Source organism: Abrus precatorius, unplaced genomic scaffold (assembly GCF_003935025.1).
Source record: "Abrus precatorius isolate BTA unplaced genomic scaffold, Abrus_2018 Scaffold11, whole genome shotgun sequence".
NCBI classification, from domain to species: Eukaryota; Viridiplantae; Streptophyta; class Magnoliopsida; order Fabales; family Fabaceae; genus Abrus; species Abrus precatorius.
Window position 1 is genome coordinate 649,437 of NW_020874303.1, and position 72,089 is coordinate 721,525.

The 72,089-nt window shown below is 31.3% G+C and overlaps 5 protein-coding genes across 12 annotated transcripts; 4 read left to right on the plus strand and 1 right to left on the minus strand.

Moving 5' to 3' along the window:
• Positions 1–9,091: 9,091 nt before the first annotated feature.
• On the plus strand, positions 9,092–10,699 carry LOC113854146 (receptor-like protein EIX1; the record flags this gene model as incomplete). The annotated part of the gene is made up of 1 exon (XM_027485016.1): positions 9,092–10,699. A coding segment is annotated over exon 1 (1,608 nt), but the record flags the coding sequence as incomplete, so codon positions are not given.
• Positions 10,700–10,807: 108 nt separating this feature from the next.
• Positions 10,808–12,052, plus strand: LOC113853549 (receptor-like protein EIX2). The gene is made up of 2 exons (XM_027483966.1): positions 10,808–11,036; positions 11,106–12,052. Exons 1-2 carry the CDS (start codon positions 10,808–10,810, stop codon positions 12,050–12,052), a joined length of 1,176 nt encoding a protein of 391 aa, XP_027339767.1.
• A 13,612-nt stretch (positions 12,053–25,664) lies between these two features.
• LOC113854510 (protein TRIGALACTOSYLDIACYLGLYCEROL 2, chloroplastic) lies at positions 25,665–30,217 on the plus strand. Of its 3 annotated transcripts, none has more exons than XM_027485525.1 (6): positions 25,665–25,839; positions 26,525–27,140; positions 27,299–27,628; positions 28,486–28,601; positions 29,364–29,454; positions 29,546–30,217. In XM_027485525.1, the coding sequence occupies exons 2-6, from the start codon at positions 26,622–26,624 to the stop codon at positions 29,636–29,638; spliced, it is 1,149 nt and encodes a 382-aa protein (XP_027341326.1). In that variant the 5' UTR covers positions 25,665–25,839; positions 26,525–26,621; the 3' UTR covers positions 29,639–30,217. The 3 variants fall into 3 exon arrangements, with proteins under 3 accessions (XP_027341326.1, XP_027341327.1, XP_027341328.1); XM_027485526.1 differs by having other exon boundaries at positions 25,714–25,746; positions 26,524–27,140; positions 29,546–29,816; XM_027485527.1 differs by lacking the exons at positions 29,364–29,454; positions 29,546–30,217 and having other exon boundaries at positions 25,764–25,839; positions 28,475–28,602.
• A 1,914-nt stretch (positions 30,218–32,131) lies between these two features.
• LOC113854536 (vacuolar protein sorting-associated protein 26B-like) lies at positions 32,132–52,576 on the minus strand. 4 transcript variants are annotated; one of them, XM_027485564.1, is made up of 11 exons: positions 52,418–52,576; positions 52,208–52,282; positions 51,424–51,498; positions 51,249–51,321; positions 50,644–50,688; positions 50,257–50,368; positions 38,745–38,811; positions 36,706–36,750; positions 34,354–34,409; positions 34,084–34,259; positions 32,132–32,494 (listed from the first exon to the last, which is right to left on the minus strand). In XM_027485564.1, the coding sequence occupies exons 1-11, from the start codon at positions 52,418–52,420 to the stop codon at positions 32,313–32,315; spliced, it is 909 nt and encodes a 302-aa protein (XP_027341365.1). In that variant the 5' UTR covers positions 52,421–52,576; the 3' UTR covers positions 32,132–32,312. The 4 variants fall into 4 exon arrangements, with proteins under 4 accessions (XP_027341365.1, XP_027341366.1, XP_027341367.1 ...); XM_027485565.1 differs by lacking the exon at positions 50,644–50,688 and having other exon boundaries at positions 32,211–32,494; positions 52,418–52,549; XM_027485566.1 differs by lacking the exon at positions 52,208–52,282 and having other exon boundaries at positions 32,211–32,494; positions 52,418–52,523.
• Positions 52,577–55,499: 2,923 nt separating this feature from the next.
• LOC113853635 (calmodulin) lies at positions 55,500–57,359 on the plus strand. Of its 3 annotated transcripts, none has more exons than XM_027484118.1 (2): positions 55,500–55,699; positions 56,652–57,359. In XM_027484118.1, the coding sequence occupies exons 1-2, from the start codon at positions 55,594–55,596 to the stop codon at positions 57,023–57,025; spliced, it is 480 nt and encodes a 159-aa protein (XP_027339919.1). In that variant the 5' UTR covers positions 55,500–55,593; the 3' UTR covers positions 57,026–57,359. The 3 variants fall into 3 exon arrangements, with proteins under 3 accessions (XP_027339919.1, XP_027339920.1, XP_027339921.1); XM_027484119.1 differs by having other exon boundaries at positions 55,501–55,685; positions 56,644–57,359; XM_027484120.1 differs by having other exon boundaries at positions 55,505–55,669; positions 56,652–57,356.
• The last annotated feature ends 14,730 nt before the right edge of the window (positions 57,360–72,089 follow it).

Consider the following 72,089-nt stretch of genomic DNA (forward strand, 5'->3'; position numbering starts at 1 on the left):
ATTCTTGAGGTCTTACTTAATCATATAAATAATTGTCGGTTAGCTCTCATAATACAAACACAACGTATGTGGTCATGAGCCCCTTAGCAAACAACCATGTAAACAGTCGCCAGATAGCTCTTGCCATATGGATACAACGCATGCGGTCATGAGCTCCTTAGCAAAAAACATAGTTAAGAGTCTAGTCAGGAAAGGAGTGTGAGGCCATGTGGCGCATTCGCACTCAACAATAACATATGCATAATCGCGAATGTCACTCATCACCCTACATTTTCTCGAGATTTCCTTATTGTCTCTGGACTCTATATCCCCAGTGTATCTCTGTAACTATTTATACCAATCTATTCAGTACTCATATTCCTTCCATAATTCCATCCAAAGGTCATGCTTAATAGCACTTTCAAACCAATCTCGTATCGTTAACTCATAATATCTATCATGCTTTCTCATTATATACTTCATATTTATGCAGTAAAATCAGTCAACCAAATCATCAAACATATGCATATTAGCAATCTTTCTTTGTTAATACTCATTACTCATACATACATCATCAAAACAGATACATAAACATGCTCTTATGGACTCAACATATATCTCATATCATACAATGATAGAATAGAAATCCCCTTACCTTATAATAAGGATCTAAATGAAATTTGATTGGGAAAAAGGTCCTGAAATAGCTCTTTTACCTAGGTAACACAAATTTATCTCTTAAGAACAAGATTAAAAGAAAACGAACGGTAAAAACATGATTAAACTTAGAGAAACATACTTAAAATCACTTATAATGAATGTATTCGGAGAATAATTGGTATTTGGAGAGGTTTTATCTGAAAAAATATATAGAGAGTTTAGAGAAATGAAGGGAGAACGTGAAATGGATTAAAAAATGAGTTTTCCATGTATGAAAACTCTTAAATACCCCCACAATTGCGATACTCTCTCTACAACGAGTTTTTCTTGCTACAGCGAAAGATTACCTGGAACACTTCTCGCTACAACAAGACTCTCTCTTGCCACAGCAAAAATATCAAACAAAATTACATCATGTTTTATGCACTTTTCGATACAGTGAGACTATTCTCACTATAGCGAGACATCCTCACTATAGCGAGAATCCTCGCTACAACGAGATCGCTTCAGAATGTTCTATTTTTTACTGCCTCATTCTTGCTATAACAAGAATTATCTCGCTACAACGAGAGCCTTATAGTTTAACACTTCAAAAATTTTTCCAACATGCTCTTACTTGTATATTTATCATAACCATGTAATTTTACTTAATATAAAATAGGAATTTTATAGGTATCATTGAGGTAACTTCACTTATTATGTGATCTAGATCATTACAGTGAATATAGTTGGAGCTCAGCTACCTTTGCAAATCTATATCAATAGTTATGTGTGACAACAAATTATGAGAATAAAGAAACTTGCGGATTGACACAATTAATCCAATTATGGACATGGGATATATTTCCATGCATTATCCCCACATATTCTAGGAAACCCAAGACAACCATATGGTTGGAAAGTCATACCTTTAAAGCTGTGAGAAAAGATCTAACATTTATAGATATGTTTTTGAGACAATGAAGAAAGACGAGGTTTGTAATAATATATTTGCTTCATTTTCTTAGTCAATTAATGTTGTGATAATTATTTGAAATTTTTGACAAATTATATGGGATTTATGCAGTCCAAATGTTATTTCTTACTTACCTCCAATGTACTCAAATGAAATGGACAATTAGAGAGCAATTGTGCCCCTTTCTTGCTTTTATATTGTTGAATGACATCACCCTGATTTCTTTATGCGATAATTATGACTCAACATATTCCTAATGAGTCAAGACAACATGAAAGTATACATGGCATAACACTTAGAGGAAAGACACATGAAGATTGATGCAGAATTTACCAACCCTATATTAATATGTGGAATCGTAGAACTGATTTTGTGGTTACGAACCCTCTAAAACTATGTGCAAATTCAAATTATATAATATGGTATACGAAACACACACAACATTGGATTACTCAACATTATGCAATAAAAGGACGCATGATAAGTAATATTTTTTTTATAAAAATAGTAAATATTTAAATGTAAATTTTGAAACTATAATTATATTTGATTCTTTACTTCACATTTGTTTACACTTGTAGGTGGACAAAATTGAGAAAATACATTTTTTATCTTCTAAAGAAGGATTGTCATCATTAGGGCCAAATATTTTTTTATATATAATATAAATTTTAAAATATTATCTATTTCTTAAAGAAAAAAAAATCATGTGCAGATAATTTACAGTTTAAATTGATTTCCTCACCAAAGTGTCCAAATAAATTCTTCAAAATAAATAAGTGAAACTTCTAAAATCTACATATAGCTTCTTACTTTTTATTTTACACATTTATTTATTATAAAAAAATAAAATTCAGAAACTACAAATTGGTGTAATAGCAGTTTCAACTTAGAATAGTTTCTCTTGTTAATTTCTATCTATTAAGTGTTGAATTGACTAATAAAATTCAACTAAGCTTAGTTAGTACACAAAATTAAAAAATATTTTAAAATATAAATTAAATAAGTTTTTTTATTCTTATAAAATTGTTGCATTAGGAAGCAATTCTTTTTTAAAAAAATTATTAGAATTTAGTCTCTAATAAATGAAGTAAGTGAAAATTACTCATTCATATTAGAGGCAGTATCTTTTTACATTGATGTAAGTTTAAAATTTTTTACACTCAATCTGAACCTTTCATTTAACTTACATCTAATGAGTTATAATTTATTACTTCACTGACCATTAGATGTAACTTACATCTAAGGAGATAGACTAATACCAAAAGTTCCTTCCCTTTCATATTAACCTTTGTATGTTAAGTGTTGAATAGAGTTGAAAAAATATATTACTTTCTACTTCAAGGTGAATGACAAGTTTTTCATAAAAAAAAAAAAAGAAAAAAAGAAAAAATAGATGATGACTTTTAGTTTACCAAATAAAAAATATTTGAATTTAGTTTAAGCTTTCAAAATTATGCTTTAATTCTAGTAAATTGTTCAATTTTTTTTGTGATTTTTTTTCAAAGGAGAGGAAGAGTTATATATTAAATTTGAATCAAGTTTAATCAAATTAAACGACAAAGACTAAAATTTAATTTAAACTTGAAATTTAAAATTCAAACTTTATATTTTTTTTAAAATCAAAATAACCCAATTTATTTGCTCTTTTGTTAAGTTGACTAATGTGAGTGTGAGAAGAATAAACTTTGATCACTAGATCTCGTAATAAATGATAAATATTAAAACATATAAATTATATGAAAGATTTGAAAAGTCACATAATCATTTAAGAAAATCACATGACTTTTTAAAGAACTCACATAATTTATATATTTTAATCTTAAATATTTTATGATAAAATTTGTTCCTCTTTTCTAACATTATTAGGTATTCTAGGTACTTTATTTTATTACTTTATTTCAAAAGATAATATATTTATTAAAATATAAGTAAATATTAAAATTTAGATATCATATTTACAAATGACTAAATTATATGAAATTTAATATACATAATAAAAAATATTTTAAATAAATAATTCAACTGATAGATATGTTGATTTCATATTCTCTTACAAAATTTCATATTAAATAAATTTTATAGTTGTGTCTATTATTGTAAAACAAATATAATAAATAATTGTTGTAAATGCTTATTGTTGAAAAAATTATCATCAAAATTGATTTGATAAAATGTCTTATCTAATTTTTATCTTTAATTTGACATGAAATTATTTTTAATTTTGTCCTATTAATGTCCTATTTGTAAAATATAATGTGCCTAAAAATATTTGTAATTTAAAATTTAGATAGCTTAGTGTTATTTATATTTTTTTATAAATAGTATTTTTTTTAAAAAAAATTACTATTAGATATTATATCGTGCAGTGGATGGAGTTAAAATTGTTAAGATTTAGTCCTCACAAGTTTACCGAGTAAGAAATTAGTCCTTATCATTAATTTCTACAAGTTGAATGTTAAATTGACTAACAAAGTTTCGACTTAGTGTTGTCATTTTTAGACATGTGAAAGACCTTTATCCTAGTTAACACATAAAATTTCAAAAATTTAAAATATAAATTAAATATACTTTTTGTTAATATGAAAATTATTGCATTAGAAAGTAGTTTCCAAACTTTTTTTTGTTAGGATTTATTCTTTGATAAATTAAATAAGTAAAAAAATTAGTCATTTATGTTAACCTTTATAGCTTTGTATGCAAAGAGTTGAATAAAGTTGAAAAAATAGAGTACTTAGCCAGTTGATGCTACCCTATGCAATCTTTAGCTTGTCAAATAAAAGTATTTGAATTTAATTTAGGCTCGAAAAATGATGTTTTTTAAGTGTAGTGAATTTTCAATATTTTTTAGTTTTTTTTTAGGAATTGTGTGTTAATTTTGAATTAGATTTAATCATATTAAACTATTCGCTTAATGAAACTAAATCTTAACAAAAATGTTTAAGGATTGATTTCAAACTCAACAATTTATTTAAACCTAAAATAATGTTTCTAGAGAGTAAAAATAAGAAATTTCTTAAACAAATCTACTCACTTTTTTTCTGTCTTTTCTTGCTGCTTTATTTAATTTTTATTTATTTCCCTTTTTATAATTATTCGGACATACCAACTTATTATAAAATCATAAAGATAGCTTCTACTCGTGTTCTAGTCAGCTTGAGAGCTATATAACTTCAATTATTTCTCTTGTTTTCAGCCTTATTCAAATTTTCTTATGCTATGTCAAGAATCTATGGTGCTTCTTGTGATCAAATTACCTTATGCCTATTTTAGCAAAAAGGGTTCAAGTGAGCTAGAAAACTCTTTTATATAAAGGTGACAAGAATAAAATCATTAGATATCGACATGAATGGTTAGTATTGAAATATATAAGTCATTTGAAAGATTTAAAAATTTATATTACCATTTAAAAATATCACATGATTTTTTGAAAAACTTATATGACTTGTGTATTTTAATCTTCATAATTTATGATAAGATTGTTACTCTCGTTCTAACATAGAAAAGTCCTCTCATCTAATATGTCGTATATATAATTAAAATTACAATATAAATAAGTAATAAATTTTGTGTATCTAACACACTTATTTACGTTGGTACAATCAAACCCAGGATTTTGTTAAGAAAGCCGAAGCCCAGTATAAGAAGCATTATGAATTGTCTGACCTCAATGATCTCATCAGCAGTGATGTTGAACAGTTTCAGTGTGTATTTGAGTAAATAACCTAATTACATGTTCATTTAATTTTATGGTATAAATTTAGCTATTAAATTTATTAAAATAAATTATCAATAATTTACAAAACACATAAGCTTTTGTAGATCAATTTTATACATGCTCTTTAAAAACAACGAATATGTTGAGAATATAAATGACATCCATATATAGAAAGCGACTCAATTTAAAGCTGTAGTTTCTGTGCTTGACATAATCATATGGCTTTGTTGGGATCAAGATTGCAAGCAGTGCACAAAACCAAATTACTTTCAAATTTTGCTTGCAAGGATAAACATTATATTGACCTCATTTCTTAGTCTATGCGCATGAATTAATCAAGTTCAACAACTAGTGTTTACTTTTATAAAAGGCGTAAGTACCAGTATAACACTGTTGAGGGGTGTATAACTTATTTTGGTTAGAAAAGAAAGGATCAAATTCTCCTCAACTCAGCTATGATTCGAAACTTGAACTTGAAATGGTGAGAATCCGGTTACCAAAAGAAGTGGGGAAGGAGCAAATTGTTTTTGGCGCACAAGTCTTGCCACTCGCTCATGTTTTGTTGACTGGAAACTTTTATACACTTTCACACTGCTTTATTGCACAAAGTCTTTCCCCTTGTACAAGTTGTGTTAGTGATCCCAGTTGATAAGGAGACATATCTCATCACAAGGACGATCAACACTGTTTTACACTGATTCAAACCATCCAACTACAGTAAATTCTTAATTTTTGTTAATATCAATCTCTAAAATTAAATTTAAACATATAAAAATAGTGGGGTTTTAATAAAAATAAAAAATATTACATTAAAAATATAAAAGTATAATAATTATTTTATATCTTCATAAATTTTTATTATTTTTAGTTATTTAAAATTAACGCTAAAAACTTATGTTAATATTTTTTTTATAAATTATTTATAAAAAAAGTAAGGTATACAATGTCTCAGTTGACTAAAAGTCTATCAAGTCATTTGATATACGACAATGCACGAAACAAACAAGCAATGATTATTCGGCTTAATGATTTAAATAATATTTTTTAAAAATAATTATTAAAATAAATTAAATATTAAATTAACTTTTTATTTAGAATAAATTTTTGTCATATAAACATGTATTTTATATTTAATATAGATAAAATTAATTTTTTTTATTTTTTATTTATTAAATTTATCTAAAATATAGATAAAATACTACAAAATTCGTCACGTGTATATAGTTTCATGTAACATAATATGTTAAATTAAAAATAAAAATATGAGACAATAATAAGTGTCCAACTGTAGTTAAATTTGTGACGAAACTGTAGTTTTTTGTCTCCATTTGGGACGAAAGCGCTCATTCCCCCCTCAGTTTACCGCAGCTCCACCCAAATGTCAAGCAAATTTAAAGTATATATTCCTATCTTTGCGAAGAGGAGGTTATGTTTAGTTATAAAATTTGTTAAATATTTTTATTATTAATAAATTTGAGATATTTTTTTAATTACTTAAATAAATAAAGATAGTTATATTTATTATGTCAATAGATGTTTAATATTTAAAAATAGATATTATATTTATTATAAATATTTATTATATATGTAGAATATGTATAAAAAATATAAAATTTTTTGTAATATAAAATGATATGAAATGTAGTAATATATTTGTGTGGTTCAATAATAATATATTTTTTATTATTTATATAAATAAGTATAATTGTAATTATTTATTGATATTTTATTTTTTTTAACGTAGGATGAGTGAAATTATTATTATTGTATATTAGAATAAAAAAATTATTATTGAAAATGAATGTGTGATATTTAAAGGTAACAAAAAAATGATAAAGATACAAAGATGAATAAGTTTTATGAATTTGAAAAAAAAGATTCATGACAAATTAAATCTTAGTAATAATTATTTCATATCTAGAATAATTTCTCATTTTATGGTTGATTTAAGAACTAAACAATACACTGCATTAGATATATGTGATGATGAAAATATTAATTATATGATTAGTACGTATCAACAACAAAGTATTACAATTGTTATTAAATTATATGTGGATATTGTATTTAGTGAGAGTTCAAGAGTTGAGTCAAATATGTTAGACTTAAGATTATCAATATAGCTGCCTAATCTTATGAAAATGAAAAATATAAATGGTACAGATGGTATAAATTAGATAACTAAATTTATTATTTCATCATAATTAACCAATATTAATTTTTTTTTGCAATTATTTATAAACTTAAATATTTACTACTTCAATTTTAATATATATTAGTGTTATCAATTTTAATACTTTCAATTTTTACTATAATTTTTTTTCGTAATTATCTAAATCTGTTCTTTAATCATAAATAAATATATCTATTTACCTATTTTAATGATATATAATATCAAACACATAATTTATGTTATAAGTTTTAAATACTATTTTCTAATTATCATTTCTTTCTTGTATAATTAATCAGTCAATCTGATACAATTATTTTCTAATTTTTTATTCTAATTCTTTTAACTATTTATTATTGTATTTAATTTTTTTAAATTAATTTTTAGTTATTTTATAATTTAAGCCTCAAATTAGTATAATAATTTTAAATGCAAGCTTAATTTTTAATCTAAATATTACTGTACATATTTAATTTCACAAATTCTGGTTATTTTTTAATTTCTATAAAATTACCAAAATTATTTAGATTATATTTTTAATCTAAATATTACTATAAGATTTTTCTACAAGCTAAAATTTAATAAATTTAGTTATAAAATTTCAATTTTAATATTAATTTTAATATAAAAAATTTTCTCATCAATAATTTTTTTTTTATTTTTTATAAAATTTTAAAATTTTTAATCAAAATATTACATTACAAGTATTTTTATTTATAAAAAATATAAAAAAATATATAAAATAATTATATTTAAAATGGAAAAAACCTGTTTGATAGATTTCTGGCGGCGGAGGTGGTGATTTCTGGCAACGACTGAGGGTTCCCAAGGATAACGGCCAGTTGTCTAGATGCCGGTAACCTTCTACTACTGATCTTCTCTGTTAACGGTGACTGTGTAGAAGGTTACCGTTCTTCCAACTTCCTCAAAATTTCAGTCTAAAAACACCTTCATTGTTTGCAAATCAAGTGGATCTGGACACGATTCTGCAATAGATGACGAAGCTTACTCACAAATTACGTTAAAACAATAAAAAAGAAATCACTCAAGGTTGTTGAACGAAAAAAATGGAGGAAATGCAATTGCAACTACGGAGAGAGAGAAGAGAAGAGAGAGGCAGTTACCGTTGCTCCGTCAACACGTAGCCCAATAAGAATGTTTCATTCCTAAGTAAAACGAAATCAGCTTTTTGTCTGGCTTAGAGACAAAATATCCTAATTGAGTCAAGTGTCGCAGGCTAGAAAATTTAATTCAAATCTTTTATTTATTTTGTCTATATGTAGGGTAAATTATTAAATTAAAAATAAAAAATTTAATTTTATCTAAAATTAATACAAAATCACTTTCTACGTGACGAAAATTTATCCCAAACAAAAACTAAGTTTTTTTTACTTTATTTTAGTAATTAATTTTTAAAAAAGTGTTATTTTAATCATTTAGCCAGATTATTCATGCGATTGATTAGAAAGATGATTCATTCATAGCTGTCTATAAGTGGCTCTAGCTAGCTAGTTTTCACTTCATAATTCATTTGAGTTGATAAGTTCCCTATGCTTTCTTCAGTTTTAATTATTTCAAAAACATTCTCAAGGGAATTGAATTGAGCACCATGTTTAGCAGAAGGTTCATTGTTTCCTATTTGATGTTGATTGTATGCATCTACATATGTGTTGGAAGTTCTCTTCCTGAGAAGTGCACCGTGAAAGACACACAGGCTCTTCTAAAGTTAAAAGATGGTTTCATTGATGAATTGGACATTCTCTCCTCATGGAAGGGTGAAGATTGTTGCAATTGGAATGGAGTTTCATGCAATAATTTAACTGGACATGTAACCAGGTTAGATCTCGAGTCTTCACATTATCCATCATTGGGAGGTAAGATAGATTCTTCAATATGTGAATTGCAACATCTAACCTCCTTGAATCTAGCATTAAATGACTTGGAGGGAGAGATTCCACACTGCATTGGTACCCTTGGTGAATTGATAGAGTTGAGACTTAAATTTAATGAACTTGGTGGTGTCATTCCTCACACTCTTGGAAACCTTTCCAAATTGCAAATTCTTGATATTGGGTATAATTATTACTTGTTTGCAAATAACCTTGAATGGGTATCTCGTCTTTCTAATTTGAGATACCTTGATCTCTCAGTTATTAATCTTAGAAGAGCTTTAGATTGGCTATCATCAATAAGCCAAATCCCTTCTCTATCAAATCTTTATTTAGATGATTGTGGGATCCACCAAGTCAATCCTAAATTTATTGTGCATAAGAATTTTTCCAACTCTCTCAAAATCTTGAGTCTTTCAGGCAATAATTTAAGCTCTTCAATTCCATCATGGGTACTCAATGCTAGCAAAGTCCTCACACATCTTGATCTCTCATATAATTCTTTGCAACAAAGTATTCCAGATGGCTTTGCAAAATTGATTTCTCTTCAATATCTTGATCTTTCAAATAATGAACTTGATGGTGGCATACCAAAATCCTTTAAAAAAATTTGTCAACTTAAAGAGTTAAAGCTGCAATCGAACAAATTGTCTGGCCGACTCAGTGATTGCATACAACAATTGTGTAGTACACAAACACTGGATCTCAGCAGTAACCCATTTAAGAGTGGCCCACTTCCTGATTTTTCATGGCTTTCGTCCTTGAAGACATTATCACTTCGAAATACCAGTATCGTTGGGCCACTACCACAATCATTTGGTCACTTGCCTAATCTTGCAATTCTAGACCTCAGCTTTAACCAATTGAGTGGATCACTTCCACCATTTGAGGTTAGTAAAATTGCTTCACTAGAAAATTTGGATCTTTCCCATAATCAATTGAATGGGACACTTCCATATGCTATTGGGCAACTTTCTAGTCTCAGGAGATTGACTCTCTCTTCAAATAAGTTGAATGGGATTGTTAGTGAAGTACATCTATCAAACCTATCTAGATTGCAAATTTTAAATGTGGCTCAAAATTCACTTTTATTCAATTTGAGTTCAAATTGGGTTCCACCTTTCCAATTGATTGGATTACATGCATCATCATGCATTTTGGGCCCTAAATTTCCAACATGGCTCAAACATCTAAGGGAACTTGAGTACTTACAAATGTCTAACAGCAGTATTTTAGATACATTTCCTAAATGGTTTTGGGACCTATCATCACAATTGTCATACTTGAATGTTTCACATAACAAACTTAGTGGAGCATTGCCAAAAACATTTCTAAATATGACAACAATTGTGAATATATGGGATTTTAGTTTCAACAATTTGTCTGGTCCATTACCTCATTTTCCAGAACTATATGCTCTATTTGTCTCAAATAATATGTTCTCAGGCTCAATATCTTCTTTTTGTGCATCATCACCAGTGGCTTTATCTTATCTTGACCTGTCTAGTAACTTGCTGGAAGGGCCACTTTCAGATTGTTGGGGCAAATTTAAATATTTACAAGTGTTGGATTTGGCCAAAAATAATCTGTCTGGAGAAATACCCAAGTCATTTGGCACTTTACCAGATATTGAGACCATGCATTTAAATAACAACAAATTCTTTGGTGGAATTCCATATTTGACTAATTGCACCCAGTTGACATTCATTGATTTTGGGGATAACAATCTCCAAGGAACATTACCAGAATGGATAGGCAATAGCTTGCATCGGTTGATTGTTTTGCGTCTCCGAGCAAACAAGTTCCAAGGAAATATCCCAACAAGTTTGTGTAATATATTATCTCTTCAAGTATTGGATCTCTCTAACAACAATATCACAGGAGAAATACCACAATGCCTTGGTCACATAAATGCTTTGTCAAAAATAAAGTTTCCAAGGAAAGACTTTTTCTATGTTTCAGTCGTACCTTATTCAATTGAAGATACTGATAAAACAAACATGTTTATGGACAAAGCAATATTGGTATGGAAAGGAGAAAATAGAGAATATGGGAAAATTCTTGGACTTACGACAATCATTGATCTTTCTTACAACCACTTAACAGGAGAGATACCCCAAAGTATAACAACACTTGTGGCATTAGCTTCCTTAAATCTTTCAGGAAATAATCTCACAGGTTTCATTCCTAACAACATTGGTCATATAGAGATGTTGGAATCACTTGACTTGTCCAAAAACCATCTCTATGGAAGCATGCCATCCAGCTTTTCAAAATTGAATTTTCTGAGTTACATGAACTTGTCTTGTAACAACTTATCAGGGAAAATTCCTATAAGCACACAACTACAGTCCTTTAATGCATCTACATATGTAGGGAATAATGGACTTTGTGGCCTACCCCTCACAAATCGGTGTCCAGGGGATGCTATTTCACCTTCGGGAAGCACTTTCAAACATGACACTAATGTTGGTGAAGATCAACTCATAACCTTTGGGTTTTACATCAGCGTGGTGTTTGGATTTATTGTTGGATTTTGGGGAGTTTGTGGGACTTTACTCATAAAAAGTTCATGGAGATATGCCTATTTTCAATTCTTCAACAACATAAATGATTGGATATATGTGACACTAGTTGTCTTCATAGCCAGAATGAAAAGAAGATTCCAAATCCAAGATTGAAGGTAAAGTTTTTTATACCTTCTTATTTGTTATTCATTGCTTACTGGATATCCATGTATATTATGATTTAAATGCAACTATATCTTGTGTAAGCACCAAAAATTTATTTGTAATTTGTATACACGCAATTAATGCTAGTTGAGTAGAGATGACATTTTTTTTTTCTGGTTATTTACTAGGTGCAAGTTCCATTTCGGAAGGTGATATGCTGCCACGAATGTATATTTGATAATTTGATAGGGACATTTGAATGGATGATGTTAGTAATATTTCTTCTCTCTTGAACCATGATGATCTTTAAATTTTTACTTGATATAATATGGTGCAATTAGTCAAATTGTGTGGCTTTCAGAATTTTATAAAGTTATGATTATCTCGTATGTTGTTTAGATACTGGTAACTTAGTTTACACCAAAAAAATACTTCTGCATATAAATATATTTATTTTAAGACTTGTTCTGTGTGGTTTGAATTATTAATTTTATTTTTCTAGTTGTAATTACTTAATTTAGTTTCTTTAATTTTTCAAATTAACTTTTCCACTAAAAAATTAAAATTTTTATTATACTCTGTACTATTTATTTTATTATTTTATTTAAATATTTTGTTATTTTTATTTATATATTTGTATAAATTAATATAAAGTCAAATTTCTATTATATTTTTATTAATTATTGAATAAAATTCAATGTTAGAAGACTTAAATTGGACATTTGAAAAATTATAAAAATAAAATTTGAGCAATTAAAACTAGAATACTAAAATTGCACGTACATTAAATATAAGACCAAGATCTATAACTAAGCCAAATATAAAATATGAGAGTTAGATAAAAATAAGATAGAATAAAAAATATACACGTTTATTTTATTTTATGTTTGATGTATATTAAGATAATAAAAAAGATAATATTATTTAATTATATTTAATATTTGAGATAAATAAAATAATAAAAGTAAAACACAAATTATATCTAAATAAAAATTATTCTTTTATCAAAATTAATAAATTTTAAAAAAAATTAAATTTTTGATAAAATGTTTATTTTTAAAAAATTGTGTGCAAATAATATTGAAATTTTGACATTAAATTGTAATAATTTTCTTAATTTTTTTATAAGTATTTTCTGTAATAAATTATGATTGAAACAAAAATAAGTTATAAATATTTAAAACTATGTTTTATAAAATGAGTAATTTTTTTTATAAAAGTATATTTTTCAAAATATAATGTTTTTACAAAATGTATTAAAATTATATTTTTCAAATGATTATTTTTTTATAAAGTATTGAAAAAGGTTTGTAATAGGTGTAAGAAAAGAATGGAAAGTAAACTTATCTCATCCTATAATTTCTAACTCAGCATCTATAACAACATGATAAGCTATTATATCTTGTTACTTCACAAAATATTAAAAATAAAATAAAATACAAGTCATGTTCTACTATCTTATTTTGAGTCCAAATGAGTCTTAGTACTCAATTTTTATATTATAAATGAAAATTCACTATTTAAAAAAGAAAGTATTTATGAAACTATTCTCCTTCACAATTGTTACATGTATATTTTAGCATTAAAATTGACTGAAAATGATATAAGAATTACTTTAATAATTTTATTTTTTATCCACATTTTTGTTAATTTGTTTCTAAATTTTGAAGATTAAAATTAATATTTAACTCTCCAAGATTACCTTATATGAACTTTTAGATTTTTTTATCAACATTCATTCTTACAGTATAAAAATTATCTTAATTTTTTTCTATTTTTAGGGTCTCAATCTCTTATATATTTAAAATAGGTCCTTTAACATATATATATATATTTAAAGCAACTATCTTTTAAGAACATAATTGTTCATTCACTTGAAACCTAATTATATCCTCTCAAACTCACTCTCATCTTTATTTTTTAAGTAAGTGCAAGAATTTTTTGTGTTTCTAGCAAGTTTGACGATAAATTGAGTGGTTGTAGTTGAAATTTATTTAACAAAAGTCTAAAAAGATATATTCAAGGCAAGAGATCAAAAGAAATTAAATAATTCTCGCTTGGAATATTGTCTTAGAACATTTGTTTGATTTCTCCTTATCTTATTTCAATTCCTCTTTATTTCTTCCTTCTTAATAGTATGCAAACTTGTTTCCAAAATCCATCCTAAACTCTAAACTTAAATAATCATACTCTTTTTGCATTGTTATACTTTGAAATATGATATTTGTAAATGAAACCAATCGAATTTGAAAATATCATATATTCATCTCAATTATCTTAGAAATTAACAATTTGTGTAATCAAAATAGGAGTAATGACTAAAGAGATGTGGTTCAATGATAAAAGATACAAGGAATTTGTTTGCTGTAATTTTTGCTTAACATGCACATTATTTGTAACACCTTAAATTTTCTTTTAACAGTAAACAAATTTTCATGGCTGATAAAAATAAATTTGTTTCTATTCTTGGAATTAATAATAGAATAAAGACAAAATTTTATATTTACTTCTTTGAAAATTTTCATAAGACTCTAAGAGAAGTCAAGCTTTTAAGGGTCAAACTTTGAAACTTTAAATAATCAAATAAAACTCAACTTTACTTCTAACAAACCATTCAATTCATTTGGAATACATATAAATTTTGAAGTTCCACCAAGAACATTTCCAAAATATTCTATACAACCAAAATCTGCTCGAGGATTTAAATTCTAAAATATAACATTAAAGTCATTTACAAACTTTAGTCAACCCAAATTATAACTTAATAAAACAATACGATTTCTTAATTATGTTAATCCCTACAGAGCAGTCTTTCTTTCAACACTCTTGGATTATAATCCTAGGATGGGTCAAAGATCTTTGTCTCTTCACATCCATTGCCTGAAAAATATTAGTAAGGGTGAGTATCTCCTGCCCTACTAAATCTCTGGTTTAACATAAGTAAATACTCACATGCATGTACAGTACTAAGAATACCACCTAGCACAAATTAAATCAACAATAATGCTAAAATCATCCAAGCTGCCATTACCAAGAAGCACGCATGGAACAAACAATCAATCACACTCACAACTTCAGATCATGCATCTTTCTACTGATTAGCATGCCATACTACATGTATTATACCATGTCAATCAATATGTCACAACACATGTGTCCTACTCACACCTGTCGATGTATTACAACACATATATCATAACAACACCAATCGACATGTTACAATGCATATATTATGACTGCACAATTTCTATATCAATTCATACACATCACACTTTCACATTTATTTCACTTTCACATTCAATGCCCCTGGGATGCCTTGAGGACTTCACAGTTTAGATAGCCGTCGGTTAGCCGCAACACGGATACACGTGTGCCGACCCAGCCCCTTCTAACAAAGGCATAGTCAGGAGTCTCGTCAGAAAATAAGTGTGTGGCCTGTGAATGCTTTTATTTCCAGCATGTCATTGTGCACTATCCATACTAGCATTCATCACCCTCATTTCTCCAAGATTTTTCTAAATCTTTTCCAAACTCTATACCCTAGTTGTATCACTATAGCTATCTAAACTCACCACCACATTTCTCATTCTTTTCCACACTCTTTTATAGAGCAATGTGTCATAATACACGAGTCTTGACCAAATAACTTGCTGTATTACAATACATTTATTATGAGTATGTAACATTCTTATTTTATTCAAAATCATAAGATAATAAATTATTAGTTAAAAAGGAATAATTAATTCAAATGTATTTGCGAGTCGAGTATGAAGCATGTAACTATAGAACATTTCATTTATTTAATTTATACTAAAAAAAATTTAGAGAACAAATCCAAGGAAATGAAAGAAGTAAAAAAAAATGAAATAACATTAATAAATATATGGTTCTAAAGAGTTTACATTGGACTAATCTTATCAAATATACCTCAAAATACATCAAGACTCATTTTACAATATTTACAAAATACAAAATATGATATGTCTTAATGAGTAGTATATCCATCACACGACTAGAGACACTAGTCATCCTCGTGTCATCTCTCTATCATCGCAATATCATCGGAGTCGAGATCATCATCTGATCTGAGATACAGATCACCAGGGTCTGCAGTAACCTGGACACCGGTGATACTCTCAAACGTCCAATGAGATAGTCTCCTATAATAATTGTGGTACGTGAAAAGGTAGGTCAAAGCTGCTGGGATCCTCACAGTACCAGGAAAGATATATACACAAAGAGTATGATGGATTCTACTTGAGGAGAAATCAAAAGGGACACTAAAAGCTAATTCCATTTCCATCATAATAGTATCACTAGGTACATCATTTACATCTATAGCAATCCTAAAGAAACAAAGTCTTTGATACTCATTAAATACATAATTTAGTCTATTAATTATAGAGTTATCTATTAATTTAATCCTCTCAGTGGGTGCTGTCATCTGGATTCCCTGAAATGTTTACATAAGGATAAGTCTCTATTCATATTACTAAGCATACATTCACAATTATTCACACAATAAAACAAAGATAATATAACAATCAATCATGTTACAAAGTCCTACTCATCATATACATGCAATAATCTTTAGTATTCAAATTATTACTCTTCATCTCTTTCTTCATACTCGGGATTCTCATTTCACTTTCATTGCCCCTAGGATCTCTCGAGGTCTTCCTTAATATAGATAGTCGCTGGATAGCTGCACCTACACGGATATAACGTGTGCCGACCCGACCCCTTTTAGCAAAAGCATGGTCAGGAGTATTAGTCAAGAAACAAGTATGAGGCCTATGGTGCTCCTACTCTTATTTGTTTTGCGCAATTCAAGAGGAGCATCCACCACCCTCATTTTCCCAAAACTTCTCAGTCGTCTCTATCTTCCACACTCTCAGTGTACATCTGAACTATTCATACTCATCCTTATCATATTTCATTCTCATTTCACTTTCTCTTTCCATATTTTCCCATCTCATCTCTATATTTCTCACTATCTATTTATTCACATATGATTCATGCTTTTATATCTTTCTTTTACTCTAGTTCATTATTATATCACATATGAATCAATCATTGCCGAGAGTTAGTCCCCTTGGACTCAGTCCACTATGTACATGCATATACAGTCAAAATAAAAATCATACACATCACAAAACAGACTTCAAATATAACAAAAACATGCTTTCATCCAACATATACTTAAAATCATACATTTTATCACAACCTCTTCATGAATACAAGTATACCACTTCCTTAGTAAGAAAATAAAGTTCTCCTTACCTTGAAATGAATGTTTAGTAAAGGGTTTTTGAGAGATCTTGCTCAAAAGGTTGAGTTCTTCCTAAATATTACAAGAGTTTCTCTTTAGATAAGGAAGAACAAGAAAATAACCAAATAAATGGAGAACCAAGCTCCAAAAACTTACCAAAGAACAACGGAAGTGATCCTCCAAGCTTTGATTAGAGAAAAGTTGAGGTTTTTCAAGGATTTGCTAAGAAAATAAGGAGAGAAGTCAGAGAAAACGTATGAGGGTCGTGACTTGGATTATAATCTAAATTTCTTAACTTGAAAACCCTTAAATACCCCTCAATTTGCGATATTCTCGCTACAACAAAAAAAACCAGAAAAAATTGCACTCTACTGTCTATCATTCTAGCTACAACGAGAGCTCCTCACTACAGCGAGAAGATCCTCGCTATAGCGAGAGAGCATCATAATGTCTGATTTTGGACGCTGATTTCTCGCTACAGCAAGACACATCTCGCTACGGCGAAAAATCCTGCAACTTAAACATCTAAAACTCTCCTAGTTTCAAACAACATACATTTACAACTCATACCAAATACAAAACTAATAAATAATAAAAATAGGGGTGTTACAAAGTACACCCTCTTGGGTCATACTACAATACCTGTATTGCAATCACATTCATTCATCTATTCTGGCTCTTATATTATAATCACTTTTATTCAGCATTTCATTTAATTCCTTTACATGTGCGCTCACCGCACTTAGCCATGCTCACTGTGGCACCGTAATCACATCAAACAGAAAACATTTTCTTTCTTTAAAAATAGTCAAACAATCATATTAATAATATAGTTTCACTTGTTTGGCATACTCAATTATCAAACAACATAGATATATCATGCTTCAAACATCACAACATTCGGCAATTCATGGAACTACCAACACATTTGTTCGTTCACAAATGCTCTATCATTTTCCATTACAACCTAGTTTGACCAAAGCCGACATACCTCAATCATCATGAAATATTCATCTAACATAGGAAATCATCATACATCACATAATCAATACAAGGCGTCGGAGGTCGGACACCTTCGGACTCAGCCTAGTCGTACAATTCGTCACTCATATTTCTCAATAATAATAATAGAATCGCCTACCCTAAAGTTTAGCATCATTCCAACTACTCCCAAACCATATTTGCTTACAGAAAACGTAGTGTTCCTTTAAAAACAGTTTTATTCACAACCTTTATTACCAATTTTGTTTGAAGAATTATCAAAATAATTACCGATTTTTCATTTTAACTGCCCATGAGAGGTTAGGGTTTGGGATTTACTCTCCCTTACCTTAGAATGGAGACCCACCACGAAATCAATGATAGAATAGCTCTCCACATGGATTTTCGTCCCTAAAATATGGAAATCTCCATGAGAAATCGAGAATACAAGAAAGAAGAACGAGAAAACAAACTTACCTCTAAGCGTCGCAAACTTTATTTCAACCTTCAATCTAGCTTCTAAACGGCTTTGGAGGCAATTTAATTGATAAGAACGGGTTGGGAGTAGAGAGAATCAAAAAGGGTTTCAAAGGGAGGGATGGGAAATGAATTTCCCGAATCTTAAACCCTTCAAATACCGCTCAGATCGCAACACGCTCGCTACAGTGACACACTCTCGCTGCAACGAGGCATCTCTCGCTGCAGCGACGCTCTTGTTATTACAGCGAAAAACTTAGGAAAAACTACACCCTGATTTCTGCAGAATCTCGCTACAATAAGATCCTCTCCTTGCAGCGAGACTGCATCTTGAAATGCATCCTAAACTATCGCTTTGTCGCTACAGCGAGAAGGCGACAGTTTCACGTCTTCCTTTCAAGGCCTCTCACTACAGCGAGAACACACTGTACCAAACACTTAGCCAATTTTTTAATCTGGTCCCAAACGTATTCAAACACACTCATACACATCCATATTCATCTCACACATTTACACCACCATCCAATACACATCATCAATAATCAATCATACAAACACATGGAAATTCCCATATATATATATATATATATATATATATATATATATATATAGTAATTAAAATATTATTACAAAATTTGGGTGTTATATTATTTGCTTAAGCGAATTATAAACAGTGATAAAATAATAAATGTCGTTGAAACTCGCTTAAGCCAAAATACCTTCAGTTAAGCAAATTGTAGACAGTGAAGAATCTAAAATTTTTGTCAAAATTCGCTTAAACCAATATAATTTAGCTTAAGCCAAAAATATTGTAATTAAGCGAAATAAGTTGAATGAGTCTGTTTTTTTCCTGGTGATTTTTGCTTAAGTTAGAAAAAGAATGATTTAAGCAAAAATTGTAGAAATTGTGCAATGTAGAAGTGGCTATTATGCAAGGAGGGCATGAGAAAAATATCAAACAATCTATCAATAAGAAATCTTACTTTCATGATAAATTAAGACTGTGAGAATGAATGTGAAAGTTTTAATTATGAAAATCATTAAATTTATAGATAGGGTTTGTGGAGAACTCCCAAAAATCCAAAATGACATTCAATAATTATTAATTCAAAAGTTATTTTTATTATAAATTAATACATACCTTCTTAAAATCGTCATTTAAATACATGATACGCATAGATAGAACTTGCAAAGGATAAAAGAGTTTTGAAGACAAAAAATAACAAGTTTTGAAGATATAAAATAATATATTTTAAAGGTTCAAAGAAAAATTTTACAATTTTTTTACAAAGAATTAAATAATAAATACATAAAAACTAGTATTATTAAGTTATAGGTTAAAAATTTGAATTGTTTATATTTTTTAAAATATATTTAACTGTTTAAAAATTGTCACTCACTCATAAGTTACTTATTTTGCTTTTAGCCTGAGCCTATTAAAATATATTAATTATTGATATTTAATTAATTTTTTAAGACTATATGATAAAAATAAATAATATTTACAAATGATTGAATTTTATTAAACTTGTATCATTTTAATACATAATATTCATAATTATATAATTAAATTAAACTTTTTAAAGAAAGTTATTGTTTAAAATAATTTTATTATATATATAATTATTTAGAAAATTATAAAATTTAATTTTTAAATTATTAAATTATATATACTTATTCTAAAATAAAATACTTGTACATTACACAGCTTACTAAACTAATTTTCCGAAATTATTAATTTCTTATTTTGATCAAATAATTTTCTTCTCTTTTAACCCCGTTTCTTACTTACTTGTTCGCTACCGTGGATCCAAGGAAATCTGTTTATATATCGATTTTTTTTGTGACGTTATTAAATTCAATGTATTAATAATATTAAATATTATAAATTTTAATAAAAATTTATTGTTTATTAATTTCTTCACATATTGAAAAGAAAACTTATATATTTATAGTATATAAATTTTCAAATATGAGTTATTACGCTGTTTTCTTAGGAAAACTTAGTTATTGTTTAACATTTTTGCTGAATTATCACTTTCTTATTTTAATCAAACATTTTTCTTCCAGTTATTTATCGTTGTTTGTTTTTATTATAAAAAATAACCTTTAAAAATGTCTTTTTATTTACAAAAATTAACTGATAGCATTTTATCTCGTATCATTGTCAAAACTTTTATCTAATATGAAAAAATAATAAGACTCCCACTTTCTTTACCGGTTAGTTGCATAAGTGGTAACTCTGGCAGAAACAAAACTACAACAAAGATTTTTACAACTCTTAACAAGAAATGATTAGAAATAACTTTTCAGTGGAAAACAAATAAATATGATAATCATATAAATTAATTACTATATTTTATAAGTTAGTAAATTACTCAAAAATAGTAAGCAAGATGCAATGATATCAAAGCTAACAAGTTAAATATTCTTACGTAGATTGTAAAATTGAATAATAGTTAAAATTAAATTTACATATATTAATAATATATTATAATAAAAAATTAAATTTAGTAATAACTCACGGAATATATTATTAATTAGTATTTTAATATGTCCTGCAAATGAAATTTCAAAAAATTCAGTCTTTTATACTTGTAAAAAAATATAATCAAAACATAAAAAGATAAGTTTTGAAATTACAATATCAGAGCAAAAATTTCAATTTTGAAATGACACAAAAAATATATTGTTTTAGCTAACAATCATTAGTTGAGGCTCAGATATTGCCTCCACTTAAACTTGTAAATCTTACTCTAGCTCCTTTAATATTAAATGACTCTTGTAAAATTTCTTCATTTCATTAAAAAAAAAGTTATAAAGTAATATTGTATAAATTAAAACTAAATTAAAAAATAATTATTTATTATCGCTCTTGTAAAATTGTCAAATTCGTCATTAAGATTAAAGTATTTAAGTTAATAAAGAGAAAGTCTTAACCAATTTTGAGCATAGATGAACGTCTTAGTCATTTTAGAGAAAGTGGACTTCTAAATATATCCAATATTCTACCTTCAATGCTAAAAGCACTTTTAAGATGTCACATAAACAATAAATGTAGCTAAGACATCCTTTTTCATGTCATGAGAACCAACAAGAAATAGTGATAATGAAGAGAGAAAATAAAGGGTCACCTTTTATAAGTGTTTGGAGGTCTATGATAAGGTCAAAAATAAAGAAAAGCCAAAGAAATCCTATATCAAAGGGTGAAAACTATGATCAAGGCACTCGATAACATGGAAGAGAAGAATCAAAGATTAGACTCTCATGTTCTAATAGAATATTATGAAAATTAGGTTCAGTTTCAATTTATGTCAACTCAATCCTGTTATTTATACTTTGTGCCGTAATTTTATGTTTTAATTAAATAATTGCTTATGTCTTAAGTTTTATATTTTATTATGTTTAGTGAATTTAGTTATATTAGTTAGGGAGTCTTCTAGGATTTTTATATAAATTATTATTATTAGGTTTGGTTATATTGGTTATTAAGTCTTTTAGTGTTTTACTTTTCATTATAAATATTCATATAAAGCTTTTTAATGGAATAACTTTAGTTTTAAATAAGAATTAAGGGTTTACATATTTAAAAGAGCTTTTGCACCTTTTAAAGTTCTTGTAAAGAACTATTACTTAGATGTTATCAAGGGTTCCTTACTCTTGTGAGAATTCTAAAATGAGCTTATTATTTTTTTGTATGTGACTTTATTCTTTTTTCCATCTTTTTTTTTTCTTCTTTGTTTGCATTTGGAATCCTATTTTTTGTTTAAATTATCCCATGATCATAACACATGTTTTGCAATTATTTTTACAGTGTTCTTCAACTAATTGATTTAACTTGAGGAATAATCACATTATTTCATGTAACGCCCCGAATTTTGGCAATATTAATTATTGTTATTTATATAAATCTAAATGTATATATATGTGTGTGTTGATTTACTTGATAATGATGTTTATGTGTATTAAGTATATAGATGTGTGTATTGTGTGTATGCATGACTGGATAAGGTTGAAATGGGTTAAGTGCCTAAGTGTAAGGCGTGATATTGGGTTGTTCACGCTGTAGCAAAAGAATTCTCGCTGTAGCGAGAGGGCCCTGGAGAAAGGACCAGAACTGTCGCCTTCTCACTGTAGTGAGAGATGTCTCGCTGTAGTGACAGAGCGACAGTTTAGGGTGCATTTCCGGGTCATTCTCGCTGTAGTGAAAGGGTCTTGCTGTAGTGAGATTCTGCAGAAACTAGAGTGCAATTTTCTCTGATTTTTTTGCTGTAGCGAGAGGGCGTGTCGCTGCAGCGAGGTAGAGTGTCACGACCAGAAAAGGATTTAAAGGGGGTTAGGGTTCGGAGAGAGTTATTTTCTCCCTCTCCCTTCGATCCTCTCATGCCCAAAGCCCTTTTCACCGATTAAATTGCCTCCAAAACCGTTCGGGAGCTTGATTGAAGGTTAAATCCGTGTGGGGAACGCTTGGAGGTGAGTTTTAAACGGTTAGCGTTTTTGTTTTCCCTCCCTTTCTTTGTTCTTGGTGATTTTCGGGGTTCTCATGGAATTCTTCCATGTGTTTAGGCCGAAAGTCGTGTGGGGAGTATTTCCGTAGTTGAGTTCAGACGTGGGTCTTCAATCCAAGGTAAGGGGGGACTCTACCCTACTCTTTTATGTGTGATTTGCTGATATTTTGTGTGATATTGTGATGTGACTGAGTAGAGGGTAGAAAATTACTGAGATATGTGGTGTGGGCACTTGTGCCGTTTATACATATGTGTAAATTTGAATGAACATTGTGAAAATGTAGGCTCGAGGGTCGTGTAATATGAATGGAAATAGGTTAGGGGCCGTGTGTCTTGAATGAATTGTGGGCTATGTGCTATGTGTGCTGTGAAAATGAAATGTGGGCCTAGTGCCGTAACTGTTAAATGTGGGCTATGTGCCGTATACTGAAATATGTGTGACTGGGGCGTGTAACGTCATTGTAATGTGCTTTGAATGGTTCAGCGATACATTGAGGGTGTGGGAGATGAAGACGGTAGAAATACCTTAGAGAAGAGGGAGTGGTGGTGACACCGACTGTGGAACGGATGCACCACAGGTCACACACTCTCTTCCTAACTAGACCTCTGACCATTACCTTTGCTGAGTGACCCTTGACTGCCCACGTGGTATCCCTGAGGCGGAAGTAACCAGCGACCATTCATGGTGTAAATCTGTGATCACAATGTCAATGTGAGTGTGGCTGACGTGAGTATGCATGGGTTCATGAATTGTGCTTATGGATGTGATAATGCTGCCTGTGCTTGTATTTGTTTAATGTATTAGAAATGTGCTGGAGGTGAGACTCTATGCTTAATTGTATGTTTTGGTAGTGTAGAGTACTCACCTTTACATTCATTTTTCAGGTAATCAAGACGATCAGCACCGGACTCAGTGAAAGAGGTGGATGAAACTGCTATAGGACTAGGATTTTAATTTGAAACTAATGTATTTGAATGGATCCTATAATAGTGACTTGATAGAAATTGTAACCCCTTTCCTTATTTTAAAATATTTGATGAAACCAAGGGTTGAGAACCTTATTTGAAATGAAATTTATTTTATTCTAAATTTACAAAATTATGATTTATTGAAATTAGAATAAGGTGTTACATTTCACATCAACATAGTTGATAGGATAAGGAAACAAGAGGAATTTTGCTTCCACAGTGAAAGCAAGTCGAAATTCTCATCCATCAATAGGATTTCCCCCCTTCACATATGTTAAATTATTTAATGATAACAACATTAACTCTACAATTCAATGGATACAAATCATAATATTCCTCTATTAATTTGTCAAAGAATGAAGTTAAACATGTATACTTGTCATCAAATTATTAAAAAAAATTTATTCCTTTTGTGGTAGAGAAATTAATTTGGAGGAATAGAAAATTGGTATTTGTTTAATGAGCAAAAAAAAAAAAAAAAGAAGTGTATTTACTTAATGAGAAGACAATTACTAAACTCACTAAATGAGATTAAGGAACTCTCTCATGCATTAAAAAATTAAATAGTCTAACCCATTATAAATTATTATTACTAAAGTTTAATATATATATATATATATATATATGAAATAATTGATTAATGCTAATTTATAATAAAAGGATATTGATATTTATAATATAACATTCTCTCATTTGGATATCATTAGTCAATTATTAGAAATGTATAAATTATTAAGACCAAAATATTAACTATGATCAAAATATATATTGACCAATAATTTAATAAATAAGAATTAAAACTACAAAATAAAGTATTTGATATGGATATAAATCATATGCTCATATTTTATAAAATATGGGGACATGATAATATAAGTGACATCAATTTATACATATCTTACAAGAAAGATAACAATCAACAAATTATAATTTAAATTCCCACTAATACAGTATATCAAATTATATGTTTATATTTATATATATATATAATTAATTTTTATTATATAAAGTTAATAATAAGGGAAATTTTTTTATTTAATTTCTAAATTCTAAATTCTTAAAAATATATTATATCCTAATTTAATATGAAAAACTCAAATATTTAAATAAAATAATGCAGAGACAAGACCAAAATATATTAATCATTGTTATTTAGTTATCTAGAAAAAACCTATATAAAATAAATAGTTCAATCATTTTGTCATAATCATTTAATAAATTTTCTATTCTATTTTTTGAATGATCTTTTTAATTTTTTTTAATCTTATACTTAAAAATTTTATACGAGAAAAATGTATTAATAAATAATAATTAATATTACTTTAAATTTTTACATAAATAGATGAATACTATTTTTCAAGACGGTTAAATGAGAATAGTATTATAAATATTTATTTTGATCCATAGTGTATGTATAATTTATTTGGAAGGAAAGAAAAGGTTGGGCCCATACTGGGATTAACGGTGGGCTGTGTTTGGTTTCCAACTTCAAAATTGACAAAACCTCTCCTCTCTCTCTCTCACTACACTTACCCTCCATGGCTCGTCGTGCTATTGCCCATGGATCTGTAGCCTAACTTCACTTCAGAGTCTCTCTCTCTCTTTCTCTCTCCTTTGACTGCATGGAAATGAAAAACACTAACACTCTGCTTCTCTTCTTTCAATTCTTGTGTTTCTTTCAAGATCACTCTTTGGTTGCACCCATGCCACTTGTGGATTTCTCGTTCCACACCATTAATTATTACTTGGGTTTTCAGTTTTCGTAACAAATTTTGATTCAAGAACCTCCTGTGGGTAGATGGTTGTTGTTAGATACAAGTTGGAACCCTTAAGTGGCAAATATCATAGTTGAGGGCTTTTCTTATTACCCACAATTTTGTTTTAGAAATGGGAATGGGGAAGTGGCGAACCCTTTTTTTTCCCTTTTCAATTTGATGAATTTTTTTTTCTTTCTTTTTATTGTGTATAGCGTACGAATTATTTTTAGTCGTTTAGTGCTTGTTTTTTTTGAATAATTTATTTTGTATAAGTAGAATCGATTATTTTTGTTAGTTTCTAGAGAGCTTTTGAAAAATAAAAAAATATTTTCCGGAATTAGTTGGTTCCCAAACACATTCTTAATCTTAAATTAAATCTAAATCTATTTTCTGGAGCTTTGGATGTATAATAAGAACTATTGAAATTGATCATGTTATTGTTGTTTCTTGTTCTTCTTTGGGCTCCTTTTGACATCTATGCATTGTTGATAAGGTTTGTATGGATTTTGATTTGTAGGAAAAATTTTGCTGTTGGACTCTCTTGTGTTTAGATTGATTTCCAATTTCAACTTTGGGGGATATTTGTTGTTGGGAGTTGGGACTTTTGGTGAAAGATGGTTGGCAACCCTCCATTGCATGTTGCAACATTGCCAAGTGCTTTATCTTCATCGCTTATTACTCTACATGGAAATTCTTTACATTGTATGCCCTGTCTTCCATTTAGACCCCGGAGAAAAATCAACAGGATAAGAGCTACATCTGCGGATGCAGGGCACGTTGAACCGTCGCCTGCTCCGGGATCAAAGAATCCACTTGCAATTGTTTTGGACATTCCTCATACTGTTTGGAGGCAAACGCTGCGTCCATTAAGTGATTTTGGATTTGGTGGCAGGAGCATATGGGAAGGTGGGGTTGGACTGTTTTTAGTGTCTGGTGCCGTTTTGTTTGTGCTTAGTTTGGCCTGGTTAAAGGGTTTCCAAATGCGATCGAAGTTCAGGAAGTACACTGCAATGTTTGAGTTTGATCAGGCTTGCGGTATATGCACTGGAACACCAGTGAGGATCAGAGGGGTGACTGTTGGTGATGTCATTCGTGTGAATCCTTCTTTAAGAAGTATTGAAGCAGTTGTTGAGGTGCCTCTTGATAGCATAATCTTTTGGACGAAATGAAAGCTTGTTACACTTCCTATACCCTAACATCCAACTGTTAAAAATATTGCTTGTCTTTCAAATTTGTTATTTTAGTTGGTGTTTTGGACTGGTTTAAACTTTTGGCTTTCTTCGATTTGTAGATTGAAGATGATAAAACAATCATACCACGGAATTCATTGGTTGAAGTTAACCAGTCTGGTCTGCTTATGGAAACTATAATTGACATTACTCCTCGTGATCCCATTCCATCACCTTCAGCTGGACCTCTTGACCAAGAATGTTCTAAAGAAGGTCTCATTGTGTGTGATAAAGAAAAGATTAAGGGTTACCAAGGAGTCAGTTTGGATGCATTGGTTGGGATATTTACCCGCCTTGGGCAAGATGTAGAAAAAATTGGTATTGCCAATAGCTATTCATTGGCTGAACGTGCTGCTTCAATTATTGAAGAAGCGAAACCACTTCTTACAAAGGTGTGATGTAATTTTCTTACGCTAGTATGCTTGATTGATGGTAAAATATCCCCTGAAGTAGACCATTGAGTCAGGCAATTTTCTCCCCAATGCAGAATGGATGGTTACCCAACTTTGAGTTTTTTATAGTATTTGAAATTTGAAAATAGGACAAGATTGTTTGTTAAGGCCTTAGAATTCTCTGTTTGAAAGTCTTGATTTGGGAGTTTTAGTTTTATTATTTGCTCTTATATATTATGGTAACCTATTCCCTTTTCAGCACTAGTGCCATATTTTACTAATTATATCGGTTAATGAAAAGAATTTGGGGTTCATAGATATGCCATTGCATTCTGGAAATTTAGAATCCTTTATTTGATTTATTGGGGCCATTCTCCTTTAGCATACTTTTTACATCAAGTAATGGTAAGCAAAAGCAAACGACATATTCCATATAAAGCTTATGGTTTTCATTAGCTCTTTTTAGCTACGTGGTATAGTTTATCAAAATAAGTTGTTTTCTGCTTATTCCAGTAAGTTTTAGGTTAAATTTATGGCATAAGTCATTATGTAAAAAGCGCTTATTGAATAATCACATCATCTAACCTCATCCCGATTAGAACATATTAACATATTATGGATTTACATTCTTTATTTTTTTTGGATTCACTAGCAGTTAAATGGTAATGTGTCTTAGATTATGTGCAATATGGTAATTGACAACCAGAGTGATAGTACAATTATTTATTCCTAAATTCACCTACATCATTTTTTATGAATTTCAGATTCTTTGTTGTAGTTATATACTGTTTTCTTTTATAAAACTTTGTCATGCATTCTCATACCCATATTTTCCCTTTGATGTAGTGATGTCACAGATCAAAGCCATGGCTGAAGATGTTCAACCTTTGTTGACTGAAGTCCGTGACAGTAACCTATTGAAGGAGGTTGAGAATTTAACCCGAAGCCTTACACAAGCCTCTGATGATTTGAGGTTAGTTTGTAAACCTCACTGGCTCTTGTTTATTTCTAATTTGGCATGCATGCCTACATAGCCCTGTAGCATGTTGATATTAGTGTAGGGGTTTCCAGTGAGCCTGTCAACATTTTAATCTTGGGATAGATACTGAGTGAGGAAACTTGATAGTTAAAATGGCAACAATTTGTAGTTCTAAATAGTAAGTTTTTTAGCTTTTAAATGTTGAAATTGTATTTGCATTTAAAGTTCTTTTGCACATAGGTGTGCATGAGCAAAAGAAAGGAGTGGAGAAGAAACGAAAAGAATATTTTAGAAAAAGGAGAACTTACAAGGATAGAAAAAGTTGAAGAATTGGGAAAAATATGAGCAACATGTATAGGGAGAATATGATGAGTTTCATCATCTGCAGGATATTTCTTTTTTCTTTTTTTCTTTTCTTAATTTTTAATTTTTCAAAAAATGCTTACTCAAACATGTTAACAAATTTCTAAAAGGTAATATTTTCAGGAAAAAACCCTAAAACAAATGCACTTTGAGAGTGCTCCAAATATAATGCCACTCTTCTAGTCCCCATTTTTAGCCATGAAGATCCATAAAAAACTTTAATTCTCAGAAAGGGGATCTCAAACTTCTTCAAGTATGGAAGAATTAAACTAATTTAAAAATTCCATTTAATATTTTAATCTTAATTTTTATGCACAGAATGTTCTTTTAGTATAATGGTTAGTTTAACTCTCTCGTATTCCAATTAATAAAAATCATCCAATGTTTATGCAGGAGGGTACATTCATCCATTATGACCCCTGAGAACACTGAACTGATCCAGAAGTCCATATATACTCTTATTTTTACCCTGAAGAACATTGAGGTAGGATCCTAGTTTGTAAATAGCTTATGAATATCATTAAAATGAATAATTTTGTTATATTAATAATTACTTATTGGTCACATTATTGCAGAATGTTAGCTCTGATATTTTGGGTTTCACTGGCGATGAAGCTACAAGAAAGAATTTGAAATTACTTATCAAGTCCCTCAGCAGGTTATTGTGAGGTCGAAACTCCAATTAAAGTAGGATAAAATGCAATTAGGTTACATCCAATGTTTTCCATCAACCACAACATTGAAGGAGAAAATAGTATTTTGTGACAGTTTTAGTTGTTTCTGAAAATGTGACATTACTTATGGTTTTTACATTCTGCTGTGATAGAAATTTGTTTCCAAGTCAACAATGAGAGAGAGAGAGAGGGGGGAGGGGGGGGGGGGGGGGATGTGTTAGTGATTGGATCAGCTCATTGCTATGTGCATATCCTTATTTTACTGAAATGATGTTATTCTTCTGGGTAGCATGGAGGTGATTCTTAATGGTTGTCACTTGTGACATTTCACCTAAAATGCTCACACAAAAGTGAGGGTACAGGCTTATGGTGTTTCATTGGTGAGGTTTAAAGTTGTAGGTAGTTGTTTTTCAAATATAAAAATTGATAGGGGCAGGATCATTTGCTTACATACAGAGCATTTTGATATCATTGGAACAGGTTTATGGGTTATAGTGCTTGACCTTCTATTCTCTTTTTCCTTTTTGGACCCTTGTTTCCTTAAATATAAAGCTTTAACCTTGAAGTTGAGATGGATAGTTATTTGGTATCTATAAAGAGCTGATTTTCTGTTGTTAAAATGTCTTTTTGTCAACACATAATTTTATAAAAATGTGGTATGGGAATCTAAACACATATTGCATATAAGTTTAAATATGTTTTTGATTCCAGACTCAAACATTGTTTTTGTTTTTTTATCATATTTTAATTTTATTTAAGTCCCTACATTTAACAAAACCAGTGTGTTTAGTCTCTCACTGGGGAATTAAAGTTTATGCTTTTTTACTTTTAAAGGATTAAAAATAAATAAAAAAGCAGGGACTATTTTAAAAATAAGATATTTTTGGGATAATTTTTTTTAAGCCTTGGATATTTTATGACAGCTAGCAATGCTACAGTGTTTTGTATAGGATTTGTTTAATGTCATTTCTAAAATTAATTGGGTAATCTTGAAGTCATTATTGTAAGAAGGATATTTACATAATCACCACGCATGACCCAAAATTGTGTGAGCAATTGCAAAAAGAATAAAAAATAAAATCCTAAGAATTTTGGCTGGATTTTGTTTTTTTCTGGTATGATATTTTTTTTAATGTAATTATACTATATAGTTTTTTCCTTTTAGAAATGAAATATACTGGAGCAGGATACAATTGACATTCAGCCGACAAGAGATCACGTATTAAAGGGTGAAAATCTACAAAATAAGTGTTGTAAGGTTGAAAATAGGTTTTATTGAAAGTTATTTGAAGTTTGGGGAACATTTTTTCTTTCTGTTGCAGTATATATTCTTTTATCATTTTATTCGTGTACTTCAGAAAAGTGGTCTGTTAAAGTCTTTCAAATTTGTGGCAATAAATATCAACATTTTGATATCAAATGTTTAGAAGTTATATGAAACAAAAATAATTTTTCTCTTTTTTAATCTTTTATATCGTAATGATGCATATAGTTTAGTTTACACGGAGTCTGTATTATGAATCTTTCAAATATTTTTAAATTTCAAATTTGAAGTTATCACTTTTTTTCAAACACGGAATGATTAAACTAATGGAAATTTTGGCATAGTCAGCATTTTTGGAATCTTTTGCAAATTTTTACACGTTTTACCGGAACTTCTGGGCAAGGAAAAAAAAAAATAGGCACCATTGCATTTAATTATACTAATGTGAAAATTGCGATCTTTAATAACTAATCAAAATTACATTAAATCACGTTTCAACGTTAAATATATTCACCTTTGGGTAAATTTGACGGAAATAAAATTCATGCACTGCTTCAGTTTGGTGTTGGTCTAATCAGAAGAAAATCAAATCATATTAGTTGAATGAATTAAATATTGATTCAGAAGGTTAGTATACAATAAGGACAAGTTAATGGGCTGTCTTATAAACCGTTGCAGATGAATTCGACTAGTGACACAAAGGGACATTTAGGAACATTTTAAATTATATTTTCCCATTTGAATTCGAAAATATTATTTTTCAATAAACGAGCGTTTGATCGTTTGTGACTTTAATTTTCACTCTATCTTTTCAATACTAAATCAATAAAGGAGAGTCCAATGGTGCTACTACAAAAGCAATCGTTTGACCATAATCAAGTGCAATTAAACTATGTACAAAGGTGGTACAAGAGATTCATGAATTGTATTTATAGAACGAAAAAAGAAAAATGAAAGCCATCAAATTTTCACAAAGCTGCTGTCATACAAGCCAAACAATGTTCTTTAGGAGTGGTAGTCTTAGTTTGGTAGTTATCTCAATAGAAGTATGTGTTGCTGCAATTCATTTTGCAGTGCTTTTGAAAATATGCCTATGTTGGATATTAAAATTTAAAAAATAGTTACATACAAGCCAAGCAAAAAAAAAAAAAAAAGAGAGAGTAAAACATACTGATAATGTAAAAATAAAATAAAATTATATTATCATTCAATTATAAATTGTCATAAAGTTAAAAATTATTAATTTCTGTAATAACTATTTTAAAAGTCATTTCTAGAGTTATTTCTAATTTGTTAACGGTATAAAAAATCGTTTCAAAATTTGTCACTACAGTAAAATTATTAGAAAACTTTCCACTCGCAAGTGGTGACACGAACAGAACAATTCCTAATCCCGTGGCATATTCAGGAGTCATTTTCATTAAGCCGATACACTGTGATTTCTTGCTGCTTGAAGTACCGTCTGTCTTCTTCATCCACAAGAACAAGATTAAGATAATACTTCACACTGAACTTGTTATTGATATTGTAGTATGTTGGAGTCAGCTCATATGGACTGAGGAACAATCTGACAGGAATTGATTCTCCTGAAAAAAGCAATATCAGCAATACTACTATATGTTGATTTTCACCAGCAAATGAGTAAAATCTATTTAAATAGAAAGTAACTAAGCAAGCACAAGCACCATTTTCAAAACCACTTGTGAGTGGAATACTAAAGCCAAATATTAGTTAAAAACTTGAAAGTATTTAGTTGACCCTTCTGTTTCTTTCAATTTTACCATTAAAATATCGTTAAAAATAACAAATATTATGAAAAATGGTTTCTTGTTGTATTAAAAGAATAATTGAATAAAGTTCAAAATAGAAGTTCAGTTTAGGTAAACTTTCAGATAAGTTCTTAAGAGAAAATCAATATAAAAAATGAATAAAACTTCTCCTATAAATTAGAAACAACTTATATTTCTCTATTTTTTGATAAGTTCCAAGAAGTTCTCTCATTTAATTTCTCTAATATTTGAAGAGATAAGTTATTTTTAACTTATGATTGAAGTTTTATTCATTTTTTATATTGATATTTTTCTTCTTTGAGTACTTTTCTAGAAGTTTATCCAAGCTAGACCATATTTTGTTACTAAAATTCTTACCCTAGGGTAAATATACTAACTTTCAACAGATATGCGTTCATTTAATTATTCTACTACGCATTTATGTTTAGAGTTAGTTAATTTTATTTTGTTTCCCCACTCCACTACCCCTTCATTTTTGGATTTGTCCCCACCATCCAGTCCCCTTTTATTGTTCCCTAAATAAAACTTACCCACAATTCTAGTACTCCAATTAAGGTTAAATTACGTTTTTAGTTTCTCAAAATATCACAATTTTCCTCGTTGGTTCCTTTCAAACTCGTTATGAATTCCCAAAAAAATAAAAATCCTTCCCATGTAGTCCCTCTATAAGGTTTTGTTTATTTTGTCTCTTTAGTGCCAACATGGTTCTCAAAATGGAAGACTAAATGGGAAAACTCGTGATATTTATAAAGGACTAAATTGAAAAATCGTGATACTTAGAGGAATCAGAAAGTAAACATAAAATAACACCTAACAGAACAAAACTGATAGAAAGAGGACTAGTCGTGGACTAAATGAGAAGGGACAAAATTTTAAAACAAAGTATCAGACGAGAAAATTGTGATATTCTCTACGGGACAAAAAAAAATTAGCCTTCAACAAAATTTACAACTAATTAACAATATAAAACAACAATAAAGCATTACAATAGACCAGGCAAAACACTAATGAGCACACTAAGAGCAAAAAATGTATGGGGACAACAATGTACAGGGAAATTCTAACAGAAATACAGATCTCAAAATCTATGTCAACTGTACTTATTTTCTTTTCCTTTTTCTATTTACCTCTTTTAATATTTTTGATAGTACTTAGGTTTTTGTTTGTCCTCTGATGCTGATCTCAGTTAATGTTTGTAGCATCACACACATTTTATTATAGATAGGTTCCAACATCCATTGCCTAGTCAAACTCAGCATTTGTTAACTCAGGATTAGAATAGCGATGCCATTTCATTACTCACGATAAGACAAGAAGCATGCATATTAATAGTGTAGAATCATTTTTCTAAATGAAAAATGAAGAAAACTATATAGACTGCAAACCTCGGACTGGAACACCGTCCATCAACTCAAACTTTGAAAGGGTTTCTGTCTCAACATATGTATTGGTCCCAGATCCAGTTGATTCTCGGCGCCTGACTTCAAGTTCCATGGTTTTTATTTTGATTCTCACCAGAAGAAAATATATTTTACCAATGATGACATCCTTCAGATGATACCTGTTAATTTTTTAATTACTAAAAGCAAGTTTCATTTAATCTTCTTTAAAAACTTTAAAGATATATATTTGATCATGAGCTATTTCAGACTCACTTGCTTTTACCGTATTCAAACTCTATATGTAAGCAATCTTCAATTCCTACTTCCATCTGCATAAAGCATAAATACTACAAAAAGTTAAACTGATATTAAGTAATATCAATTCTCATGCAGAGTATACCATTAGATTAACAACTGCTTCACTTGTGAAATTAAAAACAAGGCACAGAACAAAGGATGTCAAAATCGAATTTCAATGTCGGCACAGAAGGGGGGTACAGGATTGTTTTGGACCGTAATACGAACTGTGTGTGTTAACTAAAACGCCAAATTATATTTCAACACACGTATATATGCATAATATCGGATAAGAAAAATAAGCCTTAAATAACAAACAGCAAAGCAGCAACGAACATGCAACAACAGAGCACACAGGAACAAGAGAGCAGGCAGTAAGCCATCAAGAGAGCCATAGAAGAGAAGCAACAAGCAGAGCACCACACACTCCGCCTCAATTGCTCTTGCTAACTCCATCATCCTTACCTTATAATCAGATTTATGAATACTTTTGTCCGTCAAAATTTTGCTCAAAGACCATGCATAAAGTAGGCCATGAATCGCTGCTCTGGCATTTTGGGAACCTGAGAAATTAGATATTCAAACTCTTCGATATATGAATCCATAGTCCCATCCTCTTGAATTTCTGCTTAACTCTCAAAAGGATTCTCCATTAGTCTCCCCTCCATACCTCCGAAGTAGTGCTACTTTCAGGTTATCCCATGATGGTTCTAGCTCATTTTCTATCCATAGATTGAACCAATGAACCGTAGGCCCCTCTATGGAGATTTTGGCTAGTTGCACCTTTATCTCTGGCTGAGTGTCTTGAACTTCAAAATATGTCTCAGCTCAAGAAACCTACGCACCTAAGTCAATGCCGTCAAACCCTCGAAGCTCAACCTTCTTTACTGCGAATTGAAACTCTGCCATCATATGCCCTTCCACAAAATTTTCAAGTGTTTGTTGACTTGATGAAGCTCCATCAATGTGATGCTGAGAATGAGAAGATTCTAACAACGTATTTTGATCATGGGACGGACCTCATGACAAGCACGATTCCATCTGTTTCATCTCTTCCATCAACTTGAAAACTACATTCTGCAAGTTCAACTGTGATCTCTCTTGCCTATCAGCTAGCTTTTGAACTAAATTCTCTAGTGAACTGAAACGACCTTACATGGCTGGTTCCACTCCCTTTTTATGCTTAGGCATACAGCTCCTTTTGCCGCTCTCTGATTAGGGTATCCGGCAGGTTGGACCAATTGTCAAAGACCAAATCAAAGATGTGAAAAGTATTACTAAAAAAAAAAGAAAACTCTGCAGAAATCTTTTCTGCAATACCCAGAGCAAAGCTCCTACAAAGGTCCACACCCTTGCTCACTACTAATAGAAGAAAAGCATAACTGACCCATTCTCTCTCTTTGCTCCCATTATATGTAACATTACACGTCAACCTGCTCTGCATAACTAATTTTTCTCTCTAATTCCCATTCTGCCCCTTCTTATTTCTCCTACTATAAGTTTTCCAAATCCAAGGCCCATGACAAAGTTGGACTGGACTTGTCCACTTAGGTTCATGGGACCTAACAGGTGTCGTCAGGTATGAAAGAACTAGAAAGAGGGATAACCAAAATTGCACAGCTTGAAAATCCATTTTGCATGTGAGTTTCAGCAAAATTTGGACTGCCATTTCAATGTTTTCACCTGTCGGTGCACTGCTTCACCGCATATGACCCAATGTGCCAATGTGTCATTTTGACGACCTTACCCAGAACCCCCATGTTAAAGGATCAGTAAATTGTAGTCTCTAAGCTCTTAGCCTAGTCCAGAACAGCTGTTGCCGATCTGTCAGTCTGTTAACTGACAGCCGGACAATTAGTATTAAATGCTAGGCAGTTAGTAGTATCTAGTAAGTTAACTCCAGATAGCTTGCTTAGCAAGTGACCTGGTTTCATATATAAACCCGTATCTCTGTTTTGAATGTAAGAATCAAATTTTCAGGGTTATTAGAACATTTCTCCCTCTCTTTGTTCTCTTATTTGTTTCTCAATTGTAATGCCCTCAATCACCCCAGTAGCAAAGGTGAGGACAAAGAAAATGAAAATTATCGAAGCAGCTTTTAAAGCAAACTCTTAATAGCATCAACCATAGTAAAGCATTTATATTTTATAGCATGAATGGAAAAAATACTAGTTTACCATGATTGAATGAAGGTTCAACTAATTGCAGAAAGTGGAAAACAGAACTTTCCAGTACACTAACTACTAGACATAGTTGAAATATCAAACATGGAATTAATAATTGGCAATTATCATATGCCCTACTGATAATGACCACAGGCTCCCTCACCTTAATGCTGTTATTAATTGTTGGAGCTGGCATGTAATTGCGAACCTGTAAAGAGATCGTAGTAAAAGAAAAAGGTTAACTTGGGCAGAAACAGTTATTTTCTGTAATCTGTAGTAATCTGAATCTGACATATAAAAAGGGATATATACAGTAATTACTCCAAAGATCAGAATATGAAAAATTTAGAATCTTGTCATGGCATGATCAGGCAAGAAACAATATTTTGGAAGCTTGCAGCATAAAAGTTCTAATGTATGGGATTCATGATAGAAACTCGATCAGAGAAATATGAAGAGAAAAGAATGTCTTTATTGCTCAAGATTCCCTAGAATCAACCTTGCCTCAATACGGAGGACAACAGAATTAGGGTAGACAAAATACAAAGATGAATGACCCAGGATATGTTCAAGAGTCCTGGTCTCTCCCAATCTGAACCTCACTTCTCCAAAAGCTGCTGCCTACAACTGATTTGTCCTTCCTTATTCATAACCTCCTAACAGAAACTCAACTATATGACTTGCCCACTCATTAAGATTCTGTTACAATTGTTCTGTCTTCCCCTCTGCTAATATTCTTTCCAACTCTTCTCTTATAGACCCTTGTTATAGGAGGTCTACTATCAGTTTATTTCTAGTGCACAACTTTAGAAAGTGCAAGCATTTATGAAGGAAGCAAACATAACTTCTAAAAAGTACGAATATTTGTAACAGTACAATAAAAAGAAATGCAGAGTGAAACTAAATCAAAGAATCAACAATCTAATCCCACCACCCTCCTTTCTCTTAATATAAAATTAGAACTCATACCTTCAAATTCCCTACAGCTGCTCTCCATTTAAAAACACCTGTTAGAGATGTTATAAAAGTATAAAACTATTCATATGCCTTAACACAACAGTTTAAACTTTCTGGATAATCCGTTCGTGGGTATATTAGTAGTAGTGTGATCAATTTTGAATATTAATTGGGACTAGAGGTTTCTTTGATTTAAATATGAATTTCCAATTTTGTCACATTCAGTAAGCAAACCTAACATTAAAAACAACTAATGTAGCAGAAATTATAATTACATTAGGAAGCAAGGTGATCACCAAATGATTTTTAAATTCCACAAATTTTAAATATTTTAATGATGAACATAATCTTTAGTAATCACTCATATTTTGATATAACAGAAAGAACTGTGAATTAAAAAAATTGAAGAAATAAAAGTATAATTGGATAACTGGCATGGTCATAATTTAAGCGGGAAAAGCAATTTACAACATAGAGCATTTGGTTGTTGCATAAGTCTATATTCTTAAGAATGATTTAATGCACCACTTGTTTTGGATAGGATTAGATGTTTGGCTCCTATTTGATGTAAAGCACTTGACTTTTTAATGAGGTCTCACTAGCAACTTTGTTTCATTGATTTTCCCTTTATCCTTTGTTGTTTCTGTTTTGTAATTTTACTAAGGAGAAGGAGGTGTCCCCATCCTTCCTTCTATTTTGTCATATTTTCCCTACATTTCAGTAAATTTCTTTTTATTAAAAAAATATATCTAATCCTTGACTCTACCACTAATTAGGTTTCTAGAATTTTAACATAATGCCTGCCTCCATAACTTGAAATTAATTTATTTAGTACTACTATATTGCATTTGATGTACTTTGACAATGTTGGGGACACAAGTTACAAAAACAGTTGAACGTATGTATACATACAGCACCAATTAGTGACACTTGAATGTAATATTAGATAATCTGTTGTAGCATACAATTATGTATTGAATAATTCCTTATTCATTGTAATAAGGATAATTTCCCTCTTACAATTATGTACAGATTTGTAGCCTAAAATCCCAAGGTTAGCAATAATTTGTTTATTTTCATGTCTATATGATACTTTGTAACTACTGCTGTAATATCATCATGATTCAAACATGGCAGTGCAAAACAACTATAATCACAAAAAGTATGTATGGTAATCAAAACAATGGGGGATATGTAGTAGTAAAGCTATGAAAGTCATGATTATATAGTAGAAAATCAACTCACTACAAAATCCATGCATTCCACAATGCTGTTGACATAATTTCGACTAACAGTCACCTTCAAAATGTACCTGCATGATTGCCAAAAATTGATCTAATGCATTCAGTTAAGTCATTATGTTCATTTCTTTCCAACTGGAAGCAATTTTTGGCCAATGACAATATTGACTGAAGTATGAAAAAAGCACACAATAAGAATCATCCACTGTAATATCAATATTCTACAAATTCATCAATGGTATGACACATTTACCCTTTGTTTCCACCCAGTGTCCATCATTCAATTTCAGTATTACACCCCTAACTACTTAGTTTGGCCTATCTACGCTGTGGCCTAACTCCTAAGACACAAGTGATTTGTGAATTAACTGTAACTTGTGACTAGCATCACTATCAATCAAAACCTCATTAAGTTTCCATTCCATTCTCATGCTACACTGTTTGACATTCCAAACAACCCCAATGCATTGCATTCTAAAGCTTTCTTCATTTTTTACACCCACTTCAATGGTGTTAGATAACAATTAGGGATTAGATATAATCAAGGATATGCTTAGATATGTAACTGTAAATTAGGGATTTAATTGATTCTTTTGTAATTATGATTCTGATAGAACTGGACCAAAGGAATAAGAACAGAGCAAAAAAGAATCAGAACCAAGGAAAGAATTGTGTATTATTGTTGTTAAATCTGAGTTGGGGATTTGGTACCCCACACAAAGTAAAAGAATGTTTACAAACAATGTCTCATTACAACTATATCTCCTTTCAGGTATTTGTATCCTGATCTCTCCTAGTCCAATCCCAAGTGACTAACTGAATGCCCCCCATTTTCCTCCCTTTGCCCTATTTATTCTCAATTAGTAAAAATACTTGTAACAGTTACATCAGAATCAATTATCAGTTGTTATGCTTACCTGGGCCAGCCCCACCTTTATTTTTCCTAACATATACTTTCCTAATCAAAGGTCTAACAGTACTCCCCCCCAAAAGTTCCACCTTGTCCTCAAGGTGAAATTGTGAAAAATGTTCCTAGATAGTAGCAACTGATTCCCTCATGGCTTCAAATTCAGGGAGGTCCTTCCACTTGATCAATACTTCTGCTGTACCTGAAGGATTATTGAGAACTCTTGGCACCTCTACAGGTTTGACTTGAACTTCCAAGTCATCCATTAACATCGTAGGTAAAGGTTGAAATTGAGTTGCTGGACCAATGGCCTTCTTAAGAAGTGAGACACGAAAAACAGGGTGGATTCGACTATCATCTGGAAGTTGCAACTGGTAAGCAACCTGTCCCACTCTTAAACAATTTGATGAGGTCCATAAAATCTCGGACTTAATTCTCATTCATCCTTTTAGCTAGAAACTTCAATCTGTAAGGCTGCAGCTTGAGATAAACCCAGTTCCCAACAGCATACTGAACTTCCCTCCTATGTTTATTAGCATAAGCCAGCATTTGATCTTGGGCCTTGAGAAGGTTTTTTTCTCAAATCATGTATGATGGAATCGTGCTCGTGTCAATTGATTGACTTCTTCAACAATAGATGGTACAGTAGTTCCCTTAAGAAGATAAGGAGTGTAAAATACTAACATAAATACTAATCCTAATAAGTCTATTATAGCTATTTATAACACTCTCCCTCAAGCTGGAGCATAGATATTAATCATGCCCAACTTGTTACAAATATAATTGCTACATGTCCCATTTAAAACCTTTGTAAACACATCTGCTAGTTGATCATCTATCCTAACATGAGAGATAGATATAAGCTTCTATTGAACTTTTTCTCAAATAAGGTGACAATAGATCTCAATATATTTCGTCCGTTCATGAAAAACTGGATATGAAACAATGTATATCGCTGCCTGGTTATCACACCAGAGTTACATAGGCTTAGTGCTACCAAATCCTACCTCTTCTAACATATGTTTCAACCACATTAACTCACAGGTAATCTGAGCCATCGCCCTGTATTCTGATTCTGCACTCAATCTTGATACAATGTCCTACTTTTTACTTTTCCATGAAATTAAATTACTTCCCAAGAACACACAATATCTGGTAGTAGATTTTTTGTCCATAGATCCTACTTAATCAGCATCAGAAAACGGCTCTATCTATACATGTCCATGATCTTTGTACGCAATTCTTTTTTCTGGTGCTTTCTTCAAATACTTCACAATGCGGATTAGTGCTTCCCAATGAGTATCCATCAGAGATAACATAAACTAGCTAACAATACTCACTGGAAAAGTCATTCCGGCCTTGTGATAGTCAAGTAATTCAACTTGCCTGCTAATCTTCTATATTACTGTGGATCTGCAAAAAGAACTCCATTTGCTGTCAGTTTCACTCCTGACTCCATAGGTGTCTCACATAGTTTAGTTCCTTTTAGTTTCGTCTCAGTCAATAAGTCTAAGACATATTTTCTCTGTGAAATGAAGATTCCTGACTTGGAGTACATGACTTCAATACCTATAAAGTATTTCAGAATTCCTAAGTCTTTTGTCTGAAACTTGGTTTGAAGAAATTTCCTTAGGTTGTTGATTTCTTCTTTATCGCTACCTATAATAACAATATCATCTACATAAACAATCAATAAAATACAATCAAGGTTAGTCTGTTTGTAAAATATTGTATGATCACACTCACTCCTTTCACTAATCCAAATTCCAAAATCACGTCATTGAATCTCCCAAGCTCTAGGCGATTGTTTTAAGCCATATAATGACTTCTTTAAACGATACACTTTTCCATACTCCCCCTGAGCAACAAAGTCAGATGGTTGCTCGATGTACACCTTCTCCTGTAAGTCTTCATGTAAGAATGCATTCTTTACATTTAACTAGAATAATGGTCAATTATGCATAGCTGCAAGAGAGATGAAGATGCGAATAGATGAGAGTTTAGCACTAGAGAGAACGTATTAGTGTAGTCAATGCCATAAGTTTGGGCATACCCTTTTGCAACAAGTCGTGCCTTCAGACGAGCCACAGAATCATCCAGATTAACTTTCACAGTGTAAATCCACTTGCAACTAATAGCTTGTTTTTCCTTAGGAAGAGGAACCAAATCCCAAGTATTATTTGTCTCAAGGGCCAACATTTCTTCCTCTATAGCATGTCGCCAACATCATGACCAAGGGCATATAGGTCTTAAGAACAGAAAGAGAGTATACACCAATCATGAAGGATTTTGACGTAGAGGATAAATGAGCAGACGTCACATAAGATGAAATAGGATAAGTGCAAGATTTCTTACATTTACGGATAGCAATAGGAAGGTAAAGGTCAGACATGAGATCTGTTGACACTTGAGGAGATAATGGTAGAGGTTGAGTACCATCTTGAATATCGTTAGTCACAAGGGTCGCGTCATCTGAAGGTTGTTTTGGCCAGCGAGAGTATGTCCGCTCAAAGAACTTGAAACTTGTATCTACAGGAGCTAGAGGTGCAAAAAAATGTGTAAATTGGATAATAGTATAAGTCAAGAAGGGTTTATCTACCTCATACATGAACTCAAAAGAAGAGAACTTAAAAAATGGAAGACTTTCAAAGAAAGACACTGATAGAACCCAATGTTTAAACTGAATATGAAAGACTGTTCTTTATTACTGAACCTAATCCCCAATACTACACCAACGTGGTACAGATTAGGAATAGGAAGAATGATTACAAAATTCAATAACCTAAGGTGATTCGAGAGACCTCACTCTCCAAACCAGCCTATTCTATTCCAACCGAAAAACTGAAAACTAACTATTTGTGCTCATATTTATTTACTAACAGAGCCAGCTGTCCAATATTAATAGAATTGGTTATTTACACTTTTATTTTTCTGACTAGTCTTCTTTCTCCTAGTATATACATGTTTGAATCTATCAATACCCCCTCCCCCCTAAAAGAGCCACCTTGTCCTCAAGGTGAAAGTCAAGGAAAGCGTCTTGAATGGAGCTAGCTGATTCCCAGCTGTTCTCATGATCTGGCAGCTGCTTCCACTTGATAAGGACTTCTGTTTCACCTGCCACAGTTTGGCGGGTCTCCAGCAGCTGGTCAGGACTTACTTCCAATTCATACTCTGCAGACAACATAGGGGGTAGAGGTTGTGCTGTTGTAGTCGGATGAATGGCCTTTTTAAGGAGTGATACATGAAAAACCGGGTGTATACGGCTGTTTTCTGGGAGCTACAGTCGGTAAGCTACTTGCCCAATTTTCTCCATGATTTGATAAGGCCCATAAAATCTGGGACTCAACTTAGCATTAGGCCTTTTAGTTAAAGATCTTTGTCTATAAGGTTGTAATTTCAAGAATACCCAATCCCCCACTTGATAAACAACATCACGTCTATGTTTATTTGCTTGCAATCTATTTTGATTTTGAGCTTTACACAAGTTATTCCGCAATTCCTTCAAAATCTCATCTCTTTGCTCTTGTAACTGGTTGACCTGCTCAATTTTAGATGGAATAGTAGTCCCTTTTAACAAAAGAGGAGGGTCTTGGCCATACAAGGCTTTGAAAGGGCTCATCTTGGTGGAAGCACTGTAATTGGTGTTGAACCAAAATTCTGCCTAGCTCAACCACTTAGGCCAATGTTTGGGTTTAGACCCTGTTATGCAACGTAAATATGTCTCTAAACAGCGGTTTACCACCTTTGTTTGACCATCAAATTGAGGATGGTAAGTAGTGCTAAAGTTCAGTTTAGTGCTTGCTTGTTTGAATAATTCCTTCCAAAAAGCACTCAAAAATATTTGATCCCTGTCAGAGACAATGGTGGAAGGAAACCCAGTAGCTTTACCACTTCTTTCGTAATGGCCTTCATGTGTTCGAAAAGCGGTCTTCTCCACATCTTTTTTCATTAGAATCTGATGATAACCAGATTTCAAATCCAGTTTGGAAAATAATGTAGCTCCTCCCAATTCATCTAATAATTCTTCTATAATAGGGATTGAAAATTTATTGGGGATTGTGACCTTATTCAGAGCCCTATAATCTACACAAAATCTCCATCCTCCATCTTTTTTTTTCACCAGAATAATAGGGCTAGAATATGGGCTAATGCTAGGCCTTATAATCCCTGCTTTCAACATCTCTTGCACCAGCTTCTCTATCTCATTTTTTTGATAATGAGGGTATCGGTATGGCCTAATATTAGGTATAGATGCTCCTTCCTTCAAATATATAGCATGATCATGGTTTCTGCTAGGAGGTAAGCCCTCTGGATCCTGAAATAACTCGTCGTAGTGTTGCAACACGTTCTCAATGAGTGAAGGAATTGCCAGTTTCTGCTGAAGGTTTAGTTTCTACTAATTTCACCAAATACACTTCTCTTCCTTTTAATTCTTGCGTCATCATCTTCATTGAAGTTTTGGTTCTGGACAAAGTTGGATCTCCTACTAGAATTTGTTGTTGCTGTCCCCTCCCAATTGTCAGAGTTAACTTGCCAAAATCAGCTCGAACTTCTCCTAGACTAGCCAGCCATTCCAGCCCCAAAACTAAATCTGCTCCTCCTAGTTCAAATAGGAAGAAATCTTGATTAATTTTTAATCCTTGCAACTCCAGTATAAACCCTTTACACACCCCTTGACATTTCACTTTGTGTCCATCCCCTACCTCCACCACGTAGGGAAGAGTCTCTTCTTTGACTAGATTGCATCTTTTCATTAACTCAGGGGATATGAAGTTGTGGGAAGCTCCACAATCTATCAAGATTATCACCTTCTCCTCTCCTATCCTCCCCCATACCTTCCAAGAATTTCTAGTTGTCAGCTCAGCCATAATTAACATAGACATCTGCAATATTTTCTCAGCCCTTTTTTCTTCCTCTCCTTCCCATTCTACCCCCGTCACTATTTTTGTCCCCCCTGATTCCTCATCTTTTATCAGCAACATATGTAATTGCTTATTTTCGCATACGTGGTTCAGGCCAAATTTCTCGTCACATCGAAAGCATAATCCCTTTTTAATATTATCTTGCATTTCCTCATCTGTCAATTTTTTAAAAGTTGCACCTCTGTTTCTGTTCCCTCCTTGATTATTACTGCTAGCGCTGCTCGCCATGTCAGAACTCTCCCCCTTCCCTTTATTGTTACTGAAATTTGATGATTGCATTCTTGTTTCTCGGGTATAACTTCTTGTCCCAACGTATGACCTTAACGAATTTCCTGTCTTGTTCCCTTGTTGTGTTGCTGCTTTCATTGCAACCTGATTTTTTTCTTCCACCATTTGGGCTTTCATCATGAGTTCTGCCAAATTGTCAGGTTCGTGCAATTTTACCTCCGTTTTGATCTCCTCTTTAAGGCCGTTCAAGAAAATTTTCACCAAATAGTCTTGATTAATTCCCTTCAAGAAACCTGCATATTTCTCAAATTCTTCGACAAACTCTTCCACTGAATCTGTTTGTTTCAGCCCTAGCAAAATCTCGAAAGGGTTCTTCATTAGAGTTGGCTGAAATCACCTTACTATTGCTATTTTGAATGAATCCCAAGTAGGGTTGGGATTGCAAGATTCCCACCATTGAAACCAATTCAGTGTCTTTCCTTCCATTGCTACCATAACTGCCTGTATTCTTTCTTCTTCTTGAATTCCCTTCAGCCGAAAATACCTCTCTAAACGATTCATCCATCCATATGTCTCATCACCCGTAAAAATAGGAATTTCAAGTTTTTGCCATTGTGTATTCTTTATTAGACTCAGTTGTTCTTGTGCTGAATCAGAATCTTTTTCATAATTGTAATCTCTTTCTGGACTGTGATCTTTCCCATGACTTTGATTTCTCTGCGACAATTCCCCTACAATTTCTATGAGATTTGAAATCATATCTTCCAACTTCTAAAATCTTGCGTCTTGCACATTTTCTTGTAAATCATGATCACAATTCCAGTTCTGCAGTGTGCGCTCCAAGGCTTCAACCCTTGCCTCCATTCTCGTTCTTCCCATGCATCAATTTCCCCCAAGATCGTTGTTCTGCACCAGGATCGGTGCTTTGATACCAGTTGATAGAACCCAATGTTTAAACTGAATATGAAAGATTGTTCTTTATTACTGAACCTAATCCCCAATGCTACACCAATGTGGTACAGATTAGGAATGGGAAGAATGATTACAAAATTCAATAACCTGAGGTGATTCAAGAGACCTCACTCTCCAGACCAGCCTATTTTATTCCAACCGAAAAACTGAAAACTAACTATCTGTGCTCATATTTAGTTACTAACAGAGCCAGCTGTCCAATATTAACAGAATTGGTTATTTACACTTTTATTTTTATAACTAGTCTTCTTTCTCCTAGTATATACATGTTTGAATCTATCAGACACATTAGAGAAAATAAGATCATGACCAAGATCAGGAGAAAAACAACGGTAACCTTTTTGTAACCGAGAATAACCCAAAAACACACATTTTAGGGACTTTAGATCAAGTTTAGTTACTTGAGGACGAACATAAAACACAAAACAAGTGCAGCCAAAGTTTGACTCTATACTACAAAATCTTTAGAAAACCTAGTTGTTTTGATGGCGACTCGGCATTGTTTATCAGCCACCAAAAAAATTTTCATCCCCACAGCAGCCATGGTCGGTCTTGTCTGAAACTGCTGGTTTTTTTTTTTTTTTTTCAGGCGGCGGCAACACTGGCGGTGATGGTGGTGGCAGCGGTGAGGGGTACCCTAGGAGACTCTTGATACCATGTAGAATTAAGAGAGAGTGAGCGTAGAGAGAAACAGATTAGTGTGCTAGAATTAGATAGGTTCTCTACTATGTACAGAGATCCTTATATTTAAAAGGATACATATGTAACCCTAATGGACAAGCATGTTATTATAATACTAACATAAACCCTAATCCTAATAAGTCTATTATAGCTATTCACAATAAGGAGGATCAAATCCATAGAGAGACTTGAATGGGGTAAATTTAGTAAAACTGTTGTAATTGGTGTTAAACCATAATTCAGCCCAACTTAACCATGGTGTAAGGACTAACTCGAAGTCTATCTTGTTGACTCAGCTTCCGCCCCCGAAACCTCTGGACAATAATAGGGGTACACTAGCTATAACTACAATATTGGCAGAAACGAGAATCGAAATGGTGGCATGCAGATTGTGCCACAGACAACAGATGCCAAAACCCAACCTGAGGTTAAGCATGGAGAGGGCCTAAACATCATGCTTCAATCAATTGGAACCTAAATGGAACTTCACCTTGAGGACAAGGTGAATATTTGGGAAGGAGTATTTTTAGATAACCCATTAGTTCATTGGTTAGAATCAGTAGTTAGTTATTTAGTTAGTTGCAATTAGGAAAGGGTATCACTTGTATAAATAAAACAAAAGGAGGTCAGATTGTCAACTGGAGAAAGGATTGACTCTTTGAGAGTAGAGAGTCCAGGTTCTCTCAAATAACCAGGGAAATCCACTCAATCAGTAAAAAACTTCTGTTCTTTTTCTCTTTTACTGATTTGGTTCCTATCATACAACCAGAAGAGTTTCAGGTACCAGAAGTTATGCAGAAGGAAGAGAAAGTTACAGAGTTTTTGTCCACTAGAGGGGAATGTCAAGTGAAGATGCAACTTGGGAGGAGGAAACTATTTTGAAGAGTCAATTTCTGACATTCAACCATGAAGAATGGACAAGGATGATTTTTCAGGAGCAGTAAATGATGGAAACCATGAATTAAATGGGTCAGAGGATGGGTCCATTAGTCCCAAGTTGACTAAACCATCCATTTGGTGTGTGTATTCTAGGAGAAGGTGAAGAGGCAAAAATGACTGATATGATGGCACTTATAATGAGCAGAATCAGTAGCTGATATGTATTAGGCTGGCAGTTATGTTTTAGCATAGCAGTTATTTATTAGAACATATGTATATGTATCAGGTACGTATTAGGATATATGCTGTAGTGGTATGTGAAAACAGGTGTTTGTGTGTGTGTTGTAATTCGGTTAATCTGGGCAGAGAATATTTTCTGAAGGAATCATATGACTCTGGGACAGCAACCCTTTGGTGTATTGTTGTTTTTAATATGCAAGGAAAGCCACAAAAGTAGAAACAAAGGTTATGGTGATAAGCCACTAATTTTACAAATGAGTCAACCAAAAGAGACAAAGTGAATTTGTTAATCTTCTGTCCACCAAGGAAAATAGATTGCTATACCATCAAATTTGTGCTCCTTTTCATTAAATTTTATCATTCATTCCAAAATGTGATTGTAGTGTTAAGTTGTATATATAACCTGATTTCAAAGCTACAATACTAACTGGCATGACAATGATTTAGAGAAACTTTGACATAATTTGTTGAACTAAAACCAAAAGGTCCAAAATGATCTTGGTGATCCTTTGACATTATGCAGGAAAACTTGATTTCCTTCCTGTTTAAAATAATGTAGGAAAAATAATTCTCACATTTTTTTCCAACTAAGATAGCACTTAGATATATAGCTGAAAATAATGCTACAATCACAAAAGTAATTCTTCCATCCCATCTTAGCAGCTTATGCTTCTAGTTGAAGCCAGGTTGGTGAAGTGGTCTCTTGATCCTTTCTGTAACAGCAATAAAATAGCCACCATTTATTAAGAAGAATTAGGGGTGAACCCCAATTACAAAACTATTACTGCAGAACTTCAAGGGCCTGGACCTCCCAATGCCATGAAGGCCCCAATTTCCTTTCACCAATCCCAACCCCCCCCCCCCCGGGCGTCCCTCTTTAATCCCCATTCTTATTTATAGGCAACATGCCTTGTTCAACTAACTCACCTACCTAACTAACTAATGGGGACTAACTAAGTAATCTGTTTAGACAAACTACCAACGGAGTGACTTATCAATACTCCCCTCCCTAAAGCTTCACCTTGAGAATTACATAACTCCAGCCAGGTCCCACTGTCTTGATTTTACCTCCCAAACATTGTCTTGTATTCCTCTCACCTCTAACACTTCCATTCCGTCAAGGTCTTCTTCCAACAACATGACCCTTAATTGTTTATTTTTGCAAACGTGGTCCGGGGAAAATTTCTCATCACATCTAAAACAGAGAACTTTTTGATGTCTTTCATTATACTCCACTGCCAACAATTCCTTAAAATTTCTCCCCCTTCTACTAACTCCAAGATTTTCAGTGGGTTTATTGAAAGAATTCATACTGGAATTAATCGTTGTTGTAGAATTCAAATTTGAATTGTTTGGTGCAGAAGACTCCACACAAGCTGCTCCATTTATTCCAGTTGCTCCTCCAGGTCTGAATCGGCTATCATAATCCCCAGATAGGTTCTTGAAACCAGGTTACTCTTGTTATGGGTACCCCATTTAGTTCCCATTGTGTTTTCGGTGCCTCCTTTTCTCCAAAGTATCTGGTTTTTTTCGTCAATGAGTTGAGCCATGTCCATCATCTCTGACAAAGACTGCTTTGAATGTAATTTCAATTCTTCCCTTACCTCCTCTTGTTTTCAATTCTTCCCTTACCTCCTCTTGTACTGAGTCGTCTTGATTTAACCCCAACAATATCCCATATGGGTTTTGAATCATCGAGGGTTGGAATCTGTGAATGACTACCTGACGGAATTGTGTCCAAGAAATGCTTCCAGTGCAAGATTCCCACCACTGAAACCATGAAAGAGCTTTTCCTTCCATAGCAACCAAGACTGCTGTCATGCGTTCTCCCTTCGATACTCCTCGTAATTGAAAGTATCTTTCAATCTTGTTAATCCACCCATATGCGTCGTCTCCCTCAAATATTGGAATTTCAAGTTTCCTCCACCGATCATCTCCTTTCAACAACGTGCTCGTTTCTGCCCACATTCTCACTTTCGGCCTCCCCAAGGGTATTGTGATTAAGACCCGATTGAATCTCTTCTAATCTGCACAATATCTCTTGGTCGTTGCTTTCAGTGTTTCGTACCTAAGCCTCCATGAATGACCTGCGCTCACCTTCCTCTTCCTTTTGTTTTTGCAGATCCAACAAACTTCTTTCCAATGCCTCTATTCGGCTTTCCATCCTTGTTCCCACCATGAACATGCCCAAGATTGTAGAGCTTTGATACCAGTTGATAGGAACTAGGTATTTTATTAAGAAGAATTATGGGTGAACCCCAATTACAAAACTCTTACTGCAGACTTCAAAGGCCTGCACCTCCCAATGCCATGAAGGCCCCAATTTCCTTTCACCAATCCCCCCCTCCCCGGCATCCCTCTTTAATCCCCATTCTTATTTATAGGCAACATGCCTTGTTCAACTAACTCACCTAACTAACTAACTTGGGGACTAACTAAGTAATCTGTTTAGACAAACTATCAACGGAGTGACTTATCAATTTACCTCCCATACCACATTCTCTTTTTTGCTTTTTAACAAGAGTATATTAACCATCAAGCATTAGCTGCTCACCTTTTTAAAAAATGAACATTAGAAATTATAATTATTCCATAACTGTTTACAAAAAAAAAAAGTAAAGAAAAAAACACAGAAATTAAGAATTCAAGGTTGCCAAAGAAGTAAAAATGTAAAATAACTATCATACCTAAGCTTAACATTGATTCCATTGTATGATTCATATGGCATTTCAACAGTGGAGAATTCGAATGGGTATGTTTTCCTTTCATATAAATTGCCAGGAACCTCAAGTTCGCGTACTGCACATATATTATGGAGTTAAAAAACATGGAGAATTATCATATAAATTCTAACCAATGATATCACAAGAGTATCATGATGCTCCCCACAAAGGGAGCAAGACAATTTGGTGGGGACAAGAAAAACAAAACAGACTGCATATTGGAGCTTCTAAATATAAACATGGTTTAAATATGTAATTATTCAAATGCCTATATTAAAAAATGTGCAACAAACATAATAAAAAGGAAAAGATAAAAAAGGAAAGATCTGAGTTGTGTAAGCTTAAACTTACCAAGAGAAGTAAAGTCATAGAAGTTGCCTCTATCAAAATATAACTCTGCATGGAAGGAAATGAACTAATATGGAGCATCATTCATTATATACACACATTACTAAAATATAGTGCCCCACTGACATCACTGTTCACATAATTAACTTCATTGACCAACAAGTCCCACGTAGACAAATATAAAATAACATAAATACAAAAGCTTTCAAGTGCACTTCATGGTGGCATTTAGAGGGCTTCGCTCTGTAGCTAGAGTATATGGTAAAGAGGGAAAGATAGAAGAAGGAAAGACTTAGTACAATTTATCAATAAAAAGAAGTTTCTAATCCAGATGCCAATTCACTAGATATCTTGAATATTATACATACATTCAACCACGAGTTAAGACCATGATAAGCAAAAAGAATAAATATCTTGATTCTTGAATATCTTCTTGTACTAATCCAAACTAAGAACTTTATTTTCATTTGAAGTTATAGACAAACATAAAAACACATAATTTGAAACTAGATGCAATTAAGGGTACTATCAACAGCAAAAATGGCTTTTGAGTTTAAAGAAAGCGGTCCTAGATTTATACCAAAATACAAAAAAGAATAGAAACACACCAATTTGACCAAGAAGCTCAATTTTTACACCATTATGTTCAACCTTCTTCCCATTTGCAGGTTCTATAATAACCTGGTAGCAAAGTGTCAAAAATTAAAATCAATTTTACTAACAGACAACAGTACAAAATCCCCACATCAAAGGTAAAACATGATGATGCCCCATGCAGTGTACCTCCCCAATTATATTGTCCTGACTTTGAAAGAGAGGAACCATGACTGTTTGGCCATTTTCCTTCTTCATGCGAACCTAGCAATCAAGAAAGGGTACAAAACAGTAAATCAACATTTCTCAGCTTACTAGAAGCTAAAACCAAATCTTACTTAGTGTTATTATTATGTTAATATCTGAATAACAATAATAAGGAAGCAACTAAACAAACAAACGAACATTTTCCCAAAGTAATTATAAACTTTGAAGGGATTAACATGTTATTATAAGAAAGATAAAACAGCATGATACCTAACTAGACACCCCAAATCTCAAAAAAAAAAATTCAGAAACTGAATATTGGTATATAAAGACCAAGCCATCAACTAAGCCAATCAAATCACTTGAACCATTACACTGGATTATAGATATGACATAAAATTTCATTCGTGTGTGCCTCGGATTAGGCATAATATAGCAAACCATATGGATTCCGATCTTGTAACCATTTAGATCTCCCATAATTCACAGCAGTGATGTTTAACTGGATACTAAGACTCTGAAATCCCTCTGTGATTAAAACAGGCACAAAGAGCTTCCTTTGTGGGAAAAAAAGCATAACTTACTTGAGATACACAAGGGGCATTTTTCCCACCAATCGACTTGAATAAATGATTAAAAAGGAAACCCCATAAAGCACAAATTGTTAGAGGTGTAACACAACCCTACAAAAATAATGGCTAAAAAGGGGTTCATTCATTCCTTCATATCACTATCATCACTGAAGTGCAGCACAATCACAACACACCTGTTTGCGAGTTCTTCCATCAGCAAAAGAGATTGAGATCTTGCATGGCGGCTTGAAAGCTCCGGCAATAAAATTCTGATCAAACAACGCACACACGCGAAGCAAATTGATAAGCACGATTCATCAAACAATTGCAATGCAACAAAAAAAAATTATGATTATCCAATTCCATTCAAATTTTTATTTTAGCCTTCAGGGAGAGAAAATCACCATGGTTTTTCAGAAAGAGAGCTGATCAAGAGAGAACGACGGGGAGAAAAGGAAATTCAGAGAAAAAGGTTACGCAAAATGGAATGAAAAAGCTTCACATGCAAATGCAAATGCAACAAACAGTCCACACTGTCAAGGATGAACGTGTAACGCTATTCTATCATTTCTATGTAACGATATTTTTTTTAAGCATACGGAACCATACACTATATCATATAACGATAATAATAATTGTTATTATTATTATTATTGGTTCTAGAGTACACTTCGTGCCCTACCTATATATTCTACGCAAATATTTTAGTTTTAATTAAGAAATATTCACATTATTTTAGAAGAAGTTTTTGTGGTAAATACGCAAAACGCTAACTCAAAATTTCATTTTAAAAACTTAAAATATATATTACTTGAATGATGAACCAGTGGTTAGTAATATAATATAATATAATAGTATATATGATTTGATATGATATGATGATTTATTTTTAATAATAATAATTTTATGATATTATGATTACATGAGGCTAAATAATAGTTGGGCATAAATTTAAAATTATGTTTGACCATTGCTGTTCTTCATTTTTATCGTTGGTGTATTGTTGTACAGTATCATTAAATTAAAATATAAATTTTTATAAAATAATATATTTTTAAAATTAATAAAATATAAGATAAAATATATTTATAAAGATAATATGATTTATTTATAAATAAATAAAAATTATTAAAGTATAATATGACATAAATTTTTTAAGTATAATATAAAATCCATTCCCGTACAGTGTATACGTGGGATGTTGATGGATTGTGGAATTGTCGATTCCGTATTTATAGAAACTATGGAGGAATAAATTGACACATGAGTTGGTCAACTATATGATCTAAAGCTTAGTAATAAACTAAAAGAATGTTCTTTTAAAAAATTGGTGTCTTATTTTGAGATGAAATTTTAAGTATTTTTTATTTGCACTATAGTGTATACTATACTCAGGTGCTTAGCACATTTGTTGCATAACCAAAAAGAAATAAATTTAAACATTTTTTAAATCTTCAAAGTATATTAATACTTTTATAAAATTATTTGTGTAGCTTATATTCTTACAATTATTAATTTTGATTTTTTTATGATGCAAATTTACGAAAAAATGACACATTAATTAATATAAGTGTTAGTTACATCATCATATAATAGTGACCAAGGACTAAAATTAATAATTTTTTAAAATATAAAAGATAAAAAATAAATTTAAAAAACAAAAAAAATCAAATTTTAAAACAAATTGGTTTAAAATTTTAATATATTTAAATACATTTAAAATTATTAAATTAAATAAATATATTAAATTATATTAAAATAAATAATAATTTACATTTTCAATATGCAAGAGACATGGAGTGTGGTATCAAAATCTATTTCAAAAGACTTTTATCTCATCTTTATTTTTATTGGAAAAATTTTAAAAGTTAAGATATAAAATAGATCAACTTTAAAAAAAAATTCTCAATTTTATTTTTACTGTTATACTCATAATTATGGAAGTCTTTATCGTGAACATTGTCTTTCATCTTAATAATAAATTGTTAATATTTTTAATAAAAATATTCACAAATTAAAGTTTTTTATTGAGTTCAAAATTATATAATCTCGTAAAAGTAAGTATAACTTTATTGTCTAATGTTGAGAGTATGCAAGGGTATAAAATATGATTCATGTTCTTATTTCAACTAAGAAAACCTTAAAGCTCAGACTTCAAATAAGAAAGTTACCATAAGAATTTTTAGACAAATTTTAATATAAAAGTCTAAAGATTCTTTACATTATTATTTATTTATACATTTTTATATCAATAAAAAATTATTATTTATGATAATTAAATAAAAATACATTTATCATATCCTTTAATTAATTAGTAGTATAGTTTTTTTTTTAAAATAATACTATATTAAAATTAAAGTCAAGAAAATATAAAACATGACAAAAGCAATTTTAAAATGGAAAAATAAATAATAAATTAAGCAAAAGAAAAAAGAAAAAATTATTGTGACATAGTAAATTAAAATATTTATCATAAAGAATAAAATATTTTTTCACTATTAATTATAGATAATTAGTTACTTTGCACACTTGAATTTTTATAATAAATTAATCAATAATTTTTTATTTAATATTTTTTATACTAACTAAAATAATTTTTTTATTTTTGTCTCTATTATTTTTTCGTAATTCTTTCTTTTACTTTTTTAAATTTTAAAATTCCATTACCTTTCACATTCAACTTTTTTAAATCACTTGCATTGTTCTATCTTATCAAAATATAATAAAATTATTAAATTCTGTTTTTAAATATAAATTAATTAATATTATCTTATTTTATTAAAAATTTATTTAAAATTAAAATTCAATTGAATAATTATCAAATTTTAACGTCTGAGTTAAAAATTAATGATACTTTTATATATTATTTTACATTTATCAACTACTTCAATAAATAATTTTATCAAATATTTTTAATTTAATTACTTATTTTTTAACTTATGATTAACTTACCAACTAAATTTACTGGACACATAATTAGTTATACTCTTTCTTACATTATTTAATAATATTTATTAAATAATTTTACATTAGATTTTATTATATAAATTATGTCTTTAAAAATTTAAATTATATAATATTTAATTTTTATTTTTAAATTAATATAATATAAGTTTTTAAAATATAAAATAGAGATATTTTATTATATTTTTATAATTAATTTTAATATAAATAACAAGATAATGTATACTTATAATGTAATGTTTGAATCGATAAAAAGATTATATTTTATATAACATTATTGATATCTAAAAATTAATATAAAATGTACAAATATAATTAAATTAAATTAAATTTTTAATATCTTGTTCTGTTATACTATAAAGCATAATATAATAATTTTAATTTATTTTTATTTTTAAAATTACATCACACTAATTAACATTTGTAGAGAAGAAGAGAGAGAGAATTTAGTATTTAATAAAGCATTCGGACCATAGCCTCGGGAGAAGGGTGTATATATATATATATATATAATGCCCCATTGCTCACTTCGTTAATTTTCAGGTTCATTTTCCTTCTCTTTCCCTTTGCTTTTACCTCGTTTTCTCGCTTCTCAAACACCCCTCTCTCACCCTCAATGGCCGACCAGCTCACCGACGACCAGATCGCTGAGTTCAAGGAGGCCTTCAGCCTCTTCGACAAGGACGGCGATGGTCTCTTTCCTCAGATCCCTCTTTCTCTATGTTTATCTCTCTAACCCTTGTTCGAGTGTTTTGGGTGTTGTTTAGATCTGATTTATGCAATTCTTTTATTGTTGATGCATGTTTCGTGTTTGTTGCGGTGCCCCCCTTGGAAATTTTTGGGAGAATTTTTTTAAACTATTCTGTGTGATCTAGGGTTCCGGGTTTGTTTTCTCTGTTTGACCTTGTGGATGTTTATATCTTGTGTGCGGTTGAAATTTCATTGATTTTTTTGGTTTTTTGGCCCTTGATGCCATGGTGTTTGGCGTGTGCTGATTATGGGTCTGTATGGATGTGGATCGTGGGATTGGAACTGCATTTTTGCCTTTTGGATTTTGAACTGGGGTTCGATTTATTGTTGTTTGATGCACGTATTGGGATGATTTTTATGGATGTGGAATTTGGTGATAAGGATTATGATTTTCAAAGTTGTATGTGTGAGAGACCCCCTTTGAATTTTTGAAGCTGCATTTGGGTGGCAGTTTGTTGTCTTTAATTTGGATATTTCAATTTTTCTGATGTCTGAGAATGGAATGGCTAGTTGGATTGTTGAGGGTGGTGGATCTGTTGGTGTCATCTTGTTGGGAATTATTTCATGACATACCTCACGTATTTGGGAATGTTGTGTTTAAAATTTGGGAAAAATGCTCCTCAGTGCATTTGAAATTGAGGATCTGTTTTCCTAGGAATTCTGTTCTGATGATTTGTCTACTGCATTGAATAAGCTTTACTGTCATGCATGCCTCTGATATATATGATAATGTTTACCTTTCCATACCTATACTCCTGATGCAAGATATCTGTTTCTCTTGAAACATTGGTTTCAACATAACTGGATGGTATATTCTGCTCAGATTTGTGTTTTTTTTGTTCTTGTTTCCAAAACACTGTCATGCAATTCTCATCTTAGTCTGAATTGTGTTGTTGTGTTTAACTATTTTGTAACATGCTGTAGGTTGTATTACTACCAAGGAACTTGGGACTGTAATGCGGTCACTTGGGCAAAACCCAACTGAGGCAGAGCTGCAGGATATGATAAATGAGGTTGATGCTGATGGAAACGGAACTATTGATTTCCCAGAATTCCTCAACCTGATGGCCCGCAAGATGAAAGACACTGATTCGGAGGAGGAGCTTAAGGAAGCTTTCCGCGTGTTTGACAAGGATCAGAATGGCTTTATTTCTGCAGCTGAGCTTCGCCATGTTATGACAAATCTTGGAGAGAAGCTTACAGATGAAGAAGTTGATGAGATGATTCGTGAGGCTGATGTTGATGGTGATGGGCAGATCAACTATGAGGAGTTTGTCAAAGTCATGATGGCCAAGTGAGGACCAAAAATTATAACTAAAATTTGAAAAAGCATATAAAGAGAAGAGGGACTGGGCAGATAAGTTTTGATGAGAATTCTATTTCCATTAGGACATCTTCATTTGGGATTATTAGCTTTTGTTGCTTGAGTGTCTATTTTCTTGTTTGCTTTAATTGGTACTGCTCCTTAGTATCCTACTTGTTTGTTTCGTCCCTTGCTTTAGTAGTTTCTGTTAGCCGTGTCTCACCATGCTTTGTTACTTCACTTTTCATCTTTTTTTGGGTTATTATTATGAACCTAGAACAATTGGATGCAATTTGTGTTTTTTTACATGTGGGTGGCTAATGCTGTTAATATTTATATCTTCTGTCATATGATTTTTGCTATAATCATTTTGAATTTAATGCCATCTCCATGAGGTTAATGATCTAACGTCTAACATCTCATAATCCTAATTGCCTTGCCTACGAGTGTGAAATTAAAAATGCTGTGGCAGAGCTATGTTCACTAAACTATTTACCATTTATTATTATACGATACTTAAGCAAAGCTAACGGTTTTGATAAAACAATTTATTATTCCTCCCGTATGCAAATTTGTTTTTTTATTACACTTTTAACATGTACGGGATTATAGTGATTAGTAAGTTGGATGAGTATGGGCTCTTGCTTCTACGGGTAGCATGGTTCACTGAACCTTGATATCATTACCCTTGGGCTGTTCTTATCTTAATCTAGTTAGTTATAAAATTCAGCCAGCTGTGGTTTGCTAAACAATTTTTGGTTACTTGTACTTCTTACGAGAGATTTAACGTGAAAGGAAATTTTTTTCCATTGGTCTTGGTGTTTATATGTATATATACACCAATATAATTTAGGTAATTTCTTTGGTCATTTTATACTTTTTTACATGTGAAATAATGATTATCAGTTAAAATTTTATTTAAAAAAGACATAAGTATTCTTTACGTAAAGATATATGCATTTAAGTAGGTAAAGTGTAATTAAGATTGATTCAAAGGTTAACGACAGATATTTTAATAACTTACTAATTTATTTTAAAATAATGGTTGTAACTAAACTATTACTGTCTAAGGTGTATTATTTATCTTGTTAAAAAAAAAAGAAAATTTCTTTTATACACAGCTATTTTATTTTGTTATAATAAAAAAGTTATGCTTAGCTATCTTTTCACTTGGCAACTAGAATTCTACTTTTTCTTTGTATTAACTTGATTTCTGTCTCTAGTTTGAACAGATTAAGTGCCCAAGTTATTGATTTCGAAGTTACATTTAAGTTGGCTTTTCTTTTAATTAGCAAAAATAGTAAAACGTTAGTTTGTGTTCAAATCTCTATCAGAAAATAATGCCAAGGGAATGTCGTATGGGCAACCACTTTGTACTTGTCGTTGTGTCCCCATCTTGTGTTACATTCCATTGTGCTCTCTCTTTGAATTATCGAACGTCACGGTTCATGCTTGTACCTATTATAGAATGGACAAAATTAAGTTGTTTGATAAGTATTTTTAGTATTAATTTTTAATAAAAATTCAAGAGTAATAGTTAATATGCGAATTTTTTATTAGAAAAAGCACGAACTAAATTTTGTACTTGTAAACTTTTGGCATTGAATAAAAGATTGAGTTGAGTTGAAGACAGAATAAACATGGTGGATTCGTATTTGAATGTGGCGTGTCTTTGGTTATGCGTTGTAACGAATTACACATTGGCTACATAGAATAAAGCTGCCAACACGGATTCAAAGCACTTGGTGGTGAAAGGGGTCAAAAGAACTAAGCTAAAAGAAAAAGATCAATAAAAAACAAAAAACCCCTCCCAAACAAGAATAAAGTGGATAGCATCTTATATGATTTTTGTTCTAAGTAAGGAAGCATCTATTGCGATGGACCACTCTTCGGAATCAGGACTTGAGTTGTAGTAAGAATGTGATTCTTGTGGAGGGTACTTACCTATGGAAGTGGGCATAGTCCCAATAAAGTTTTCAATCCCATTAAGAAGTCTCACCAAAAATTTTGAAGTGGATTGGGTTATATTTCAGATCAAACAATTTCAAAACCATTCCATGGATTAGACCCAAATACTCTTTTTTTCCCATTTGTTTTTATTTTAAAATTTCCAGACAAAAAAAAATGCTTTTAAAATTTTTAATATATTTATGCAATTTGATGATTAACTTGAACTTAGGCCAACTTTATTCATGCAACACACGTCTTTTGACTATCCACATTAGTTACTTTCATTTTGTTTTTATGAAAAATGTTTAATACAGTATTAAAAGTGGGTATTTTTAGGTGTTTCTTCATATTTTGTGTAATATTTGTGATACATGTATGCCTAAAAAGTAAAAGATGAGAGATAAAGATAATGATATATAATATCAAATATTATATCGATTTTAAGTGATTCAAACATTGAAACTTTCTTTATAGGTCTTTCAACTAACTGTATTTTAAGTGAGATTACTGCAAGGATTAATCTTGAATATCTATTCACTTAGATTTGATTGAATTGGTTGAATTTGAGTTGAGTGAAATTTTCTTAACAAACAACTGGACTCTTAGTTAGTTTGGATTAAAATTTCCTTAATTTGACTTATGTTGATTGTACAAAGCAAAAATTGAATGCATAATGGATAATAATGAAGTATGTGACTCTTGAAGATACTATTTCTAACACATTTTCAACTATTATTAAAATTTATTAAAAATTATAAAAGTAAGAGTGAGATTTATTAAATTTTACTTTTTACATGAGACATGGTTTTTATAATTTTAAACAAATTTTAGCTATTAAAAAAATATATGTAAAAAAGTGTGTTAGTTAACATTTAGATTTATTTATGCATGATGCATATCTTATTATAAAGTGGTGACTTTGGGAACTTGGCACTTTTTGTATAAAGTATATTTTGTTGTTAACAGAAGGAGAAAGCCGAAGACTTTTGAAGACGTGGTAAGAGCCAAACTCAGCAGTATTAGCCTTGGTGTTAGAGGGACTTCTAGAAGATATAACAACGATTGTCAGCGTACCAAAAGTCGTTGTTGTATCATCTAAATAAAAAATAAATAAATAAATATATATATATATATATAGACTTGTTCACATGTAATAATAACAACCAAATGTTACAATATCGCATGTGGTGATAACAAATGTTGTAGCTGATAAATCCTTGTAATCATAAATAGATCCTATGATGACTAAAATCTAATAAATAGGTGAATTTTTCAATCTGTCTTGATTTCATCGTTGATTTCTTTTCTCGAGGGCATGTTGCTCAATATTTTGATAATACTGATTTTTATATAGTTTTTATGTAAAAAATATCTAAATTAATTTATCTCTTAAAAATGTTGTCTTCTAAAAATGATATCCTTGGCTATTAGATTAAGTGATAAGCATCGATTCCTTTAGATCGGAAATAATTTTAGAGATTATATTTATTATTTTAACGTACTCATTAATTAATTATATTGACACTTTAATATCTTCCACACTATCTCTTAATATTATTTTTATGATTACTTTAGTGTTTTATGTTAATTTAATTTGTTTGAGCCTTAATAATTTTAGCTAATTCTTGTATTTTAGTACTTTTAATATTTATTTACTATTTTGATCATTTTTTTTTTTATACACTTGTAATTTCTCAATAATTCTTGTTATACTGAAAAACTAATTCAAAGAGTTTTGATATGATACCTCATTTGTTAGATTTGAAATTCCAAGTTGAAAGTTACGGACATTTGAAGTTGTCCTCCTAATACTATTACAAGAATTGTGAGAATTAAGTGTCTTTAGTAGTTTGTTATTAGGATTTGAGCCTAGTAAGGTTTTGTAACCGATTTTATTTTTTGAACTTATTAGCTTAGATTTAGTTTAGGGTTAACCTCTATATAAAGAGAAGAAGTTGGAAGAATTGAGAGACAAACTCTTTTAGACTTTCTTCTTTTTTACATTTTTGTTATTTTTCAATTTTAAGTTAATCTGAGTTCTTTCTTGTTTCCTCTCTTCTTGCAAATTTGTTTTAGCCTTCCTATGATAATTACCCTTAAACTTGCATTTATGTTTACAATTGTGATAGATGAGTAATTTCATAGATTGATCTACAAATTCAATCTCGCAAGACAATGAGGTAACATTTTCTATTTTAATTCAATTCAAAACCTTATTTCTTACCTTTTCAATCTTGTTACAAATACTTTTAATTCGGTCTTAGATCGCGTCAGTATAATTTCAGATAATTCATTACTTATGCAATCTCGAAACATTTATTCAAATAGATCAGACTTTTGAAATCAAATTGAGAAGAATCATATCGAACCGATCAGAGACATATATTCAATGATGATTTAAGAAATTCAAATTAAAAACGTGTGTTCTTTAATTTGAATTGAATTGAGATTAATTTCAGAATCAAATCTATTTTGCAGAGTAAAAATCACAAGTCAATCACTTTTAGTTTCTTGAATTTTTTTGTATTTTAATTTCTTAATTACATTATTATTTGTATTCAAAATTTTCCCAATTTTCTATGTTTTGTTACATTTATAACTAAGGTCGTTGAGAAAACGACTTAGATTTGTCTCCTAGTTAGTATTTAAATTGCTTTTTATTTGACCGAGTACGACATTCATCACACACCACATTAATATTATATAGCTTTCATGACTTGATTTATGAGTTAGTTACAAAACTTCTAGATTTTCTTAAGTTATTCAAATATAATACATATAAAAAAAAAGGTCTATGTAGGAGTTCTTGAGCACTCATAATCATATAGATTTTTCCTAATAGCTTATCCTTTGGCCTAATCCTCTAGCCCATTAGAACTTCTAGATTTTCCTAAGTTATTCAAATATAATAAAAGTCTAGGTAGGAGTTCTTAAGCACTCATAATATACATATAAAAATTTCCTACTAGCTTATCCTTTGGCCTAATCCTTTAGATCATCGTGCAATCCTAAATAAGTCATTGCACAACACATAGGAAAGGGAACATTAACTCTCACTGGACACTTCATGACTATGAGGCAACATTAAGGTTATTTATAGTAGTAATTGTTAGCTTGACATAAACGGTAAATAAGATTTTTTGGTTAGAGATAAGGATACAAATGAGCTAGGCCGCCTGTCAGGAGCCTATGACCTAGCGTATTTAATCTTAACTCAACTTGACTCGTTTATTAAAAAGTCAAACTTAGACTTTTTTAAAGGCCTATTTAGATAAAGAGGTCAGACTTAAGCGTTAAAAAAAAGTCTTTCTAATTTATTGGGCCAGCCTATTTAAATAATTGTATTATTTTATAATTTATATTTATTTATTTGTAACAATTTAATATAAATATACTTGTCCAAAAAATTATATATATATATATATATATATATATATATATTATGTAATGTATAACATAATTTAGTACTTATACTTTAATAATATAATAGTTATAATTATACTATTAGAGTATCGATTAAAACTTTGTACTTTTATGAATTATTATGAGTGAATGTCCGTGTTCATAACTCATCCTTATTCTTCATAACTTACGATTTTATAACTGTTTTGTTTAATTCTCATTCAAAGAGTTACGATTCTTCAGTTATAGTTTTAGACTTATAAATAAGTGTCTCGTTTGTATTGAGGATATGTGAAATAAATACGTTCATTTTATAATACGTTATCAGCACGAGTGCTCTACTACACACTTTTGCAAGAAAGAAACATTATTGAACAAAGGTGCGATATTTTTTCATTTTGATTTTTCTTATAGAAATATATCATTATTTATTTTAATTATTGTATATATAAATTTGTGTCTATAAAAAAATATATAAAAGTAAATTACTAGTAATTTAATATTATTTTATTTTATTTTTACTTTTGATCGTTATAATATTTAGATGATATCTAACTTATTTTTATTTTTATGATAGTACTAAATATGTCGAATCTTACAAACCTCAAATTTGTCGCACTTGATATTACAAGAAAAAATTACTTATCATGGGTATTAGATGTTGAAATTCATTTAGATGCAAAAAGTCTTGGAGATACTATCAAAGAAGGAAATAAAGCATCTAATCAAGATAAGGCTAAAGTTATGATCATTCTTCATCATCACCTTCATGAAGGTTTGAAAAATGAATATCTTACGATAAAAGACCTACTTGTACTTCGGAATAATTTAAAAGACAGATATGACCATAAAAAAATAGTCATTTTACCAAAAGCTCGTTATGATTGGATGCCTTTACGATTGCAAGATTTTAAAACTGTTAGCGAGTATAATTTAGCATTATTTAAAATCACATCTCAATTAAAATTGTGTGGAGAAAAGGTCACTGATGAAGATATGTTAGAAAAACATTCTCCACTTTTCATGCATCTAATGTGCTCTTGCAGCAGCAATATCATGAAAAAGGATTCAAAAAATATTCTGAATTAATTTTTTGTCTCCTTGTGGCTGAACAAAATAATGAGCTTTTGATGAAGAATCAAGAATCTTGAATCTCGTCCAGACATTTTTCTATTCCTAGAAGTGAATGTAACAACCCGTGACTGCTGTAATTATGCACAAACTTACAGTCGTGGTCGTGGTCGTATTTGTAGTCGTGGATGTAACAATAATCGTGGTCGTGGTAATGGTTATGGACATGATTGTGGTGATAATAAAAAATATACATTTTCACACCAGAAGTGGAAAAATGGTGAAAAAAATGAAAAGGGAAGCTACTCAAAGTAGTGAAAATATGAAAGACATATGATATCGTTATGGAAGCAAAGGTCATTGGTCACATATTTATCATACACCAAAGCATCTTATTGATCTTTATCAAGAATCACTTAAAAACAAGGGAAAAAAGATAGAGACAAATTTTATTTGTGAAGATGACAATGATTTTATTTATGATTATATGGACGTTACTCACTTAGATGTTGCTGATTTTTTTGTTGATCTAGATGAAAAAATTGACCATCTCATTGGTGATGGAAGTGTCCAAAAATAAGTTATTATTATTATTATTATTATTATTATTGAGTTATTATATTTTTTTCTTTTTGTTATATGTTAATTTATGTTTAATGTATTTTTTTCTTCTGTCTGTATATGTAAATAATAAATAATAATAATAATGAATTATAGTTCTTTCATTGATATAATTATTATTTAAATTAAATTTTAATATAGTCAGTGTAAATAAATTATAATGAATAATAATAAATTTTCACCATTTTTTGTATCTTATTTATTTATTTTGCTATGAAGAGATATAGACGACACCAACAATGAAGACATATGTTTTGTTGATAGTGCAACAACTCACAATTCTCAAAAATAAAAAATATTTTTCTCATTTAGTGATGCAACAAGCTAATATGAGTATTATATCTAGTAGTACAAAAATTATTAACGGCTCTAGTAGACCTAATATATTATTGCCTAGTGGAACAAAATTACACATTGTTAGTGCATTATACTCCACTAAGTCTCATAGAAACATTAAGTTTCAAAGATATCCGCAAAAATAGATATCATGTTGACACAACAAATGAAGGAAGAGAGAATATATGTATATCACAAAAATTATCTCAAGTTAAAAATGTGTGTTAGAAAAATTAACTTCTTTTTCTTCTGGCTTATATTACACATATAAATATAATTGAAATACACATTATTGTAAACCAGAAGTTTACAAATTATGATAATTTTTTTATTTGGCATGAACGATTAGGCCATCATGGATCAATCATGTTGCAAAAAATAATTGAAAATTCATGTAGACATTCATTGAAGAGCCAGCAGATTCTTCAATCAAATAATTTCTCATGTGTTGCTTGTTCTCAAGAAAAACTAATTAGTCAACCATCACCAGCTAAGATTGGAAATGAATCTATCATATTTTTAGAACGTATACAAGGTGATATTTGTGGACCAATACACCCATCATGTGGACCATTTAGATATTTTATGGTTTTGATTTATGCATCAACGAGATGGTCACATGTTTATTTGTTGTCAACTCGCAACCAAGCATTTGCAAGTTTACTTGCACAAATAATTTGTTTAAGAGCTCATTTTCCTGATTATCCAATTAAGAAAATATGCCTTGATAATGCTGGTGAATTTACATCTCGAGCTTTTAATGATTATTGTATATCTATTGGGATTGATATTGAGCATCTTGTAGCACACGTACATACTCAAAATGGACTTGCTGAATCATTGATCAAATGTCTAAAATTAATTGCAAGACCATTACTAATGAGATCAAAACTTCCAATTTCTACTTGGGGACATACAATCTTGCATGCTGCAATACTTATTCGCATTAGACCAATAAGCAATCATATACTATCCCATTTGTAATTAGTTTCTGGTCAACAACCAAATATTTCTCATCTTAGAATTTATGGACATGCAGTGTATGTTCCTATTGCTCCACCACAATGCACTAAGATGGTTCCTCAAAGAAGGTTAGGAATATATGTTGGCTATGAATCTTTATCTATAATAAAGTACCTTGAGCCAATGACAGGAGATTTATTCAGTGCTCAATTTGCTAATTGTCATTTTGATGAATCATTTTTTCCTACTTTAAGAGGAGAAAATAAACATTTGGAAAAGGAGATAAGTTGGAATGAGTTATCTTTATCTCATCTTGATCCTCAAACAAAATAGTGTGAACTGGAAGTTCAAAAGATAATACATTTGCAAGGTTTAGCCAACTAACTACCAAATGTGTTTACAAATCCAAAAATAGTGACTAAATCATATGTCCCAGCTGCTAATGCTCCAATCAAAATTAATGTTTCGATTGGACAATCTAATGTTGCAAATCAATCTGAATCACGTATGAAGCGTAGTAAACCTTTTGGTTCCAAAGATAAAAATCCTCGAAAAAGAAAAGGAACTAAGAATCAAGGTGACCAAAATGAGGATGTAAAGACTCCAGAAGAGTCATCAGACATAATTAATATTTTAGTTCCCGAAGAAACATAGGTACCTGAAAATGATGAAAATAAAAAGATCTCGATAAATTATGTCATGAATAGAATACAATAGAACTGAAATGAAGTCAATGTTGATGATATTTTTTCATTTAATGTAGCATTGGATGTGATAACTGATATAGAGATCATGAACCAAAATCAGTCAACGACTGTAGACAAAGAAGTGACTGGAAAAAAAAGGAAAGTTGCAATTGAGGAAGAATTAAAGTCGCTTACAAAACGTCAAGTTTTTGGACCTATAGTTTGTACACCTGAAGATATAAAGCTAGTTGGATATAAATGGGTTTTTGTGCGAAAACAAAATGAAAAAGGTGAAATTATGAGATATAAAGCACGAGTTATTGCCCAAGGTTTTTTGTAAAGACCTGGTATTGATTTTGAACAAACATATTCACCTGTAGTGGATGCAAATACTTTTTGATACTTGGTTAGTTTAGCAGTAAATGAAGGACTCGATTTACGATTAATGGATGTTGTTACAACCTATTTGTATAGCTCACTTGATAATGACATTTATATGAAACTCCCTGAAGGTTTTAATTTATCAGATGCATACAATTCAAATTCTAGAGAAGCTTATTCAATCAAGTTGAATAAATCACTTTATGGATTGAAACAATCTAGACGCATGTGGTATAATCGCCTTAGCGAATATTTGTTGAAGGAAGGATATAAAAATGACCTTATTTGTCCATGCATTTTTATAAAAAGATCTTATAATGAATTTGTAATAATTATTGTTTATGTTGATGATTTAAATATCATTGGAACTCTTGAAGATATTTCAAAAATAGTAAATTTCTTAAAGAAAGAATTTGAAATGAAGGATCTTGGAAGGATAAAGTTTTGTCTTGGATTACAACTTGAATATGTAAAGAATGGAATTTTTATGCATCAAGAAACTTATACTTCAAAAGTGTTAAAACGATTTTATATGGATAAATCACATCCCTTGTGTACTCCAATGGTTGTAAGGTCACTAGATATAAACAAAGATCCTTTCAAACCTCGGGAGCAGGATGAAGAACTACTAGGTCTTGAAGTACCTTATCTTAGTGTAATTGGAGCACTAATGTATCTTGCTTGTCATACACGGCCTGATATATCATTTGCTGTTAACTTATTAGCAAAGTATAGTTCTTCATCTACAAGAAGACATTGGAATGAAGTTAAACATATATTTCATTACCCTAAAGGTACAATGGATATGAGTTTATTTTACCCAAACAAATCTAAATCTGAGTTGATTGGTTACGCAGACGCGAGTTTTTTGTCTGACCCACATAATAGTAGATCACAAATAGGTTATTTGTTTACATGTGGTGGTACAGCCATTTCATGACGATTTATGAAACAAACTATAATGGCTACATCATCCAATCATGCAGAAATTTTAGCATTACATGAGGCAAGTCGAGAATGTGTCTGGTTAAGATCTATGATTCAACATGTGCAAGAAACTTATGGTTTATCTTCAGGAAAAATGACCCCAACAATTATATGCAAAGATAATGCTACATGTATTACTCAATTGAAAGAAAGGTACATTAAAGGAGATAGAACAAAGCATATTTCTCCAAAATTCTTTTTTACCCATGATCTTCAAAAGAATGGTGAATAAATATTCAACAAGTTCGTTCATGTGAGAATCTAGCAGATATTTTTACAAAGTCACTTCCAAGTAAAACTTTTGAACAACTAGTTCACAAGATTGGACTTCGTCGTCTTCGAAATGATTGTCCACATGAGGGGGATAATTAAATACGCTCTACACTCTTTTTTCCTTAGCTATGGTTTTTTTTCCATTCGGTTTTCCTGACAAGGTTTTTAATGAGGCAGCATGTAATAGCATATTAAATAATAAAATATTTTTCTTAGGCTTTCATTCCATTGAATTTTTCCTAGTTAGATGTTATGAAACATATTCTTAAATAATGGACATTCAAGGGAGAGTGTTATGAATTATTATATGAGTGAATGTCTATATTCATAACTGCTCCTTATTCTTTGTAACTTATAATTTTGTAACTGTTTTGTTTAATTCTCATTCAAAGAGATATGATTCTTTAGTTATAGTTTTAAGCCTATAAATAAGTGTCTCATTTGTATTGAGGATATGTGAAATGAAATTGAGATTTTCTCTTTTGCTCTATATTCTTCTTTCTATTCTTCCTCGTAATTTTACGTTCATTTTATAACGTATACATATTTATATATATATATATATAACATAATTTAGTATGTAATCTATAATAATATAATAATTATAAATATACTATTAGATTACCAAAATTAAAACTCAGTTAAAAAAAACATATCAATTAAAACTTTAACTAATTTCTAAAATATCTTAATTCATTATTAGAATTTATTATTTTCTAATTTTTATTCTAGTCTTTTTAATTTAAATAGTTTTCAACTTCTTAACCCTAATATAATTCTTTAAAACTTTGTGGAGTAATTGAATATGGTCATTTTGAGATATGATATCTATGAAGCCATTTATGTATTTTTTTCCTTTTTGCTAAACATAGTATTTAAATATAATTACTTCTCATATGTTTTTTTATTTTACTAATAATAAGCCTTTCAGCTTGCTAGCCCGTTAGTTACTATCTCATTGGTCACTGGCCTGATAAATTTAAATTGTTAATGTTATTTGAAGGTCTTATTGTTAAATAGGTTACTAAATAGGCTATTGGACCAGGTCAGGCTTCTAAAAAGGCTAGGCCAAGCCTAAAAATTTGGCCTATGTTAGGTCATAGGCCTAGGCTTAGGCTTTAGTTTTATGTAGTAAGTCTAGCCCATTTAACCTCTGACCTAACCTGACTTATTTCCATCCCTAGTTAGGGATGTTAGAGCTCTAGTCTCTAGCTCTCATACTAAAAGTCGTGTTTTGCTCAAGGTTAGATGGTACACCTTCAACGCTTGTTCTGTGTAAGATTGGTATAATTATATGTATTTATTTTTATTTTTATTAATTAAGGTTATGTATGCTTATATGAATTGTTTATATGTTGTGGAATATAAAGGTTGTATAATTGTTAGATAAAGACCAGTGCGTTTGTTGTACCGTGTGATGATGTTATTAAATGTAAAGAGTAGTATGAGTTGAAGACTAATGCTGTTAAGTATGTTGTGTGGAGGATAATTTAGAAAGTATAGTTAAGAGTTGGTATTATTTCACTCGAAAGAGAAATTTGGAGTTTTGGGTGCAGGGTGTCTCACTCAAGCGAGGGTAGTCTCGCTTAAGCGAGAGCAGATAAAATCACCCCAGTGAGAGCAGAGAGAATTTGCCTCAGCTGTTCCTTTGCCCAAGCGAGAAGGAATCTCGCTCAGGTGAGAGGTGACCTCACTCAGGCGAAAGGTGACCTCGTTCAAGTGAGAGCTGTTAAGTGACGAGTTGCAAGATTAACGAGTAACTCTCTGGACTCAATCTCACTTAGGCGAGAATGCTACTCACCTAGGCGAGATGCAGCTCAAGTGAAGTGTTCCTCGCTTAAGCGAGAATAGCAGAAATTTGACAGGTTTCACTGTCTGGTTTTCTCACCCAGGTGAGGGTGAGCTCGCCCAGGGGAAAGAGATCTCGCTTAAGCGAGCTAAGCGAGAATAACAGAAATTTGATAGGTTTCACTATCTGGTTTTCTCACCTAGGTGAGGGTGAGCTCGCCCAGGGAAGAGAGATCTCGCTTAAGCAAGGATTAGCTCGCTTAACCGAGAGAGCGCGGGCTGCAGGGGTATTTAAGGGGCCCTAACACCCAAAAACTTCATTTCTCACCAGACAGCTTCTCTTTCTCATTTTCTCTCTGTTCTCTCACTTCTTTTCATTAGAGAAAACCTTCTCGAAGCCGAATTCCTTCCCAAACAAAGTGAGATCGCCTATCTCATCAAAATTTAGGTGAGTTCTCAGAGCTCAACTTTCCGTCTTTAGTCATTCTTCTTCTCTCTCTTTTTCAAGAGATTTATACCATGTTGTTCTGAGTAGATCTAAACCGTTCAATCTATATTTCATATCCAAACGGTTGATATAACACCTTAATTTTAATTCCAATAAGTAGTAATTTTGCAAATTTAGAATAATAAAAGCTTCATAAAGAATTTCAAAATAAGAGAAGGGTTACAAGTTTCACATCAAATCACTGCTACACGACTAGTACGTTTACAACGTTTTTCAAATTAATTTCTTAAGCCCTATAGCAGTTCATCCGTCCCTTCACTGAGTCCGGTGCTGATCGTCTTGATTACCTAAAAAATGAATGTAAGGGTGAGTACTCTATATTACCCAAAACACAATCAAACATAGAGTCTCACCTCTAACTAATTACAATACATTTATATAGATATAACACAAACAACATCATTATCCAGTACATGTCATTTTAACATCGATGCACTCACGGCACCAACAACACTTCACATTCAAAATTACAATTAGTAACAATCCTATGCACACTCACGCCAGCCACACTCACTATGGCACTGTGATCACAAATTTATACCATGAATGATCGTCGGTTACCCCGCCTAACAGATACCACGTGGACAGTCACGGGTCGCTCAACAAAGATATTGGTCAGAGGTCTAGTTAGGAAGAGAGTGTGTGGCCCATGGTGCACCCGTTCCATAGTCGGTGTCACCACCACTCTCCCTTCCCCAAGGTATTTCTACCTTCCTCATCTTCCACACCCCCAGTGTATCGCTTAACCATTCACAGCACATTACAACGGCGCTAACACGCTCATTCACACATATTCCATTCACGCATGCAATAATCATGCTTACACACGGCACACAGCCCACATTGCATTCAAATACATGACACTAGGCCCATATTCATTTCACATTACACGGCACATAGCCCACATTTTATCCACAACATACGGCACATAGCCTTCATTTATTCACAATATCATTATATGTGTGAATGGGTGTGTGTCGTGTAATACGAATGAATGTGAGCAAAGTATGTCGTGTATTATATGCTATGGATGGTTCAACGATACACTGGGAGTGTGGAAGATGGGAACTGTAGAGATACCTTGGGGAAGAGAGAGTGGTGGTGACACCAACAGTGAGCGTGGATGCACCACAGGCCACACTCTCTCTTCCTGACTAGACCCTTGACCAACACTTTTGCTAAGTGACTCGTGACTGCCCACGCGGTATTCATGAGGCGGGGTAACCGGCGACCATTCATGATGTGAAACTGTAATCACAGTGCCACAGTGAGCGTGGCTAGGTGCGGTAAACGCACAAATGTGAAATGTTGGTGCAGTAAGTGCACCAGTTGTGTTTTGAATTGGAGTAGATGATGAATGATGATTATGATTGAGATTGAGATGTTTGTATTGTGGTTACATGATTTAGAATATGTTAGCAAATGTGTAGTATTTGAGGTGAGTCTCTATGTCTATGTGTGTTGGATAGAGTATAGTACTTACCCTTACATTTATTTTTCAGGTGATCAAGACGATCAGCACCAGACTCAGTGAAGGAAGGATGAACTGCTATAAGACTTAAATTTTTGAAATTATGATGTAACTGAATTAGTCCTGTAGCAATCTTTGATATAAATTTGTAATTCTTTATGTTTTGAACTGTTTTATGAAACTCAATGATGGGATCTTTTTATTTAAATGAAAATTTTATTACTCCTATTTTGTGAAATTATTACTTGGAAATTAATTTAAAGCGTTACAGAGAACACCTACACCAAAGACTTAGCCAAATCTTTAGTCCAATTCCAACCATCCACACACTCATACAAGTCTACATCACCACATATACATATATTCTCATTACAACATATATATATATATATATATATACATAATATAGGAAAGTCCACGTAAACACTTAAATTAATAATCAAACTATATTACAAAATTCAGAGCGTTACAAGGAATTTTCCAGAAGGTCACGCATCCCATAATTTTTCCAAATTAAGCACGCTTAACTTTGGAGTTCTAAAGTGATAGGCCACCAATAGTTACATCCTCTATAGCCCTCTTCCCTTCGGGAGTATGGGCTTGGGTTTCCATACTATAGAGC

Coding starts and splice junctions, on each gene's coding strand:
- LOC113853549 (XM_027483966.1), top strand. CDS start 10,808: ATGTTCTCAGGCTCAATATCTTCTTTTTGTGCATCATCACCAGTGGCT. Junction 11,037..11,105: donor AAATAACAACAAATTCTTTG/GTGGAATTCCAT, acceptor ACAATCTCCAAG/GAACATTACCAGAATGGATA.
- LOC113854510 (XM_027485525.1), top strand. CDS start 26,622: ATGGTTGGCAACCCTCCATTGCATGTTGCAACATTGCCAAGTGCTTTA. Junction 27,141..27,298: donor GTATTGAAGCAGTTGTTGAG/GTGCCTCTTGAT, acceptor TTCGATTTGTAG/ATTGAAGATGATAAAACAAT. Junction 29,455..29,545: donor TTACCCTGAAGAACATTGAG/GTAGGATCCTAG, acceptor ACATTATTGCAG/AATGTTAGCTCTGATATTTT.
- LOC113854536 (XM_027485564.1), bottom strand. Junction 38,812..50,256: donor GGAATCAATGTTAAGCTTAG/GTATGATAGTTA, acceptor GCAATCATGCAG/GTACATTTTGAAGGTGACTG. Junction 34,260..34,353: donor TTTGAATACGGTAAAAGCAA/GTGAGTCTGAAA, acceptor AAAAATTAACAG/GTATCATCTGAAGGATGTCA.
- LOC113853635 (XM_027484118.1), top strand. CDS start 55,594: ATGGCCGACCAGCTCACCGACGACCAGATCGCTGAGTTCAAGGAGGCC. Junction 55,700..56,651: donor TCAGATCCCTCTTTCTCTAT/GTTTATCTCTCT, acceptor AACATGCTGTAG/GTTGTATTACTACCAAGGAA.